The sequence below is a fragment of the Acomys russatus genome, chromosome X, assembly GCF_903995435.1.
Source record: "Acomys russatus chromosome X, mAcoRus1.1, whole genome shotgun sequence".
Taxonomy (NCBI): domain Eukaryota; kingdom Metazoa; phylum Chordata; class Mammalia; order Rodentia; family Muridae; genus Acomys; species Acomys russatus.
In genome coordinates this window covers 94,911,511-94,983,599 of record NC_067169.1, presented here as the reverse complement: position 1 = coordinate 94,983,599, position 72,089 = coordinate 94,911,511, and the positions used below count along the sequence as shown (strand labels likewise).

General features: G+C 38.1%; 1 protein-coding gene across 1 annotated transcript; it reads right to left on the bottom strand.

Moving 5' to 3' along the window:
- Positions 1-44,105: 44,105 nt before the first annotated feature.
- On the bottom strand, positions 44,106-45,362 carry LOC127185420 (Y-box-binding protein 1-like). Its single transcript, XM_051141890.1, has one exon. The coding sequence runs from the start codon at positions 45,360-45,362 to the stop codon at positions 44,106-44,108; it is 1,257 nt and encodes a 418-aa protein (XP_050997847.1).
- Between the last annotated feature and the right edge of the window lie 26,727 nt (positions 45,363-72,089).

Sequence of the window (72,089 nt, the reverse complement as noted above, 5' to 3'; positions counted from 1 at the left end):
AGCATATACAAGGGGAGGTAATTCCCCTCAGGAACAGTCATAGGGGAGGGGAATAATGGGAAAATGGGAGGGAGGGAAGAATGGGAGGATACAAGGGATGCGATAACCATTGAGATGTAACAAGAATAAATTAATTAAAAAAAAAAGACAAGGTAAAAAAAATACAATAATCAGAATCCTTTGTCAGGCAGGCAACATGCAGCTTAGAGCCCTCTCTGCTGCCAACTACATCTGCCTGACCTACCTGGGACATAAACAGCAGTGAGCCAGCAGAGCCAGCAGAGGTGAGCTGTTGGTGGGACCCAACCCGTATCATTTTGCATCCCAATAAGGGCTGGGTCTGGCCTAAGCAACATTAAGCTTAGAGCCCTCTCCACTGAAGACTCCATCTAACTGACCCGCATGGGTCACAGACAACAGAGAGACAGCAGAGACAGCAAAGGGACCATGAGAACTGCTAACACCAGAGACAACCAGCTGGCTAGAGGTCAGTGTAAGAACACAAGCAACAACCAGAAACCAGATATATACCACAACAATCCCTGAAGATGCTATCACACCTGATGTACAAGAAAATGAGCATAAGTCTGAGATTATGAAAATGATTGATATCTTAAAAAAGAAAAAAATAATTTCCTCAAAGAAATACAGGAAAGTACATTCAAACAGATGAAAGAATAAAGTCCCTTCCCCTTCTGTTAGAAGTCTAGGGGAGGGGAATAGAGTGAAAAAGGGAAGGAGGGTGGGAACAGGATGATATAAGTGAGGGGATAACAATTAGGATGTAATATGAATAAATTATAATTTAAAAAAGGAAAAAATAAAAAGAAATGCAGGAAAATACAATCAAAATGGGAGAAGGAAATAGGCAAAGCTATTCAAGACCTAAAAATGGAAATAGAAGCAATAATGAAGATACAATCTGAGGCAATCCTGGAAATGGGACAGCTAAGGAAGAGAACAGGAACTACAAACACAATCATCACCAACACAAAACAATAGATGGAAGACAGAATTTCAGGTGTAGAAGATACAATTGAAGAAATTGATACATTGGTCAAAGAAAATTTTAAATCTAAAAATTTCCTCACAAAAAAAATTCAAGAAATCTGGGAAAGTACCAAAAGACCAAATCTAAGTATAATAGGAATAGAAGAAGGAGAAGATTCTCAACTCAAAGGCTCAGAAAATATTTTCAACAATAGCACAAAAGAATACTTCTCCAACCTAAAGAACGAGAATGCCTATAAACATACAAGTTAGCATTATCAAATAGATTGGACCAGGAAAAAAGGTCCTCCCACCACATAATAATAAAAACACTAAATGTACAGAACATCTCAGAATTAGACCTGACTTCTCAACAGATACTATAAAAGCCAAAAAGGCCTGCACAGATGTCATGCAGACACTAAGAGACCACAGATGCCAACCCAGACTACTATACCCAAGAAAACTTTCAATCACCATAGATGGAAAAAACAAGATATTCCATGACAAAACCAAGTTTAATCAGTGCCTATCCACAAATCCAGCCAAACAGAAGATACTAGAAGGAAAACCTCAACCCAAGGGGGCTAACTATACCTAGGAAAACACAGGAAATAAATAACCTCTCTCTCTCTCTCTCTCTCTCTCTCTTTCTCTCTCTCTCTCTCACACACACACACACACACACACCACCACCACCACCACCAACAACAACAACAACAACAACAACAACACACTGCCAACATCAAAATAACAGAAATTAAAAACCAGTAGCCATTAATATTTCTCAGCATCAATGGCTTCAACACCCAATGGATATTAGCCATTAAATAAATGGTAACAAAGATACAATCTGTAGACCCATTGAGATTAGGTATAGAGGAAGGGACTGGGTAGGGGACATATGAGTCTCCTTGGGAGAAGGAAATAGAATAGATTTTATGACTAAACTGGCAACAAGGTACAGGGACAGGAGGATCAGGCAGTGAGGAGAGAGGATAGAGTTGAGGGGGGGAATATGGGAAAAGACTGCTAAAATTGGGGGAAATTTGAGGGGTGGGATGGAAGTCCAGTGCAGTGGAAAGTTCCAAAAATATATAAAGGCAGTCTTACTGAAGTTTCCATATAATGAGAGAGACAGACCCTGAATGGACTGCTACCCAGGTCTGCCTTTTCCCTCAGGCTATATAGGCACTCTTGCACAATGGGCTGGACTAGAGGCAGTGAAGCTTAGCTGGCTAGCTGTTAGGCAGGATCTTAGTCAGCACTGAGTGTGGGAGAAACAGCCTTCACCAGAGACAGTTTTCAGCGAAATGGCTCTCCTTATTGAGGGGAACCAAGGACTATATAAATCTTGAGGTGTGGTTAAGGAGTCTTCAGGGAGAGTGTACATCATTGGCTGGGACTGAGGTTCCAGGAATGCTTCATTTGTATGAAGAGAAATTCCAGGTATACATAAAACCTGGCAAATAAGCTACATGACTACCTCAAGGGTGGCAGAGGTGAAGGTCACATGGATACATGCACTGGGACATGCAGACTCAGAGCAGAGAAGAAGCGGTCCTACTCCTGCCAGTCTCAGGAAGAGATTTTCATGTTTAGACACGTCACAACCTCACTCTTGCTCTGTACCAGCTCCCCTGGTCTCACAGCTTACTAGCTCTGCAATGGACCTTCTCTTGTCACTAAGTGAGGCTTCCAGGACTGGCACTGGGTTATGTCCAATTGAGGTGCTGGCCAAAGGGGTCTCATGGAAATTCCCAACAAGCCAGGCTGTTGCTAAGACAATAGATTGCTCTCCACAAACTGACAGCAGGGCCCTATTGCTGAAGACAACACCTATTTAACTCACCAAACATGGATAGGTTGAGCTAGTACCTATAGAGAACCTTCACTCCTATGTTCTAGTGTCTTTGGTATGGGAATGTACTCTGCAGTCTGCCAAAAGTAGAACATAAACAACAGCCCAGTCACCTTTGATCTACAATCTGTCCTGCCTGCGAAATATGCTATGGCAAAAGTGGCAAAAAGCTTATGAGACTAACCAATCACTGTCTGATTTGACTTAAGGCCCTCTCCACAAAATATAACCCATACGTGACACTGCTTGAGTGACCAAGAACCTGAGCCTGGATAGCCAGAGACCTAGGGTAAAACTCAAGAAGCAGTAAGATAAGTGTGCCTTATTTTGACATCACCAGAAGAGGCTTCCTGTAGCAGATGAGAACAAATACTGAGACCCATAGACAGACATTATTCAGATAGAACTTGTAACACACAGATCTAACGAGAATATTTCCATCAAATCCCTCTCCTCAGAGCTTATGGAACGCCACAGAAACTGAAGCAAAAAGAGTGTAAGACACAGAGGGAGTAAAGGACACCGAAAAAAGGGGCCTCTCTAAATCAACTGAGCAAAGCTTATATGAGCACAGAGACTGAAGCAGCAACCACAGGGCCTATGGGGGTCTGCACTCGGTCCTCAGCATATATATTATAGCTTTCAATTTACTGGTTTTATGGGACTCCTGAGTGTATGAGTGAGTGGCCATCTGATTCTTGTGCCTTCTCTTGGAATTCTTCCCTTATGTTGGTTTGCCTTGTCTAACTTCACTCTGATGGTTTTTATTTTATTATATTATATATTATTTTGTCATGTTTGTTGTTATCTCCTACAAACTTATTCTTTTCTAGTGAGAAACAGAGAGGGAGTGGATCTGGGTGGTAGTAAAGACTGAAAAGAACTAGGGGGAATGACAAGGGGGCTGTAATCAGGATATATTGTATGAGAAAACAATCTATTTTTAGTAAAATACAAAAATTTCAGGAATAAAACCTGAAAGTAAGCAGATCCATAGCCATCATGGAAGATGTGAATATAATAGGACAGCAATTAAAATAAGGAGGACTTAAGTAATATGTGGAAAGTATTTGGGTTTACATAGAAACATAATACTTAAATTTACAGAAATGTGCTAGCTGCCAATCGAATCCATCAAGATATTATATCAAGCTGCAACTACTATAACACTCTCAAGTTTTAAAACCAAGCTATAGTTTATAGCAACCATGGGTAAAAATGAAACTCATAAAGAAAATATTTTGTAATTTTTGAATTAAATAATGAAAACATGGAACATAAAACAATCAGACATTTAAAAATACAATATAAACTTAAGTGATATAAACAAAATCATAATTCTGTCAACAGGTCAGTTTTGGAAGTAGTGTTATTGAGATAGAGACATGCTTCAATTGTTGCAGAAAAACAAATATAATTTAATTCGTTTGTTAGGTTTTGTTTGTATGTTTATACTGCCACCTTGCTAAACTCAGGCTTCTGTGAGGTATTTGTTACATTAGTTTTTATGTTCATAATCATAATATGCTTTTCAAAATATATTATGACTTTTTTTCAATTTTGTATGCTTTTTTGTCTTCATTATTTCTTGTACACAATGGCCTCCAAGGCAAGTAACCATGACAAAGACAAAGATATGTACTATCCTTTATTTATAACTTTAAAAACATCTGCTGGCCTGAAGAGATGGATCAGAACATAAAAGTGCTTGCCACCAAACTGATGGCCTAACTTTGATCCCCAAATCCACATGGTGGAAGGAAGTAGAGAATTTTCTTCTAACTTCTATACACACACCATAGCATATGCACCAATACACATACATACACATAAATGAATGAAAGAATATTCTGGACTTTTCTGTAATAGTCTCCATCTGTTGCAGAGAGGTTTCCTTGATGATGGTTTAGGGTTTCACCTAGCTATGAGTATAAAGATAAATGTTTACATTTTTGGGGGCTATGCTGGTTTAGTAAAGTAGTGGTTATAGGTTCTCCTCCAATAACCATGACTTAACCAGCCCTGAGTAGTTGGATAGGTTTCCAGTATCAGGCATAGTTTCCCTATTGTTTCCTGCTTGTTGAGAGTATCTTAGGGCCAATTAGAGAACTATTCGTGACCACCAAAGTTTACATAGCACTACTGCACCCATAGGGTTATTTATCATGCCTTGCTGGCTGTTGGTATGGTTCATAGGCATCATAGCCTGGAAAGATTATTGGTTGCTTCTCCCCCTTGAAAGCTTGTGTGGTATCTTCTGGTACAATGAAAAGTAGTCTGCAGGGTAGAAGCATTCACCATTCACACCAATTCCAGCCTAGAAGTTTTAGATCTTTGCATCTGAAAATCACCATGTCTTCAGAAATACGATTTATCTGTAGAGATGGCTCCGCCCCCACACATTGATCGCTTCCCCTGGTGGGGCAGCCTTGCCAGGCCACAGAGGAAGTGGGTGTAGGCAGTCCAGATGAGATTTCATAGGCTGGGGGTCAGATGAGAGGGAAGGAGTGCTCCCCCTTACTGAGGAGTAGAGAAAGGGAGAGGGGATGAGGCAGGCAAGGTGGGACTAAGAGGAGATAAGGAAGGGGCCTACAATCAGGATGTAAAGTGACTAAATTTGAAAAAATAGAATAAAATAAAACAAAATAAATAAAAACCACATGTCTTCAGAAGAACGTTCATATGTAAAACAAGATAGTACAAAATTACTATTACTTTTTCTCTCAGAGAACTAGCTTTTGAGCTTTGCAGTAAATTATCTTTATATTTGGTTGGAGTTTAATTGTTTAGGGAAATTGTATGTGTATGACAACTTTGGCTAAAACAAAACACAGTATTTCAGTATTAAAAAAAAAAAGAACACCGACAGCTCTTGCAAAGGACCTGGGTTCAGTTCCCATCACCCAAATCAGGTGGCTCACAACTGTCTGTAACTTCAATTCCAAGAGATCAAAAACCCTCTTCTGACCTTCACAGACACCGAGATCTCATGTGGTGCACTGATATACATACAGAAAAAGCACACATACATATAAAAATAAAAATGAGTAAGTGTAAAAATAAATTTTATACAAAAATATCAGATAAGGAGTTCTTCACTCCTGCCTCTTCTCATGTGTGCAATAAAGAAGAATAATGAATTCAGGGCCTAAATAGAAAGAGAAGTATCACATTCTTAAGTGTCTGTCAAGATTATAAACATAAAAAACCTAAACTATCTACAAATATCATAGCCAGGTCACAACACAGAAGGTCAATAGAATTTGTTTGTTCGGGTTTTGTATTTTAGTAACAACTTAATAAAGAAATGTAAAAGCTTCTTATAATATTACCAAATTATAATGTTTAGGAATAAGTTTTTAAATATTGCTACATAAAAACTATAAAGTACTGATGAAACAAATCGAAGAACATTGAAGCTGATGTAGAAACCTAGTGTAGTGGAAACTTCCTGGAGTCTATGAGGGTGATCCTAGTGAGGACTCCTAGTAATGGAGGATAAGAAGTGTGAACTGGCCATCTTTTGTAGCCAGGCAACGCTTAGAGTAATAGGATTGAGTTACGTTCCTTTGAGTTGTTGGTTGAGGGAATGTCCATGGAGATACTTAAACAACACAGACTGATGCTAGGAAAGGTCACTCTCTGAAAACTGACATCTGGGCCCCATTGAAGAGAGCAACCTCTACACAGCTCACTGAACATAGAGAGGTTGAGCTGGTGCTAGGATGGGGTCTTTACTTCTATATTCTAGTCTCTTTGGCAGAATAAGATACTCTGCATGCTACAGAAAAAGAAACCTAGACAGCAACCCAATTACAAATCCCTCGACCAACAATCAGTCCTTCCTGCAAGATGTACTGCAACAACGGTAGAGTAGAGTTGTGAGAATGGCCAACTAATGTTTGGTTTAACTTAAGGCTCAGGCCAAGAGAGGGAGCCTATGTCCTACCCTGCCAGGAGAGCCAGGAACCAAAGACTGGATAGCCCAAAGACCTAGGATAAAATCAAACATGACTGACAATTTTTTACTCATGAAATGATTCATAATGATGTCCTGAAATACTCATAGATCATAGAGGCTTGCCGCACTAGCAGCTAGGTGCAAATACAGAGACCCACAGCCAAACATTACGCAAAGGGAGTCTAAATTGGGAATCTCAATCATGTGCCTCCCCTCAAAGATTGGGGAACCCCACAGGAGATGGAGAGGAAAGACTGTAGGAGTGAGATGGGATGGAGGACACCAGGAGAACATAGCCCACTGAATCAAATAAACAGGGCTCACATGAGCTCACAGACCCCAAGGTGGCAAGCACAGGGCCTGCAGAAGTCTGAACCAGGTTCTCCATGTATATGCTATGACCGGTAGCTTAGCGTTTTGTTTTCTGAGACTCTTAACAGTGGGAAATGGTGTGTCTCTCACTCTTTTTTTATAATATTTTTATTGATTCTTTGGGAATTTTACATCACACACCATGATCATACTTAATTCCCAACCCTCCCATGTCTGTCCCCTACCCTTGTGACATTCTCCCCATACAGAAAATATGAAAATTAATTTTTTTAAAAAGAAGCAAAACAATTACAGTTTGTGTTATGTACATACACATTGGAGCATGATCAAACTCTCAGTGGCCTGCCCCTTGAATAGAACTGAATTATTGCCCTCCCGTACCCAGAAGCTATCAATTTTGCAGAATTAACTTCATCATCGTTATCACACTTTTAAGAGTTCGTTTAGGGGGCTGGAGAGATGGCTCAGTGGTTAAGAGCACTGCCTGTTCTTCCAAAGGACCTGGGTTCAATTCCCAGCACCCACATAACAGCTCACAACTGACTGTAACTCAAGATCTGACACCCTCACACCAATACACATAAATTAAAATTAAATAAAAATAATAAAAAAAAAAGAGTTCGTTTTGATGGCTTCCTGTTTAGTCTCCTAATTTGGGGGGAGGGGGGCTTAGGTTGACACAGAAGCCTTCCATGCCTTCTTTCTCACCCATGGGTTGATAATCATCAGTATCACTGCAGAAGAAGCTTCCTTGTTCTTTACAGTCAATGAAAGCATACACCATGGGCTTCTACATGGTTTCTGGTGACAGCACAGACCACGATCACAGCCTTTAGCATACACTTAAGACTCTTTTTTTCCTACTTGGTTGTCTTGTTCAGCCTATCTTGTTTTGTCCTGTTTGGCTTGGAGGCCTGCTCTTTCCTGAAGAGGAAATGGGGGAAGAGTGGATCTATGGGAAGGGAGAGGCTAGGGAGGGATCTGGGAGGAGTGGAGGGAAGAGAAACTGTGCTTGGGATGTATTGTATAGGAAAAGAACTCATTTTCATTAAAAATTTAAAAATCATCTTCATAGATTGGAAAGCCTCAATTCTTCTCAAACATAACATTTGATCCAAACCCATAGTACTTACATTGGCGAATTACAGTAAGATACAGCTACTGATCCAGTAAGCAAATAGATCAGTATGCTGAGTAGAAAGGCCAGAAACAGGACTATCTACATACGGCCAAGTTATATTCAACAAGCACATTGAATTAATTCAATTATGCAAATTAATGTTTTCCTAATATTCATTGTAGTTAATTATGAGATACTTTCAATAAAAATAAACCCTTCCACAAATATTGGTAGAGCAATAAGACATCTATATTTTTTAAAGTGAATCTAGAACCAAACTTTGTATCATCACCAAAAAGGAAAAAAGAAAGAAAAAATACTTTAACTCTGAAAGAAAGATATGCTCAACTACAAGATTCAAAACTAAAAAATATTCCAAGGAGTGGAATAGCTGGGTCTTGAGGAAGCCCTATTCCCATTTTTCTGAGATAGCACCAGATAGATTTCCAAAGTGGCTGTACTAGTTTGCATTCCCACCAGCAATGAAGGAGTGTTCCTCTCTCCCCACATCCTCCCCAGCATGTGGTGTCGCTTGAGTTTTTGATCTTAGCCACTCTGATGGGTGTAAGATGGAATCTCAGAGTTGTTTTGATTTGCATTTCCGTGATGACTAAGGAGGTTGAGCATTTCTTTAAGTGTTTCTCAGCCATTTGATACTCCCTAAAGTATTCCCAATGAATTCAGTTTGCAGAGCCCCTTATTGGGGCATCTTAACATACCCCATTTCTCAATTGGGTTATTTGGTTTGGTGGTGTTTAATTTCTTGAGTTCTTTATATATTTTGGATATTAGACCTTTGTCAGATGTAGGGTTGGTGAAGATTTTTTCCTAGTCAGTAGGCTGTCGCTTTGTTCTCTTGACAGTGTCTCCTGCCTTACAGAAGCTTCTAAGCCTCATGAGGTCCCATTTATTAATGGTTGACATTAAGGCCTGGGCCGTTGGTGTTCTGTTCAGGAAGTTGTCTCCTGTGCCAATATGTTCCAGGCTCTTTCCCACTTTTTTCTCTAAGTGGTTTAGTGTCTCTGGTTTTATGTTGAGGTCTTTAATCCACTTGCTCAACCATGTTCATAGCAGCCTTATTCATAATAGCCAGAACATGGAAACAGCCTAAGTGTCCCTCAGTAGAAGAGTGGATAAAGAAACTGTGGTACATATACACTATGGAATACTACTCAGCTATTAAAAACAAGGAATTCCCGAAATTTGTGGATAAATGGACTGAGCTAGAAATGATCATAATGAGTGAGTTAACCCAGAAGCAGAAAGAATCAAATGGTATATACTCACTTATATCTGCATACTAGCCTTCACTTACCAGGGAACTGGGACAGAGGGGAAGGCATCCTATTGGGACTCTAAATGAGAGACGCATGGGAGAATAGCAAAATAAAAGGATCCAGAGGGTCCTAGAAATCTACAAGTAGAGCAATATGATAGGCAGATTTGGGCCCAGGGGTCCTGCTCAAACTAAGGCACCAGCCAAGGACAATACAGGAGGTAAACTTTAAACCCCTTCCCAGATCTAGCCAATGGCCAGAATATTCTCCACAGTTGAGTGGAGTGTATGATATGACTTTCTCACATACTCTGGTGCCTCACATTTGACCATGTCCCCTGGAGGGGGAGACCTGGTGGCACTCAGAGGAAGGACAGCTGGTAGCCAAGAAGAGACTTGATACCCTATAAGAATATACAGGGGGAGGTAATCCCCCTCAGGAACAGTCATAGGGAAGGGGAATAATGGGAAAATGGGGGGGGGGAGGAATGGGAGGATACAAGGGATGGGATAAACATTGAGACGTAACTAGAATAAATTAATAAAAATGCACAAAAAACACAAAAACAAAACTAAAAAATAATAAAAGTAAATCTATGTTCTTTAATGTCAATGATTTTTTACATACAACCCAAGACATGATTTGAAAAATATTGTTGCCTACTCAACAATAAACAAACTAATTAATTAATAAAAACAGAACTTTTAAAAAGAAATTGAAATTATTTAAAAATGAGTAAAAGATACAAATAGAATGCTACCAAAAAGATAAGCAGATAAACATGTGAGAACATATTAAAACTCATGTTGCCGTGGGATTGCAAATCAAAAGAAGCTATCACAATTCACCTACCAAAGTAGCCAAAATACTGACACAAACCTCTAGGGAGAATGAAAAAGAGGAACTCATTCACACTTGAATGATATTTTGGTGGTTTTTCTAAGAGTAAACATATTTCATCATTTAACTCATTAATTATGTTCCTGGTATTTACCAAAATGAATGGAAACTTGTTGTATACATGAAAAGAAGCTGATGGGGACCCTGGTGTCAGGTACATGTAAATTCAGATTCTTGGGAGTTTAGGGTAAGAGGATTGCTTAAGCCAGATTCAGGGTTGATCAAGCAACTAGTAAGACTAGCCTTAAAAAAAAAAGTGTGTGAATATTTATAAGAACCTTATTCATAAATTCCAAAAACGAGAAACAAGCATGTTTTTCAGAAAGTGAATGAAGAAATCTACTATGATCTACCCACATAATGTTTTATTATTTGGCCTTTAAAAGAAACAAACTATCCTAGCTGTCAGGTTGAAGAGATGGCTCAGTAGGTTAAGTACATCTTACCACAGCCTGATGCTAAGCAGAATCTAGATCCTTCACAGCTCAGATAAAGTGTTGAATGCAATGGCATATGCATTAGTAATCTCAGAGCACCCATAATGAGAGATATGGCATAAAGACAGGAGAACTGCCAGAAGCTCACAGGTCACAGGTCAGCTAGACTCATGTATGGTGTATTGAACAACAAAAGAGTCCTTGTCTCAGATATAAAGCCCCATATTTCTTAGACACACACACACACACACACACACACACAGAGAGAGAGAGAGAGAGAGAGAGAGAGAGAGGAGAGGAGGGAGTGAGAGAGGAGAGAGAGGAGAGGAGAGAGGAGAGAGAGAGAGACGAGAAGAGAGGAGAGAGAGAGAAGGAGACAGCGAGAGAGGAGAGGACAGAGAGAGAGAGAGAGAAAGAGAAGGAGAGACAGAGAGAGAGAGAGAGAGAGAGAGAGAGGAGGAGAGAGAGAGAGAGAGGAGAGAGAGAGGAGGGAGGAGAGGAGGGGAGAGACGGGGAGAGAGAGAGAGAGAGAGAGAGAGAGAGAACTATCAAGCCCCTAAAAGACAGGACAGGAACGTAATGCTTTCAACAAAGTGGCAGCATATGTAAAATTCCAAGTATATGACTTTTTGAGAGAACATGCCAAACTTAGAACAAAGTAAAAAGAACAGTCATTAATACTTATTAGGGAAGAGAAAGGGATGCATAAGAAGAACATAGAGATGAATGTTAATTTAAACTATGGATGTTTGGTGATAATAGGTGTCAGTATTCCTCCATGGATAGCAACACATGTACCCTGTGGTAGGCATATTGATAACAGGAAAAGTGGTACATGTATGAGATTGGGGGCTATTTGGTAACTCAATTCTCTTCCCTCAAGTTTCCTGTAAAATTTGTGTTGAAAAAATGTAAAAAAATTTTTGAAACTTGAACTCTATTAAACACAACACACAAAAATTTTAATTTTGATGGATAATAGGTTTACACACATAAATTAAACCATAAACTTCCTAAAGAATATTATTAGTAAAATTTATCACATTGCCTTTTTTACAAATAAGATGCAAAATTGCAAAATATAAAACAAATGTTGATCAATTATTCAATTCAATTCAAGAATTTGACGGGCTGCAGAGATTGCTCAATGGATAAGAGTACTTGGTGCTCTTTAAGAGGACCTGTGTTTTTTTTTCTCACAACAATGCCTTTCTATATGTGGAGCCTTTTGCCACATTAGGTAGAATACACTGGCAGAATGACTATCTAGCCTTGGGATGCTCTTCATCAGTTTTTTGAGTTAGGTAGGGCAGAATGTGATGGGAAAGACTGTATCAACTCCTAATCAAAACCTGGCCACCAAGCCTCAGATGGGTCTGTTTTGGAACAGTTTCATATTATTCCATGTGGTTTCTGGATAAATATAAATCTTATCTGTACAATCCACTGGGAGACAACTGGATGCTTATGTCTGTTTCTCCTGGTTTCCTTCCCTATTCAAAGTTTCCTTTTGACGATTTTAATTGGTATCCCTTTGTTGTAATGAACCATGATAATCATATCTCTAGACTCTGAGAGTCTAAGCAAATGGTCCAACTGTAGAGAGATCCTGGGGACCCCCAACAGAATCAGTCTTTCTTATTTTATTCACATATTGCATAGAATAGTATTCTGTAGATTATATATATATGTGTGTGTGTGTGTATAATGCCAGATTTAAAATTAATTTACTGTTATAATGAACCACTTTGACAAACTGCAAAAAAAGGCAAGTGAGAAAATGAAAGCTATTTTTTTAATTTTTTTTATTAATTTATTCTTCTTACATCTCAATGTTTATCCCATCCCTTGTATCCTCCCATTTCCCCCCCCCCCCATTTTCCCATTATTCCCCTCCCCTATGACTGTTCCTGAGGGGGATTACCTCCCCCTGTATATGCTCATGGGGTATCAAGTCTCTTCTTGGCTACCTGCTGTCCTTCCTCTGAGTGCCACCAGGTCTCCCCCTCCAGGGGACATGGTCAAATGTGAGGCACCATAGTACGTGAGAAAGTCATATCACACTCTCCACTCAACTGTGGAGAATATTCTGACCATTGGCTAGATCTGGGATGGGGTTTAAAGTTTACCTCCTGTATTGTCCTTGGCTGGTGCCTTAGTTTGAGCAGGACCCCTGGGCCCAAATCTGCCTATCATAATGCTCTACTTGTAGATTTCTAGGACCCTCTGGATCCTTTTATTTTGCTATTCTCCCATGCGTCTCTCATTTAGAGTCCCAATAGGATGCCTTCCCCTCTGTCCCAGTTCCCTGGTAAGTGAAGGCTAGTATGCAGATATAAGTGAGTATATACCATTTGATTCTTTCTGCTTCTGGGTTAACTCACTCATTATGATCATTTCTAGCTCAGTCCATTTATCCACAAATTTCGGGAATTCCTTGTTTTTAATAGCTGAGTAGTATTCCATAGTGTGTATGTACCACAGTTTCTTTATCCACTCTTCTACTGAGGGACACTTAGGCTGTTTCCATGTTCTGGCTATTATGAATAAGGCTGCTATGAACATGGTTGAGCAAATTTTCTTGTTGTGTGCTGGAGCATCGTCTGGGTATATTCCAAGGAGTGGAATAGCTGGGTCTTGAGGAAGCCCTATTCCCATTTTTCTGAGATAGCACCAGATAGATTTCCAAAGTGGCTGTACTAGTTTGCATTCCCACCAGCAATGAAGGAGTGTTCCTCTCTCCCCACATCCTCGCCAGCATGTGGTGTCACTTGAGTTTTTGATCTTAGCCATTCTGATGGGTGTAAGATGGAATCTCAGAGTTGTTTTGATTTGCATTTCCCTGATGACTAAGGAGGTTGAGCATTTCTTTAAGTGTTTCTCAGCCATTTGATACTCCTCTGTTGAGAATTCTCTGTTTAGTTCCAAGCCCCATTTCTCAATTGGGTTATTTGGTTTGGTGGTGTTTAATTTCTTGAGTTCTTTATATATTTTGGATATTAGACCTTTGTCAGATGTAGGGTTGGTGAAGATTTTTTCCCAGTCTGTAGGCTGTCGCTTTGTTCTCTTGACAGTGTCTCCTGCCTTACAGAAGCTTCTCAGCCTCATGAGGTCCCATTTATTAATGGTTGACTTTAAGGCCTGGGCCGTTGGTGTTCTGTTCAGGAAGTTGTCTCCTGTGCCAATATGTTCCAGGCTCTTTCCCACTTTTTCCTCTAAGTGGCTTAGTGTCTCTGGTTTTATGTTGAGGTCTTTAATCCACTTGGATTTGAGTTTTGTGCAAGGTGACAAATATGGGTCCGGTTTCATTTTTTTACACATAGACCTCCAGTTAGACCAGCACCATTTGTTGAAGATGCTATCCTTTTTCCATTGAATGGATTTGGCTTCTTTGTCAAAAATCAAGTGACCATATGTGTGTGGATTCATATCTGGGTCTTCGATTCGATTCCACTGATCAACCAGCCTGTTGCTGTGCCAGTACCATGCTGTTTTAATTACTATTGCTTTATAGTACAGTTTGAAATCAGGTATGGAGATTCCTCCGGAGCACCTTTTATTGTACAAGATTGTTTTAGCTATTCTGGGTTTTTTGTTTTTCCATATGAAGTTCAGAATTGAACTTTCAATGTCTTTAAAAAATTGTGTAGGTATTTTGATAGGGATTGCATTGAATCTGTAGATTGCTTTTGGTAGGATGGCCATTTTTACTATGTTAATTCTCCCGATCCATGAGCAAGGAAGATCATGCCATCTTCTCAGGTCATCTTCAATCTCTTTCTTCCGAGTTTTGAAATTTTTTTCATACAAGTCCTTCACTTGCTTAGTTAGGGTAACTCCTAGATATTTTATATTGCTTGTGGCTAATGTGAAGGGTGTGGTTTTCCTAATTTCTTCCTCTGCAAGCTTGTCATTTGTGTATAGGAAGGCTACAGACTTTTTTGAGTTAATTTTGTATCCAGCCAATTTGCTGAAGGTGTTTATCAGCTTTAGGAGCTCTCTGGTGGAATTTTGAGGGTCACTTATGTACACTATCATATCATCTGCAAATAGGGATAATTTGACTTCCTCCTTTCCCATTTGGATACCCTTGATCTCCTTTTGTTGTCTTATTGCTCTGGCTAGAACTTCGAGTACTATATTGAAGAGATATGGAGAGAGTGGGCAGCCTTGCCTTGTTCCCAATTTTAGAGGAATTTCCTTGAGTATCTCAACATTTACTTTGATTTTGGCTATTGGCTTGCTGTATATAGCCTTTATTATGTTGAGGAAAGTGCCTTGTATCCCCGATCTCTCTAAAACTTTAAACATGAATGGGTGTTGAATTTTATCAAATGCTTTCTCTGTATCCAAGGAGATGATCATGTGGTTTTTTATTTTCAGTTTGTTTATATGGTGGATTACACTGATGGATTTCCGTATATTAAACCATCCCTGCATGCCTGGAATGAAGCCTACTTGGTCATGATGAATGATATCTTTGATGTGTTCCTGTATTTGTTTTGCAAGTATTTTATTTAGTATTTTTGCATCTATGTTCATAAGAGAAATTGGTCTGAAATTCTCTTTCTTTGTTGAGTCTTTGTGAGGTTTAGGTATCAATGAGACTATGGCCTCATAGAATGAATTTGGTAATTTTCCATCCATTTCTATCTTTTGGAGTAGCTTGAAGAGTATCGGTATTAGCTCGCCCTTGAAAGTCTGGTAGAATTCTGCACTGAAACCATCTGGCCCTGGGCTTTTTTTGGTTGGGAGACCATCGATGATTGCTTCTATTTCTGTAGGGGAAATGGGACTATTTTGAAAGCTATTTATATTCCAAAAAATGGGAGACAAGTCTACCCAACAGCCCAAAGGCAAAATACCAGTGGCTCTAGGAGGGAGACAAATTAGCTTGGCTTTTTTTGTTGTTGTTGTTTTTAAATTAAAATGGGGCTTCTTCCTAGAATGCATAGAATTTTTCACTCTTCTCTCATCAAAGACAAGGGCTACATTTTTTAAGTGTTTCAAAATTTTTAAGAGTACATTAAATTTGAACATCTACTAAAGCATATTACTTTTCACTTATTGATTTTTCCTTTACATTAAGTTAGAACTGGAGTTTTCATAATTAAAATTCTCGCTTGTAAAAGGAAAAGCTGATGGCAGAAACATACATTTTAAACCAAGTTTTGACTTCCTGGCATTTTTAAAACTTACAGCATATTTTATCATCCTAAGTTATTATAAGTTGTTCTGCCCCATACAAACAGACATTAAGAAAAGCTTATACTCCAAGAAATGAAATACATAAAGTGGGAGTCAAGTCACTGTCATCTCCTGAAACCCATCCCTCCCCCATAGCTCACTGTCCTACGTATCCCATGACAGTTGTAGGTAAGTGTTAGAGAAATAATTTCAGAAGGGTGTTATCCATCTATAGAACAGATATACATTCACACAGTGAATTTTAATGTTCTATGCTCAGAAAATTAATCAAGTGGCAAATATAGATCAGTGTATGTTAAGATATATCTCTGGAGAAACATCTTTTATATTTTTTCTAGCATCACTCAGATCTTTATACTCTTGTTTTTTTGTAGTACTGGTTTCATTGAGTTCCAAAGCTCTCCTTGTAATAGGTGTGGCCTCTGAGTTGCCTCACCAGAGCTTTAGAATGCTTTCATATAGCTCTCGTAACTTAAAATAACGTAACATTTATAAGTCTAACTATAAATAATAACAATGAAACTAAATAATAATTACCATTTAAAAGAATGAAAGCTGAAAAGAAGGCAAGGTTTGTCAAAATATATTCTTATAAAATGAAGTACGTGCATGGAAACAATTGAAAGGATGTTCATACAGATATCATTATTTTTAGATAATAGGAATATGAGTAACTTTGAAACCTCTGCTTCAGTGTATTCTAGACATTCTCCTTCCAAATATTACATCTATTAATCAACTTTCAATGCAAACTGATTTTTAAAAATCTATATCTGGATCCTAAGAAATTCTTTTAATCGTTTTTACTTATTTATTTATTTTTTAAATCACTTTACAGCCTGATCTCAGCACCGTCCCTCCTCGCTCCTTGCTTTCTTATCTCACCCTCAGATCTCCCCCCCCATTCCACCCATCTCCTTCTTCTCAGAGAAGGAGAGGCCCCCAAATGGTAACAACCCTCCCTGGCACCTCAAGTCAGAGCAAGACTAAGAACATCCCCTCCCACTGGGCCAGACAAGGCAATCCAGTTAAGGGAAATTGATCCAAAGGCAAGGAACAGAGTCAGTTAAAGGCTCTCCTCCCATTATTAGGGGACCCACATGCTGGCCATGCTGTACGTCTGCTACATACGGTCTAGGTCCAGCCTGCATGTTCTTTGCTTCCATTTCTGTGAGTCCCATGGGCCTAGGTTGGTTTACTCTGTAGATCTTCCTGTAGTGTCCTTGTCTCCTCCAGCTCCCTCTATCCTTCCTCCCACTCTTCCACAGAACTTCCGAGCTTGGTCTACTGTGTGGCTGTGAGTCTCTGCATTGCTTTCCATCAGCAGCTGCATAAAGCCTCTCAAGAGACAGTTATGCTAGCCTTCTGTCTACAAGCAAAGCAGAGTTTCATTAATAGTGTCAGGGGTTGGCTCTCTCCTACAGGGTGGTTCTCAAGTTGGGTTAGTTTTTGCTTTGCCATTCCCTCAATCTCTGCTCCATCATTATCCCTACACTTCTTGTAGGCAAAACAAATTTTGTGCTGATGGCTTTATGGGTGATTTGTAAATTGTTGCCAATTTTTAAGGTAGGGTAACTATCCAATGCATTGCCTAAAACCTAGAAATGAAATAATATTTGTAGAGTCAGAATAAAATTATATCTCCCTTTCTATAAGGAATATTGTTCTTTCCAGACATACTTAATTTTCATTGCTCAAATGCTTAGATGTTTATTAAAATTTAATGCTTGCTTACATTATAGCTTAGACGTTAAAAACACCTCAGAGTTCTATTTGTTGTTAGTTTGTTCTCTAGAGTGGAACTCTGCACACATTGTAGAATCCTTAGGATGTGAGTGTTTGTGAGACATTGTTAGATCATTAAAGGAACACCCTCAAAGAGGTTTGTGAAAACAATGTTTTTTTCTTACTTTGCTCTGGCTCAAGACAAAGGCAAAAAGTTTGTTTTGTCTACTAAGTTCCTCTCATTATTTATATTGATATTTAGTACCTTATGCAAAGCCAAAGGTCCACTGAGTCTTGGGTCCTATCACTCCCCTCAAATACACTATCCAAGGAAGAGACCAGCAGTAGAACACAGATAGAAACAAGATGTCAGAAACAGTTCACAGCACAAACTGTGATATTGCACATGCTATATCTGGACACTCAGAGGAATAGTTACCAGGAGATAAGGCAGAGCAAAATTAGTAGATGGACTTCTAGAAGAGCTAAGGGTCTTGCAAAAATAAATGAAGGGATGAGTCAGTGAAATTTGAGGTATTGCTGTGAATTTTTCAGTTTCCTCCTAGGGTTAATCATATAATTATGTCAAATGATTGTTATATTAATGAAGTAGAGCATAATAAAACATTTAGCATTCCAACACACAGCAAGTGCTATACACATGTGTTGTTATTTTTGGTACAAAATAGTCTGTTTATTTGGTATTGATCATATAATATATTCATCAAGACCTAGGCTTTAGTTTAAATTTTATTTTATTCTCTTAGTTAATAATATATAATGCAGATATCCAGTGCTTAGCTATAGCCTAAAACTCTAATTCATAGTTAAGTCTCAAACAGAAATCTGTGGCTACTCAAACCAAATAACACAAATATGCAGTATTTGTTAATTACTTTTAAATTCTATGCAAACAATGTTCTTGCATTTTAGAATTCCCTTTTATAATCAAGAAAATGCTATTCCAGAAGGTTAGAATCCATGACCATTGTGGTGAAGATTATGGCAGCAGGTAAGCAGACATGGTATTGGAGCAGCATCTGAGAGTTTATATCAGATCCACAAACAATAAGGCAAGGAGAGGGTTAATTGGAAATGCTTATGCACCTCTTCCAAAAAGGCCACATTTCAGAATCCTTCCCAAACAGTTCTACCAACTGTGGATGAAGGTTTCAAATATATGAGCTTTTAGAGACCAGTCTTACTCAAACTGCCACAAACACTTTGCCTATCATCATATCTTAAAGTACCCTTGGAGAAGCCAGTAAAAGGTAATTCTCAGATTACTCTGAATCTTTTTCTTAGAATCAGAAACATTCTAGAGTTCATGACTGTTTCTAAGGTTTATTGCTGTAATTTGGAGCTAAATGGCAGTTATCATAAGGAATACTTTTCACTGTAGAATTTTCTTGCATACAAGATTGACTTTTAGCTTGACATTACATTATTTCTGAAAAGTAACTGCAGCTGTTTTCACCTACACCATAACCTCCCAACCTGTGTTTTCTCTCCTTGGTAGCTAACCAAGAATATTAAAAGAAAAGCGCAGGCATGCTAGATTCCAGTCCACAGCAAACACTAGGTTCTCAGTTTGTGCAAGAAGATGGATGATGTTACTTTACACAGGTAATATTGTAAGAGTAACAGATGTTTGGTCAATGTTCTAAATATATATTTTTCTTTTCAGAACTTAGTACCAAGCACACAGAAAAGTCATAGAGCCATATATCTATGGAGGCCAAGATCCTCCTCCTCCTCCTCCTCCTCCTCCTATGCTAGCATTCTGGATTATTGTGAAAACAATCTAAGAAGTTGAAGCTCTTCATGAAAGTAAATAGTTTTAAATATTCATTCATCCAGCTATCAACAATTAGACTATTAAAAAATCCCAAAAACAATTATAATTGGAATTTAGGTTAAGAGTGCATATAAATTCCTAACAAGTTTGTTAAACAAAAAGTAAACAGAAGCAAATCAAGATATCTTTCTAAATTTTTTTTCTTTTAAAACCACTCCTAACAACTTATCATTAGTGCCTCTCTTATCAGAGAATCTTCACTGATACACAGCAACTAACACAGAGACCCACACATGCTCAAGGTACAGAGAATAAGAAACTGTGGCGTTCTCAGCCCTAAATAAAACATCAGACCCTGCACCCGAAAACTCAGGAATTTTTGAAAATGGGATAAAATGATTATAAGAGCCAAAGGTGGTGGATAATTTCAAAGCACTGGAAGCAATGCTTTCCAGACACAGCAAGATAGCAAGACAATTGCACATATAAATTCACAGCAGTTATATTAACATGTATATGACCTGTGAAAGCTCTAAACCACACAAAATCCCCTCATGGAAAGAAGAGTTGGGCACAAGTCCAACTCCCTAGAGGAGTTATTGGCAATTCTTTGCTTCTGGGAGACAGACAGTTTTCTGTAAGACTGTCACCCATGGTAAGCTGATGCTCCAGTGGAAGACCACATGCCCAAGTGTATATAAGCAACATAAACTGAAATTGGTGGGCTAAAAAACAAAAATAAAAATAAAAATAAAAGGGAACCCAACGCTAGATGAATAATGATCTGGTGGTGGATCCAGGAGGGAGTGTAGGAGAGAGTGAATATAATCAGAATATATTATATGCTCTTCTCTGGGGAAAATTATTTCTCCAACTCTCAGCATTTCTTAGTTGCCTATAGTTTTGTGTCCAGAGTTGAGGGATCATGACGTTACCCTGTATTGCATGTCTATTGCTATCATCCTTGTTTGGGTTATGTCATGGTCAGCCATGTCCAATACCACATGGTCATCCCTGAAACAGCTATTTTTTAAATAGCTATTAAAGGAAAGAAGGCATGAACTTGAAAGAGAGCAATGATGGGTACATCGAAAAGTTTGGAGGGAGCAAAAAGAAGGGGGGATAATGTTATTTCATTATAATCTCAAAAAATAAATATGGTCAGTCTTCAAAGAATAAAATATTATTTAGAATTTCTAAAATGGTTTCACACAGTATTTGTTTTGATATTTTATTTTATTTACCCATGCATACACATTTAAGTTCACACACATACTCTGTTTCCTCTCCCAATTTTCTTTTCCTATCACACAATAGTTTCTTTCTCCCTGTCTCTTTTCATTTCTCTATCCCTTTGTACCACTACTTCTCTTCCCTTCCCTTCTGTTTTCTTACCTTTTCTCCCTCCTTTTCTCTCCTCTCCTCCCCTTCTTCTCTTCCCTTCTTTTCTCTTTCCTTCTCTTCTGTCATCTCTCCTCCCTTGTCTTTCTTTCTCTTCTACCCTTCTCTCTTTATCCCTCTTCTCATTCCTTCTCTCATCTCCCCTCCCTTCCCATCTCTCCCCTTTTTTTCCAGTCTCTTCTTTCCTCTCTCCCTTTCTTTTTCTTCTCTTTCCTTCTATTCTCCTCTCCTGATCTCCCCTCTACTTTCTTCTTCTCTCCTCTTTTCTCCTCTCCTCTCCTCTCCTTTTCTCTCCTTTCTCTCACCTTCTTTCCCTCTTCTTCACTCCTATACCCTCCCTTCTCATTCCTTTTCTTCTTTTCTCCTCTTCTTTCCTTCCTTTCTTCTCTTCTCTTATTTTTTCCTCTTCTCACTTCATCTCTCCTCTCCTCCTCTTTTCTTCTCTTCATCTTTCTACTCCTCTCCTCTCCTCCTTCCCTCCCTTGTCCTCTCCTCCCTTCTCCTTTCCTCTCTTTTCTTCCATCTCCCTGCCTTCCTGCTTTCCTGTGCTCTACATAGTGCTTTACAATTTTACAATAGGCCATGCTTAGTCACTACAAAGTAAAGTAACAGACCATAGGAAAAATGTTGTAACATGATTTGTGTAGGAAGAAAAGCAATCTCATTTGGACCATATGTGAATGTCAATACAATCATTTTGTCTCTTTTGTTTATATTTATAATATGTTATTTCCCAAAGTCTTGTCACTTTTTAAATTTTTTACTACTTCAGCAAAGTATAGAAAGTATTTCATTTTCAAGCTGTTTCTTTATGTAATGCCAAGCAGAAGAGTTAAAATTTCTCCAAAAGATAGATAGAAATACTGTAAATTGGTCAGTAAGTGGGACTATTTAACCTATAATAATGGTATATTTGTGATCATTGAATACTAGTTTGGCATGTAAAATAAGGGAAACAATCTGTGAAGGAGTATATTTACTCTGCTTAATCACAAACAACTTCAAAACATTTTGGAGTCCATTGTTGTCAACAACAGACATATGAATAGTGTTGAAAACTACAGACACTTCACTCACTACTTCCTCTAAGGAAATCTATTAAGCTATACTTGTCTAATGTTTTAATTCTACATTATATTTCAGTTATTTGCATGTTTTTCTTACTCTACTAGAATAAAAGCCAGATGATTAAAGAGCTTTATGGTTCACTGCTGTATTTCTACTGTTGACATCAGTGCCTAGTATGTAGAGATTAGTTAAAAGTTGTTAGTTGGCTCTGTTGGTCTTCTTGTGAAGCTCCTGTCACCTCCAGATCCTTTTTTCCTCCACCATCTCACTTTTCCACAAGACTATCTACATATCACCCAATGTTCAGCTGTGAGTCTCTGCATCTATTTTGAGAGGAAAATGTAAAAAAAAATTTGTTAAAAAAGTGAAAAATGAATTACACAATGAGATAGCTTTAAGTGATAAAATTTTACTATTAAAATATATATAATTCAAATTTTCAATGAAACAGTTCCTGATTTTATAACAAATCTGGCTCATTATTTTTATCTCCAATGTTTACAGATTTTGAAAATCATCAACACATATTGGGAGTAAAATTTTGTGTCTCCTGCAAGGTTATAAAGGTAGAATTGTTTTTAGAATTGCAACATGTCAGACAGAAATAATTTAATTTCCTTGCCTTGACTGCTCTACTTAGTGTTCTAACCAGCTCACTGACCAAAATAACACACAGTTGATCTACAAAGTAGGTATATTAGAGCATTCCATTATTAAAGAAAATGGTTTATGCAGAGCAAGTTTCTTTTAAAACTAAATTACTCAGAAAGTGTTAAGCATCTTTTTTTTTTCTGTTATCTTCCCTCCTACACCACCTAGTCCCTACTTCCAGTGCTTAGAATTAGTGTTCATTTCTATAGACACCACATAAGTAAACAGGCTGGGGAACCATTTTTAAAGGACAAAACAATTATAGCTAATATCAACTTTAGACAGAGAGAAATTTTAATGTCAAAAGCATGTGTTCAACTTCCTCCAGCTCATAAACTTTAATGTTCCTTTTGTCACTTGTTTGTTAGTTTCTTTGATCATTTCTGACAGCACTATTATCAACTTCCTCTGTGCTCATGCCACTCCATGGCTTGAGGGTGATATAGCAGAAGACAAAATAAAGCATCAGAGAACTAAATGCTTTGGTTTTCACAAGTGGCACCTGAGCTTATTTATGGCTTTTGTCAGTATGTAAGTTTTGTTTTCCATTCTACTTCAGAATACTTTCATAAACTTCATAACAAAATATGAGATTGCTTTAATAATGTTGCTAAAGCTCATCAAAAACTAAGATTTATCATTCCCAAATAGTCTCAAAAACTGACCCTTTAAGTCTGATTGTTAGAAAAAGAAGACAACACAAAGCACATTAAATTATAAATTGTAAATATTTGAGTCTCTAAAATTTAGCTAGATACTTTCCTTATCCAGTCTATAGGTCAGTGATATGCAAATTGATCTTTTCTTTAGTAGTATATATATATATACAAGTACACACACACACACTACTAACCATTGTAAGGAATTTTACATCAAATCTCAACAACATTTTGGCTGTCCTGGACTCACTTTGTAGACCAGGCTGTCCTCCAACTCACAGCGATCAGTCTGCATCTCTCCTTGAGTACTGAGATTAAAGGTGTGTGCCATCATGCCTGGCTGAAATCACATTTCTATCCATAACACAATCTATAGATGTCTCAGTCATTTGGATTCATCTTTCACCACCCATATTCAAACAATCTTTGAGTGTCAGAATTGTGGTCTCCAAAAACAAAAATAAAACAAAAGAATAAAAGAAAAAAATATCTCCTCTTAAAATGAGACAAGAATTCTTTGTCAAAAATCAACTGTCCCTACATATGTGGGTTTCTGTCTGTGTCTTCAATTCAATTCCATTGAACAACCAACCTATTTCTATTCGAGTAACATGCCGTTTTTATTACTGTTGCTCTATAGTATAGCTTGAGATCTGGGATGAAGATTCCTCTGGTAGATCTTTTATTGTACAGGATTTTTTGGCTATTATGGGTTTTTTGTTTTTCCATATTAGTGTGAGAATTGATCTTTCAAGGTCTGTGAAGAATTGAGTAGGTATTTGGATAGGAATTGCATTGAATCTGTACATTGCTTTTGGTAACACCATTTTCACTATGTTGATCCTCCCAATCCATAAGCATGAGACATCTTTCCATCTTCTGATATCTTCTTCAATTTCCTTCTTCAGAGACACCAAGATACTTTGTTATTTATGGCTATTGTTTCACTAATTTCTTTTCCAGCACATTCTTCATTTGTATACAGGAGAGCTACTGATTTGTTTATATTAATGTTGTATTTGGACACTTTGATGAAGGTGTTTATCAGTTGTAGGAGTTCTCTGTGGAATTGGGGGGGGTCACTTATGTACACTATCCTATCATCTGCAAATAGGGATACTTTGACTTCTTCCTTTCCAGTGTCACTCCCATTGATCTCCTTTTGCAATAGAAAAAACATAGCACCTTCAACAAATGGTGTTGGTCTAACTGGATGTCTACATATAGAAAAATGCAAGTAGATCTATATTTACGACATTGTACAACACTAAAGTCCAAGTGGATGAGGACCTTAACATAAAACAGGACACACTAAATCTGTTAGGAGAAAAACTGAAGTAGAACCTTGAGCTCATTGGCACAGGAGACAACTTCCTGAACAGCACACCAACAGCTCAGACTCTAAGATCAACAATTAATAAATGGGACCTTATGAAAGCAAAAAGCTTCTTTAAAGCAAAGAATACTGTCCACAGAACAAAGGGACAACCTACAGACTGGGAAAAGATCTTCACAAACACTACATTTGACAAAAGGTTAATATCCAAAATATATAAAGACTTGGAAATTAAACACTACCAAACCAAATTATCCAATCGAAAAACAGGGTGCAGAACTAAACAGAATTATCAACAGGGAACATCAAATGACCAAGAAACACTTAAAGAAATATTCTACATCCTTAGTTATCAGGGAAATGCAAATCAAAACAACTCTGAGATTCCATGTTACAACTACCAGAATGGCTAAGATAAAAAAAAAAAAAAAAAAAAACCCAGGTGACAGCACATGCTGGTGAGGATGTAGAGAAAGGGGAACACTCCTCCATTGCTGGTGGAAGTACAAACTTGTACAACCACTTTGAAAATCAATCTGGTGCTTTCTCAGAAAATTAGGGCTAATGCTACTGCAAGACCCAGCTGTACCACTCCTGGGAATCTACCCAAAAGATACAACAAGGACATTTGCTCAGCTATGTTCATAGCAGCCTTTTATGGAGTAGCCAGAATCTGGAAACAACCTAAATGTCACTCAACCAAAGAATGGATAAAGAAACTGTGGTACATTTACACAATGGGATACTACTCAGCTATTAAAAACAAGAAAATCTTGAAATTTGAAGGCAAATGGATGAAACTAGAAAAGATCATCCTGAGTGAGGTAACCCAGACCAAAAAGACATTCATGGTATATACTCACTTATAAGTGGATATTAGCTCAACATAGATGTCCTCTGAGAGACCCTACCCAGTGGGGTATTGGGACAGATGTTGGGACTCACTGCTGGTGGTCCCAATTTGATCACCTTCCCTTAGTGGGGAGACTATGTGGGTACAGAGAGGAAGGGGATGCAGGCCATCTGGATGAAACCTGATAGGATGTGGTAAGACAGTGTGGGAAGAGGGCCCCCTGTCAGAGGTCTAGGGGAGGAGAATATGGCAGACAAGGAAGGGAGGGTCAGAATGGGAAGATGGAAGTGAAAGGATAACAATCAGGATAGAATACATATAATTATAATAAATAAATAAATAAATAAATAAATAAATAAATAAATAAATAAATAAGAAAGACAGTAATGTCTTTGCTAGTTGTGCAACTTTGTATATTTCCTTTGTGCCTTCTGGACCTAAAGGTTCCCAATTGAAAACTGATGGCTTCAGTCTAAATAGTCTATTTGATCTTGTGCAGTTCTTCTGTCTTTGATCCTATAAGTTTTTTCATGAGCTAGATTTTAGCTGTGGGTATAGATGACAGAAGGACAACACAAGGCTTACCTTCATTGGATCTTTCCTTCATCTTCTAATTATATTCTCATGTTCCATTTGTCATGACATGAATTTATATGTCTTTAAACGAGGCAAACTCTTCCATTTTCTGGCAATAAATAATAAAATCTTTTATTATGAACTAAGAAATACAGAAAACTCTGAATCCATCCTATTTCTAAAGACAACACAAGATCTTTGTCTAATGTAGTAGTGAGCATCATCCATGTCACCTATCTATTATCCTCAAAGTAGCCTCCAGGGACATCTGCCCATCCAGAAGGACTACTTTATAACTGTACATTTATCATTTTGGTATAACCATGATAATAAAGGACATAATGGGTTTCAGTTTCACTATTGTCTAAATTCACTACAGTTTCTATGTTAACTTAACATGAAATAAAGCATACAGAAAACACTCCATTTTTATTACAAGAGTCAATGAGCATTCTTGGTAGTATAGTTAATGGCTTCTCAGAGAATTCTAGGTCTTAACCCATAAATATTGTGGTATATTACCTCATATGGCAAAGGGAACTTTGAAGACATAAATGTTACTATCATGATACAGGGGAAGTTACCCTTGATGTTTTCGATAGGACCTCAATAATATCACAAATATAGGAGAGAATCATAAAGGAGTATTGCCACAGAGAATAGGAGTATACAGTCTTACAAAGGAGACACTGAAGGAAGAAATACAAACACAAATTCAAAGATGGTAACTACCACCCATGTGTAAGAAGAAATAGATTTATTTATTGGGACTTTGGGATTTATTCAGAAAACAAAACAGCTATGCTCTTGCCTTGATTTTAGTTGCAAAGGACTCATTCTAGACTTTGGACATCCAGAATAATGAAAGAACAAATGTGTGTTGTCTAACATTTTAAAGTCGAACTTCATAGGAATCTGGCATCTCGTTTCATTGCTACAATAGCCTTGTGAAATATTATCATGTAGATTTCAAAACTAAGGAAATTCAGACTCTGACAGATCAGAACTAATTAGTGGGAGAGCCTGAAATGGAAGTCAGGTATGTGACTTCAGAATCTATTTTCTTTCCATTACAGTATCTAGCAAAAATAACTGAGAAAGAGATCTTACATTCATCTGAAGCCTGCACTAAAAATTTTACAGGAAAATTTTATTTTATTCCTCCCCCAAATCTAAAAGAAACTGAAATTTACATTAAATTCTTCTTTTATTATCCTTGTAGAGAGGGAGAGTCCTTGGGTCAAGGGTGTAATGTGGCCCCTGTAGATGGACCACATTAGTGGAAGGGCACACATCCAAGAGTGTATGGACAGTACAAATTGGACTTGATAGGTTTTGAAAATAGAAGTGGACACAAAGATGTGTAGATAGGGAAGGGGAGTGGATCCAGGAGAATCTGTGGAAAAGGTGTGTATGATCTAAAGCATAGTATAAAATTCTCAATGACCTGATAAGAATTACAAAAGTAAATAAATAAATGAACAAATAAACCAATAAATAAATATCTTATTTAATAGTTGTATGCAAGCAGTGGTGGCACATACCTGTACTCACAGCTCTTGGGAAGCAGAGAAGGCAGATCTCTGTGAGTTCAAGGCCAGCCTGGTCTACAGGATGAGTTACAGGACAGTCAAAGCAACACAAAGAGGAAACCCTATCTCAAAACAACAACAACAAAAGAATCATGTGCTAATGGATAAACAAATTTATTCTCTGTGATTTATTTTTCCTTTCTAAATAATTTGTTGCTGCTTGAACCCAAACTCAGACCTTAACATATGCTCTTACTCTACAACTCAGGCATAACCCAGCCTGACTCAGTTTTATCATCTGTACAATGAAGCTGAAAAATATTAGCATAGGCTTCATACATATATTATGAATATAAGGGATTTTGTATTTTCAATAGCATGTAACATCACTTGGAACACTGTGACATACTATAAAAATAACTGTGGTAATATATTCTCTCCAGAATTGTGGCTGAAGAATTCTCAAGGATTAGCCTCCTCTGGTAATTAATTAGGTGATCTTCACCTAGCTCTGTGATTATAAGCTAGAAAGCATTCAAACATTGATATTTCATGAGTTGAGGCTCTCTGGGCCTCAAGCATACAATTTTCCATAAGTATAAAATGAGGCCTTTAAAAATAATGAGCTCTGTCATTACATGATTGCATGAGAAGTCTAGTGGCCAAAAAGAACCATGACGTTTATGTAGCCACTCTATTCCCTATAAACAAGCACAACTGTCTTCAGACACGGTGGGTTTGAGTAACATAGATTAATGGAAATTTAAGGAAACCAAACCATTCCATGCCACAAAGCAGTCTATCTGTGGATGAGAATATGTTTCTTCTAAAGCTTCTTAATTAACTGTTTCTGCTTCCTGCAAAAATGCAGGTCATTAAAGTGGCTTTTGGAAATTGTAAAGGTTCTGAAATTTAAAAAGCAATGTGCACAGTGGCACTCAAAATTATATTAACCTTAGAACTGCTTGGAGATGGATGGAGCTATTCATGAATGTCAGGCTTCTCCATTAGCATGACAGAAAATTGATAGGACAGAGGTAATTAGCTAGTTAAAATGACTTATCTGTGAACTAAAGTTTCTCAGAAAAACCTACTTCTTTTGGCAAGAGCAGAGAACACAGTCCTCTGCCAGTAAGGACCTGGCTGTGCACCTCAAAGAAAAGGAATATGGGAAGACAAGTGTCTCTGTAGCATGATCTCAAAGGAAAAAAAAAACTTGTTCTCACTAGGGCCAAGCCACATATTGCTGCTATTTACCTTTACCATAAAAGAACCTCTGAGACCAATAGCTAATTGACCAGCAGTAGTTTCTTTAAAACTTTGCATTCTACACACTTCGTTGAATGCTATGAATACAGTGATACCTCATAGGTAGATCAATACTTTACTTTTTTTTTTTTCACAAAATGTGAGAATTTTTTTGTGCTTGAAAAGAAAAAAAAAACTTAAGTGACCAGTGTGGGGTCAAATAACAGGCTACAAGTGACTGAAAGTAGAATAGGTATTACAGGGGGATGGAAGAAGGCAAACAGGGTAGTGAATGTGAGGGGAAGGTTGGAAGGGAAGCAAGAACAAAATATAGGAAAACATTGATAAAACACATGGTTTTGTATGCTAGCTTTAAATTCTGATACATAAAAAGCTTTTCTTTGCCAGTTTCTTAAATCTACACAATACTTTGCTATGTGATGATTGAGAAAACGAAGTGCCAAACACTGAAACTTGAGATTTATACATTTGAACAATGAAACAGAAATCTGAAAAATAATGTATATTTAAAAAGATTTCTGAAAGCGTTTTGTGAAGTTGTCAAAATAATTCTACCCCTTCCCATTCTGTCCCCAAGGCTGTTGTCAAGTGGGCATTTGGTCTGTGTTCCTCCCACTTGCTTATCCTGATATGGCCACCAAACCTCCTCCTCACACATGGTTGCTATGGAACTGAGATTCACTACTCTGACCAAGTGGGCACATTTCACTTTGCTGTTAGTTTATTCAGCTTCTCTTCCATGTGGAAAACACAAATGCAAAACCTGGGGATAAAAATTCTCTTTTGAACTATGAGTTTGAGAATGTACAATTGGCTCAATAGCTAAAAGCACAGTTTCCACAATACCTCCTATTCCCCAATTCTGATGCCATTGTGTTCTCTATATTATCATACATGCCCAAAAGGTCTATATGTACTGACCAGGAAGGGTACCAAAGTGGCTTAAGTGAGGAGATAGCCTTTGAACTGGACCTTGAGAGATAGACAAGAGTTTCCCAGGCAAAGATAAGGAAAGGAACATTCTAAAATTTAGAAGTCTGTATAAAATACTGATCAGTGGTTATTGGAATATGAACATTAATTGAAAATGGTGATTTGTACTCAAAAGTGTCTGGAATACAAACCAGAAATTTACATTTTAGCAATTGACCATCTTACTCACACACTAGTGGTTTTGACATTTAGAGAAACAGATCCACAAAATGTTTCAGTGAATTGGATAGAATGTGTTCATTTGTAGAAATACAGAGAGGAATCTTGTTGAGGATCTGTGGTGAGAATTAGGGACTATATAAAATCACTGTCACAAGGATACACTGAGATATAATTCTGATTCTTTAGCAATGTGGAGTGATAACACGCTAAATGGCTTCTGCCTGTGAAGGAATTAAGTCTTTGTTTATTCTTATTTCTTTTTATTTCTTTTTATTTATTTATTTTTTATTAATTTATTCATATTACATCTGGATTGTTAGCCCTTCCCCTGTTTCCTCCCATTCTTCCCTTCCTCCCACTTCCCCCCTTCTCCCTTTCCCTATGTCTGTGATTGAGGGAGACCTCTTCCCCCTATATATGCTCTTAGAATATCGAATCTCTTCTTGGTAACTTGCTATCCTTCCTCTGAGTGCCGCCAGGTCTCCCCATCCAGGGGACGTGGTCAGAAAAGGGGCACCAGAGTTCCTGTGAGAGTCGGATCTCACTCTCCACTCAACGGTGGAGAATATCCTGTTCGTCGGTTAGGTCTGGGTAGGGGTTCGAAGCTTACTGCCTATATTCTCCTTGGCTGGTGCGTTAGTTTGAGGAGGACCCCAGGACCCAGATCCGCCTGTCATAAAGTTCTTCTTGTACGTTTCCAGGACCCTGTGGGTCCTACTATTTCCCCATTCTTCCATGCTACTCTCGCCTAAAGTCTCAATAGGATATCCTCTCCTCTGACCCACTTTCTTTGTAAGTAAAGTTTTTCATGGGACGTATCCCTTGGACTAGTGTTTTGATATAAGTGAGTATATACCGCTTGTCTCTTTTTGCTTCTGGGTGAACTCACTCATTATGATAATTTCTAGATCCATTTGTCCACAAATTTCGGGAATTCCTTGTTTTTAATAGTTGAGTAGTATTCCATAGTGTAAATGTACCACAGTTTCTTAGTCCATTCTTCTACTGAGGAACACTTATTCTTCTTTCTAGATTTAAAAAAAAAAGAACCCGCAAAATTCCTCAAGTATGTAATGTGCACTACTGTTTTGCAAACCATAAAACAGAAAAAAAAATTTCCTCTGTACACCTAAACACCTTTCTGTCTAAATGTTATTCCACCACATGTTTTAAGCTGACACTTCATGGGGTTTGGCCTCAGAGTTTTTGATGCCTGAAATTTTTCATATATAGTGGAAATGTACATAAACATAAGGAACTGAGAGTAGCATGAATGGTATATCAGCAAGCCTAGAAACCTAACGACTAACCTATTAAATCAAGGCAGAAAACTCATGAACCCAGGATTTTGTGCTGAATCCCCAATTGTTCTAGATAGCTGCTGTCTATCCTTTAACAGACTCTATTTTACCGAGCTATCACTGAACAAACACAACTGATTCTGGAATAAGAATATGATTTGGTCTACCAAAAAAATTCTGGTACACATAAAGCATAAAGATGTAGAGCACATGATTTAATAAGAATGCATTAGGTCTGTAATGAATTGTGTAGGTAGTTTGATAGGGATTGCATTGAATCTATAGATTGCTTTTGGTAAGACAAACATTTTTACTATGTTGATCCTTCCGATCCACAAGCATAGGACATCTTCCCACCTTCTGATATCTTCTTCAATTTCTTTCTTCAAAGGCTTGAAATTTTTGTCATACAAGTCTTTCACTTGCTTGGTTAGAGTGACACCAAGATACTTTATATTATTTGTGACTATTGTGAAGGATGTAGTTTCCCTAATTTCTTTCTCAGACTGTTTGTCACTTGTATACAGGAGGGCTACTAATTTTCTTAATTAATCTTCTATCTGGCCACTTCACTGAAAGTGCAAACTGCAACTAATAAAAATGCAGTGTTGTATAGCCCAGTCCTTACGGATACATCTACAACACAACTCCTGCACCTAAGGCTCAAAGATCATACCAGTATAGGGTATGAAGAGATTTAAAAAGTCAAAGGAACAGAAAATTTGCCACTACACTATCTCCTAGAAATTTCAGAGAAGCTACATCTGTGAAGTCTTTAAGCATGACCTGAACAATGATTACATCAATAGACATCCTAACATTGAAGGTACAAAGATCATGAGGCTTCAAACCTAGACAAAGAACTAAAGACACCTAAAGTAAGCTGAGAGCAAGGGAAGTCATCTTCCCCAGGGGTGAACACACAATTGTTTTTCCCTGGTATCCAACTCCAAATAGTCAACTCTGAAAACACATACATATAAGAAACAGTATATCAATTAATCAGGCTACATTTGTATATTTAGAAACAAATATGTATAGATTATATATATGCTTGTGTATGCATGTGTCTATGTGTATAACAACAATTTTTTAAAAAGAAGCCATGAATTTTACAAAGAAAAATAGATTACATTAAAGGGTTTTGAAGGAAGACGGGGAAGGAGGAAATGATATAATTTTATTACAATCTCAAAAATATATAATTAAAATTTTGGGAACCGTATTTACTTACTTTATAAAAATAAAAATTTAAATAATCTAAAGAAAAAATATAACAAATCTAAATACCAAATTGAGGTAGATAAATGCAATACTGGTCCTGGAGTCAAACTAAGGTACAAATTCTAACTCAGACATATTTTATATCATTAGGCAAATTATCTGAATCCTCTCAGCCTTCCTTTGCCTTTCCACAAAATAGGTATAAAAATACCTCCATACGCTAGTCAAAGGATTAAACTGATATGGAATATGCAAAGCTCTTAGTGTACTATTTGACATATTTTGCATTCATTAGATGAAAACAATTATGCTGTTACTTTTCTCATTTAACTGGTTAAAAAATCATAACTAATGCATACTTTTATAGCCATGAGCTAAGTTGGAAATAGCTGAGGTATTTAGACAACAAAGGAAACATAGTAAAAGATAACAAGATGATAATGGCTGAATGTGACATGATAATGGAAAATATAAGTGTTAATAGAGTTTCTTCATTTCCCTAACCTATGTAATGATTCTAATGTTTCAAATATTGTAGCATATCTAAATGGAGAGGCAGGCCGATTATTGTGAGTTTGGAGCCATCTTGGTCTATGTAGCCAGATCCAGGCAAGTGAGGAATACATCCTAAAATTCTGTCTGATAATGAATAGGGTTAAAAAACTTAGTTATAATGTTTAAAGACAGGACCTTTGGAGATGTGGTTGGGAATGTATAAAGACATTAAGGCAAGGGTCCAGTGATTGAGTCCTGGTGGGTTCATAAAAACAGGGGAAAAAAAGACAAACATACATATATGCATCCACACTTTCTCTTAAGCTACACAGTGTTCTTATACCTTAGCACTCACCAGCAAGAAGACAATTGCCACAAGAAAACTTCAGATCTTATACCTCCAGAAACATGAGCCCAAATCGAACCTTACTTATTTATAAAGTAGCCTATCTCGGTCATTTCATTATTATAATTCCACATTCATCAACATACATGGTTAACAAGAACTTTTAATGACCCCTTGCCACACAGAAAATAGACAACTGTTTCTTTCATCTAGACATTGACTCAAAAAGGACTTCGGTCTGAAGTCTAGCAAAACATTGTTGCCTATGGATCTCCTCCCTTTGTAAGAGTATCGTGAGGTAGACTGTGTGTGTGTGTGTGTGTGTGTGTGTGTGTGTGTGTGTGTGTGTGTGTGCACGCGTGCGCTCACACGCGTGCATGCTATCAATATTTTCATTGTAGTACTTTATTCAACTCTAAAACCACAACCAGCTAAAATAACAATTACTTTATTTGGCTTAATGTAAAGGAAACTAATGAGTACAACTAATGTAATTAGAGAAAATAAATCACCAGTTTGGGGAGGAATGCTGGCTCAGCAGGGCACTGTTCAATTCAAGGTGTGGGATCCAAATTGCAGCTGCCATTACTACTAGAAGGAACGCCATAGGGAAGAAGAAGGTAGTTACCCCAATGGAGTAGTTCCTAGAGCATCAGTTGTACCCAGCAACAATTCTGTCCTGGTCTACACCTTTTCAGAGCATGGCTTTTTAACTCTGAGGGGAGACTTCTACAAAAGATATCAGATTTACATTAGGGAAAGCAGAAGACCACATAAAGAACCCCAGATTCAGATACACTTTTGAGCTCTTTGATTACTAACTGTGAGCTCAACCAAATTATTTAACTTCCATGAGATCATTCTTTGTCTCGTGAAAATGAAGGTCAAGTTCACAACTAGCCAGTATCATTTGTTATTATACAAAGACTTAATGAGATCATTACAGTAGCCTCCCCAACCCCATCCCCAGAGGATAAATTGTAAATCATCCAGTTTATGCCTGACACTAGACAATAATGAACTTTTTATGTGTTATTTTACTATACATATTCCTATGATAAGCTTTAGATTATATATTAGGCATAGTAAGAGATTAACTAGTCTAAAATAAGACAAATATGACTACTTACTGTAACAAAAGCTATATGAAGGTATGTACTCCCTATCTTTCATTTTCATGTTCTCTCTCTCTCTCTCTCTCTCTCTCTCTCTCTCTCTCTCTCTCTCTCTCTCACACACATTTCTTTTTCTTCAGTTTTCTCTTTACTGACACATGTTGGATATGTATATACAATGTGCTGTATAACAAGATGATCCACATTCTAGGTGAGACAATTTGGATTTCATCATGCTACACTAAAGGCAATTTAAAATGTAAAGGTTATTCATTTCTCCACATTGTTAAACTGCAGTTGACTAAGAGTAACTGAAATGCTAGAAAGTGAAATCAGTTGCTCTTTTGTTATAGGGATATAAGGCAGCATTTTGTACATCTGTAGAAGGAATTCTACCACTGAGCTATATACCCTAAGTTCTTTTCCATTTTTACCATAAGTAAAATCATGGATTTTTAAGGAGAAACAAACACAGTCTTATAAACTTAACTCTAACAAACTTGAAACATTCTCATTAAAACTCAGGAAACTAAAGACTTTCAAGAATATTCTGCACATATTATCTAATATATGCCATATGTTAAGTAAAAAGTACATAATAATCTAGCCAAGGTATAAGTAACAGTTTATAAAGAGCTCTAGCAGGCCCAAGCATGGCAAACTTGCCCGTTGACCCCTGTCCCTCTTCCCTTTCCTAAAACCCCTTAGATTTCATTCTTAAAGTTAGCCTCCAAGGCCCATTCCTTTATTTAGCCACTGGCTCATTCCTAAGACAAAACACCGAGGTCCAAAATCAAAATTCATTATTCAGCTAACAGGGTAATTGGCTAAATTGGTAATCAGGATTTACCAAGTCATCCTAGTACAGATTTCCCCTTTCCTCCTTAAAAACCAGCTCCTACAAAAACACATGCTTGCTTTCTTGCTTGCTGATTGCCGCAGCTACAGCTACTGCTGCAGCCTTTGCAACACTCCCATGCCTGCTTGCTTCTCTGAAGTAATCTACTTTGTGCTGAAAATTTGATGTCTGGGTATGTCCTTTACTGATTCTGAGGTGGGGTCTGACCTCCCTTACACTTTGGAAGGATGTGTGTGTGTGTGTGTGTGTGTGTGTGTGTGTGTTTGTGTGTGTGTGTGTGTGTGTAAGAGATTAGAGAAGTTGTTAAGCAATATTCTATAATTACTATGATGATACATCTGACTATGGTAGTGGTTTTGTAAAATTTGGAAAAATAGATTCTATACGCATTTTGGTAGAAAATTTATCTGTATGTGGAATAAAGCTGAATAGTGATATCATTCACAATGATGGGATGCATAGAATGAAAAACAAAAGAAATGGGATTGTGGCAGGGATGTGTGTGTGTGTGTGTGTGTGTGTGTGTGTGTGTGATATAAAACAGCTTGAGAGTTTTTTTTGCAGTGTAGTACATTGGTATATATTGGCTGTGATGAGTGAGCTCAATGGATAGCTGCTGGATGAAAAGATAATTTGTTGTTTTGGTAGTCATTGACATATAAACTTATTTAAAGACATGATAGTAGATAATTTTACTAAAGAGAGAACATATCATTAGGGGAAAGAGGGCTAGGGATATTGTATATTGAGAATATAGAACATACATATCACACAATAGGAAATTAGAAAATGGTAGCTGCTCCTACTCTTTTCCAGCATTAGCATTACTAGCAATAACATGTCAAAAAAAGTGCCACTGCATTGGAAAGAAAAGGATTAAGCTGACAGTTATATGTAAGAGTTCAAACATGCAGTTAGTTCTGTCTGGTCCACATTATTACTTAATGACTCCAAATTTGATTTCCAGGAATAGCAGAATATTTTACTTTCAGACAATTTGCAACAGCTATGTAATGCATGTCTAAACTGGAGATAGACACTGTGAATATTGAAACATATAATAATTGTGCCTCAACAGTAGCTGGTTCAACTACTGTGGTCTGATATACTGTAAGCATTATCTTATTCCATCCTCACAACAACCAGCTGAATCCCAATTATGGATGAAGCAGAAACTCAACGGGATTAAATACACAGCATATATCACAGAGCTAGTAAGTAATAGAGATACATGCAAATGAGACAGTCAGAACACAGAATTCATAATTTTTCCATTATGGTACCTTATTCTAAAGTGATTTAAGGAGATAAATTGATCCATCAAGTCTCAACTAAAATGTCTTAAAGCCATATTACAAATAACAATAATAATAATAATAATATGTCTAAAATTTATTGAGACATTTTGTTTCATGTACTAAGCAATGTTCATGTATTTTACAAGTATTAACCCAATATATCCACATACCAGCCAACTTGAGGACACCAGCATCCTTGTCATTTTACCACTAAGTATGCTGAAACACGAAAAGAAGTTACATAATTTGTTTAAGATTCATGAAGCTCAGATTCAGGGACCAAAATAAGAAAAACATTAAGAAATCACAAAAACCTTTTATGGAGTTAGTGAGCTTTTAACAAGGTCTTAAAGAACAGTAAAATTAGGAGAAGCTAGGAAGAAGATATTACACATGAGGAAAAAAATGCACAAACACCATTAATTATCATTGACAGGTTCTCCAATGAAGAGGTGTAAAGAAGGGGAAAAATGAGTAAAGATTCTTCAGCAGACCCCATGAAAAGCTGTCCTAAGTGAACTGGAGAGTACCACAAAAAGAACACAAAAGTAAAGAGGACATGATGTTAGCTATTATTCAGGATGGATAGATTGTAAGACATTGATGTTAGTCTTAGAACTGTTATTTGTTTGGCCTCAGTTCCCATGTGTTTGTGCCTAAAGAACAGAGGTTCATCCTCTAAATGTTAGGCCCTCCAGTCTCTGCTAGTTTTCTTCTATTTTGTTATTTTGCTTCTCTATTTCATGTTTGATAGCTCAAAAACAATAGAGCAGCAATATAGCTGAAAGGGGCAAAGTGTTGACGATAAAAGGATACGAAAAAGCTAAAAATAATCTTGATGTACTAAAACTACAAAACAAAACAGGAAGTAGTCCCATCAAGCTGAAATGTATTTTCATGGAACTGCCCATAGGCTGCCTCTAGTGAGATCTTTTCATAACACTGGAATGTTATCGCCTAGATTTTCACCTTTCTCTATCAATTACCAGGGATTCAGCTATATAAAATGTTCCACCAAGATAAGAAATTATCCAAGGAAATTCAGTTGTGCCCCCACCAAACTTTACTGTATGTAAGAAGACCTGAATTAAATATCAGGTAATCATTCAAGCGCTTAAAGCCTCAGTTCAAATAGTGGAATTGTAGACACAAGAATAAGCATGAAAGATCATTCTGGAAAGAAGTTCCTTTCGGTCTTACAGTTTCTACCACATACAATGGTGACAGGATGGTCACAGCCTTATTTAATTCTTTCTTCATAATTTTAGTTTTAATTCTTAAAATAAAATTCATTTAGCTTCTTATTCCCAGTATTTACATATAAATTATAGAATAATTGAAAAGCAAATATATAGTCATATACAGACACATATATAAAAGGATCTCATTTTTTTGCACTTTCCATATATTATACTTTTACACATCGAAGATGTATGACAATACTGCAATGAACAAGTTTGTATCTGGATGCCATTTTTCCAACAGCTCATATCATTAGCACTTGCTAGCAAGAAGTATGTTAAAATATGTTAAATATTAATTATTCTTTTATCCATGACAATTTGCTACCAATACATTAAAATAACCCTAGTAATGAAACAAAATGCAAGTTAAAAAGAATATACTGTAGTGGGACAACCAAACATCTTTGTCCTTGGAATTTTCTTTCAGCCCGGTCCTCACTGATCTGTCCCATCTGGGTCACAGACAGAAAATCAACAGAGGTGATGAGGACACTGTCCACAACCCATTTTGTCCACAATATTGAGGAAGACTGAGGAGTACCCAAGCAGGTTTTGGCTTGGAGCTCTCTGAGTCTGCTCCTCTCTAGCCTGACCCAACAGTGACACAGACAGGGAACCTTGCAGAGCTGAGCTAAGCACATGCTCCAACACCCATTTTCTGCCATCCTGAGGAGGCCTCTGGGGAGTCCTAGAAAGCATCCTTTGGCTTGGAGCTCTCTTTGCCTGCTCCCAACCTGCCTGGCCCACCTGGGACACAGAGAGTGATATCATCAGAGGATCCTTTAGGCCTCTAAGGAATTACAGGAAAATACAATCAAACAGGAGAAAGAAATGAAATATGTGAATAAAACTATTCAAAACCTAAAAATAAAATTAGGAGCAACAAAGTAAAAACAATTTGAGGCAATCCTGGGGTTAGAAAAACTTATGAAAGAGAACAGCAACTACAGACACAAGCAACACCAACCTATTACAAGAGATGGAAGAGAAAATCTGAAGTATAGGAAATACTGTTGAAGTAATCACTATATCAGTCAAAGAAAATGTTAAAAATAAAAAGTTTCTAACACAAAACTTCCAAGAAATCTGGGACAGTATAAAAAGACTAAACCTAAGAATAATAGGGGAGGACATCATATTGGGACTCTAGATGAGAGAAGCATGGGACAATGGCAAAGTTGAAGGATCCAGAGGATCCTAGAAACCTACAAGACGAACATTATGATAGGCAGATTTGAGCCCAGGGTTCCCGCTCAAATTATGGCACCAGCCAAGGACAATACATGCAGTAAACTTAGAACCCCTACACAGATCTAGCCAATGGACAGGACATTCTCCACAGTTGGGTGGAGAGTGGGGTATGACTTTCACACGAACTCTGGTACCCTAATTTGACTACGTTTCCTGCATGGGGAGACCTGGTGGCACTCAGAGGAAGGATAGCAGGCTACCAAGAAGAGACTTGATACCCTATGAGCATATACAGGGGGAGAAGGTCCTCCTCAGTCACAGTAATAGGGGAGGGGAGTAAGGGGAAAATGGGAGGGAGGGAGGAAAGGGAGGATACAAGGGATGGGATAACCATTGAGATGTAATATGAATAAATTAATAAAATATTTTTAAAAGAATAATAGGAATAGAAGAAGGAGAATACTCCAAGTTCTACTGCCCAGAAAATATTTTCAACAAAAATGATAGAAGAAAACTTCCCAAACCTAAGGAAAGAGATGCCTATAAATATAAAAGAAGCTTACAGAATTCCAAGTAGATTGGACCAGAAAAGAAAATCCTCCCACCCTATGATATTTAAAACACTAAAAATCAGAACATAGAAAGAATATTACAAGTTGCAGAAGAAAAAGGCCACAAAATTTGACAATCTAAATAAAATGGACAGTTTTCTTGATAAGTACCACTTACCAAAATTGAGTCAAGATCAAGTAAACAAATTAAGCAGTCCTGTATCTCCTAAGGAAAGAGAAGCAGTCATCAAAAAATCTCCAAAACAAAAATAGTCCAGGGCCAGATGGATTCAGTGCAGAATTTTACCAGACCCTCAAAGAAGAGCTAATACAAATTCTATTCAAACTTTTCCACAATATAGAAACAGAAGGAATATTACCAAACTCTTTCTATAAGGCCACAGTCATCTTGATATAAAAATCCCACAAAGACTCAAAATTGAAAGAGAATTTCACACCAATTTCTCTTTTGAACATTGATGCAAAAATACTCACAAACTGAATTCAAGAACGCATCAAAAATATCACTACGACCAAGTAGGCTTCATCCCAGGAATGCAGAGATGGTTCAATATACAGAAATTCATCAATGTAATACACCATATAAACAAACTGAAATAAAACACATCATCATCTCCTTAGATGCTAAAAAACATTTGACAAAATCCAACACCCATTTTTGTTGAAAATCTTGGAGAGGTTGGGGATACAAGGATCGTACCTAATCATAGTAAAGGCAATATACAGCAATCCTCTAGACAACATCAAACAAAATAGAGAGAAAAATACATCAATTCCACTGAAAGCAGGGGCATGACAAGGCTGTCCACTCTCTCTAATCTCTATAATATAGTACTTGAATGCCCAGCTAGAGCAATAAGACAACTAAATGAGATCAAAAGGTACAAATGGAAAGGAAGAAGTCAAAGTATAAATATACACAGATGATGTGATAGTATGCATAAGTGACTCAAAAAATCTACCAAAAAACTCCTAAACTGATAAATACTTTCAGCAAAGTGATAGATACAAAGTACTCTAAAACAAACAAACAAACAAAAAACCCTGTAGCCCTACTTTATACAAAAGACAAACAGGCTGAAATTAGGGAAAAACACCCTTCATAATAGCCACAAAAAGACATGAAGTGTTTTGGTGTAACTACAGCCAAGCAAGTGAATGACATATTTTTTTAAAAAAACCTTCATGTCTCTAAAGAAAGAAATTGAAGAAGACATCAGAAGACACAAGATTTCCCATGTTCATGGATTAGTAGGCTTAAAATAGTAAAAATGGCCACCATTCTTAAAGCAATCTATAGATTAAATGCAATTCCCATCAAAATTCCTACTCAGTTCTTTAAAAACCATGAAAGAATAATTCTCAATGTCATTGTGAAAAACAAAAAATCCTGAATAGCTATGACAATCTTATACAATAAAAGATCTTCTGGAGAAATGTCCATCCTTGATCTCAAGCTGTACTCTGGGAAAACATCAATAAAATCAGCATGGTACTGGCATAGAAATAGGCTGGTTCATCTATGGAATTGAATCAAAGACCCTGAAGTAAACCCACACACCTATGGACACTTGATTGATGACAAAGACACCAAATCCATACAGTGGAAAATAGTATCTTTAACAAATGATGCTAGTCTAACTGGATAGATACAGGTAGAAATAATACAAGTAGATCCATACTTATCCTTTCCAAATGGATGAAAAATCTCAACATAAAACCAGACACACTAAATCTGTTAGAAGGAAAAGTGGGGAAGAGCCTTAAACTCACTGGCACAGGGCATAACTTCTTGAACAGAACACCAACAGCTCAGGCTCTATGATCAACAATTAATAAACGAGACCTCATGAAACTGAAAAGCTTCTGTAAGGCAAAGACACTGTTAACAGAGCCAAGAGACTGCCTACAGACTGGGAAAAGACTTCAACACCATGCATCTGATAAAGTGTTAATATACAAAAAAATATAAAGAACTCAAGAAATTAAACACCACCAAACCAAATAAACAAATTAAAAATGGGGTAGAGAGCTAAACAGAGAATTCTCAATACAGGAATATCGAATGTATGAAAAACACTTAAAGAAATGTTCAATCTTCTTAGTCATCAGGGAAATGAAAATCAAAACAACTCTGAGATTGCATCTTACAGTTATGTGAATGGCTAAGATAAAAAAACTCAGGTGACAGCGCATGCTGGTGAGGATCTGGAGAAAGGGGAACACTCCTCCATTGCTGGTGGGAGTGCAAACTTGCACAACCACTTTGGAAATCACTCTAGCAATTTCTCAGAAAATGGGGGAATACTGCTACCCTAAGACCCTGCTACACCACTCTTGGGCATATACCCAAGAGATAATCCACCATACAACAAGGATATTTGCTCCACTATGCTCATAGCAGCTTTATTCATAATAGCCAGAATCTGGAAACAACCTAGAGGTCCCTAAACCAAAGAATGGATAAAGAAACAGTGGTACATTACACAATGGAATACTATTCAGCTATCAAAAACAAGGAAATCTTGAAATATGCAGGCAAATTGGTGGAGTTAGAAATGATCATCCTACAGGACGTAACCCAGACCCAGGAGATACACATGGTATATACTCACTTATAAGTGGATATTGTCCCAACAGAGATGTGCTCTGAGAGATTCCACCTAGTGGGGCATAAGGACAGATACTGGGACTTGCAGCTGGACTCTGGGCGATCAGCTGTGAATTGTATGCAAGAATTGGTGGAAGGAAAGAAGTGGGGTTGGGCGAGAGTTGTCTGGAGCTCCACTTCCAAGGCTGGCTGATCTGCACCCAAGGTGGGCCTGCACAAACTGAGGCACCAATCAAGGACATTGCAGGCAGAGGACCTTGTCCCTCTAATCACATGGTGGGTAGGTGCACAGAGGACTTCCTCTGAGAAGAACTCAGGTGCCTTCAATTTTATCACTGTCCCTTAGGGGAGGGGTCCTGTCAAACACAGAGGAAGGGGATGAAAGCTATCCAGAAGAGACCTGATTGTCTGTGGTTAGACAATGGGGGAGGAGGACCCCATCTGTCATAGGTCATAGGGAGGGGAATAAAATGGAAAAGGGAGGGAGGGTGGGAACAGTAAGAAAAAGAGCAGGTGGTAGGGGACCTGATTACAACCGAGATGTAATGTGAATAAATTAGAGTAATAATAAAAATTTTACAAAGACAATAAATGTGATGGCCTCAGAACCAGGCATGATCCTGCACATATCTGTAATCCCAGCACCCAGGAGGTAGAAGCAGGAAAGTCGGGAGCTCAAAGACAGGCAGAAGCCTGCCTTACACAACCAAAGAAAGAAGACAGTGGTCTCAAGCAGGAGTGGTGGTGCACTTCTATTATCCCAGAAATCACATGGCTGAGGCTGGGCGATTGCTTCAGCTCAGGAACTGAGATTAGCCTGGAAAACACAGTAAGACCCTCAGGATGTTCTCTGTCTCTCCTTCCCCCTCCCTCTCTCCCACTACCCTCCCTCTCTCCCACTACCCTCCCTCTCTCACCCCCTCCTTCCCTCCCCCTCTCTCTCTCTCTCTCTCTCTCTCTCTCTCTCTCTCTCTCTCTCTCTCTCTCTCTCTCTCTCTCTCTCTAATTTGGGTGTAAGCAGAGTATGGCATGGAGTTCTAGCATGACTTGTTAGAATTTGTTTCAAATAACAGAGAATGACAACTCTCTCTCTCTCTCTCTCTCTCTCTCTCTCTATCTATCTATCTATATATATATATATATAAAGACCTTTATTTAAGTGTGCTTGCAGTTTATTGACGTTTTAAAAACAAAGTTGCAAAAAACAGTTGTCAAAAATCTGAACTTGACCTGATATTTAACAATTTAAACACCACTAAAATTGTATCGAGAAAAACCAGGCCTTGAAAAGAATTATGTCTGCCATTACAAAAAAAGGGACATCATTACGAAAAATAATAACCCGATGCAGTACAGACAATGCAGATAGTTCTAGAGTATCTGGTCAACGGGGGAAAAGCAAGCACGCTTAAGGTCTTCAGATCTAATCATTGTTCTCTTCTTGTGGCTAAAATTTCATTTTCATTTTTCCTTGTTGGATGACCAAACCGGTTGATGGTAGAGATGGTTAACCTGCATTTTTTTTTTTTTTTTGCACGCATAAGGTGTTTATTTTATTTTCCTTTTTTTAAATCAAATTTCTTTTTGTTTAACTTTTTTTTATTAATTTATTCTTGTTACATCTCAATGTTTATCCCATCCTTATCCCATCCCTTGTATCCTCCCCCTCAGGAACAGTCATAGGGGAGGGGAATAATGGGAAAATGGGAGGGAAGGAAGAATGGGAGGTTAGCTTGCATTTAGTCAGCCCCGCCCTGCTCAGCCTGGGGAGCCTGCGGATTCTCAGCTGGTGGATCTGCCTTTGTCTCTTTGCCATCTTGTGGTTTACGGATCTCTGGGTGTCTGCATCTGTACGTGAAGTTGCGGCCACGCCGACCTTGAGGTGGCTGCAGACCTTGGGTCCCAGAGGCTCCCTGATGTTCCTTGTCCTCTTCCTTGTGGTCCTCGCTAGGCTGTCTTTGGCGAGGAGGGCCCCTGCGGGATCTTGGTGTGTAGCCCTGATACATATTCGGTCTCACTGGTCTGCCTTTCTCTCTTGCACCCTGCTTGTCAGCATCTTCCATCACTTTTCTTTGCCCAGGGCGGCTGGAATACTGTGGTCGGCGCCCACAGTGTCTCCTCATAGTGAAAGGTGTGAATCTTCGCTCAGGAAATGGCCAGCGCTGTGGGGCCTGGTCTTCAGTAGAGCTTTCTGCTCCCTCACTCTTTTCTTCACTCTGGCAATTTTGCTGGTGACGGCCTGGAGGACCCCTCTGATCTGCACAGCGTGTGTTCCGATCTGCCGCGTATTTACTGCCTTGAACCTCAATTCCACCAGGGCCTGTAACATTTGCTGCCTCCGCGCCCCTGTCTCCTTCCACAATATCAAACTCCACAGTCTCTCCATCTCCTACACTGTGAAAATACTTCCTGGGGTTGTTCTTCTTTATAGCCATATGGTGCACAAATACGTCTTCCTTGGTGTCATTCCTTGTGATGAAACCGTATCCGTTCCTTACATTGAACCATTTTACTGTTCCCAAAACCTTGGTCTGGATGACCTTCTTCTTGTCTTGGTTGGCAGGTGCCTCTGATGTGGGGCCCCCTGGGCCTCCACTCCCTGTGCCATTCTCCTTGGATCTGGGCTTGGTGGCTGTTGCACTGAGGGCGGCACTATAGGTTATGGGCAGCTGCTTGGAGCTGGGCTTGGTGGCTGCCTCACTGAGGGCAGCAGTGGAGGTCGTGGGCAGCTGCTTGGAGCTGGGCTTGGTGGCTGCCGCACTGAGGGCGGCAGTGGAGGTCTTGGGCAGCTGCTTGGAGCTGGGCTTGGTGGCTGCTGCACTGAGGACGGCAGTGGAGGTGGCAGGCAGCTGCTTGGAGCTGGACTTGGTGGCTGCTGCACTGAGGGCGGCAGTGGAGGTGGTTGGCAGCTGCTTGGAGCTGGGCTTGGTGGCTGCTGCACTGAGGGCAGCAGTGGAGGTCCTGGGCCACGGCTTGGTCTTGTCTTTTCTTCTCATGGTTAAGGTGTTGGTCACTGGGCCAGGCAGCCTAGGCCAAGGCTCTTCCTGGTTGTGATGGTGACTCTGCTGCCATGGGCCGTGGGGCCCTCAGGGCTCTCTGGGGGCCGGCTCTTGGTTTCCACTACCAATCGAACTAACTCGAGAATGACAACTGGATGTCACAACTCCGACTCTCATAGAAGGAAATGAAGGTAAGTTCAGAAGAGACATCCACCAGTCTCACAGACATAGGCATAAAGATCCTGGATACAGAGCAAAGTTCTAAACAGAATTCAGATGAAGTTCTAGAATCATTTCCATTCATGACATAAACAAGGTGAGGGTGCCTACTGTCCTTGCTATTAATACTATTAGGGGTCTCCTTTGTCAGACCGTGGTGGTGCACACCTTTAATCCCATCACTTGGAGGCAGAGGCAGACTGACCTCTGTGTGTTTGAGGCCAGCCTGGTCTAAGGCCCGAGTCCAGGACAGCCAAGGCTACACAGAGAAGCCCTGTCTGGAAAACAATGAGTGATGTAGATGCTTAAAATAAACTCATAAACTCCTCTTTGCTCCAATTATGTTCTTTGATAGGAGGATAAAGATGGACAGGGATGTTTTACAATTATGATAAATGTTCATCTGTCAAAAGAATCATGGAGCAAGCATACTTAGCAGTTCACCTCACGAAATTCAGAACTGGACAATGATTCCCTTGTATACATCATGGTTAGGCAAGCTTAGTGAGCACTAGGCTATGGAAACACCCTACCCTTGTTACCAGTGGATTGAAAATAGTAGCTTGGGAAGGAACAAATAATACCATCATGTATTACGTGTAGAAAATATGGTTGTGCATAGAGGATATCTAAGAAAGTTAGAGAATAAAGGTTTGCATTGACAAATGAATTAGGTTCTGCTTTTCAAGAGGACCTGGGTTCAATTCCCAGCATATACATGGCAGCTCACAACTGTCTGTAAATATGAGATCTGACACCCTCACACAGACATACACGCAGGAAAAGCACCATGCACATAAATAAAAATAAATAATTTTTTTGAAAAGTTCAGAACTGGGCACGATGGTGAACACCTTTAATCCCAGCACTCAGGAGGCAAAGGCAGGCAGATCTCTATAAGTTAGGGGATAGTCTGTTGTGCTAAGTGAGTCCAGAATAGCCAGGACTACACAGATAAACCCTTTTGTGAAAAATCAAATATAAACGAATATTAAAAAGTCCATATTTTTCAAATCATGGACATGTCAATTACTATTCTAACCAAGAATGACAAATATATATATATATATATATATATATATATATATATATATATATATATATCCTTTATTAACATGTGCTTTCAGTTTATTGACTTTTTAAAAATAAAGTTGTAAACTTTTATTGAAAATTAAAAACAAAGTTCTTAAAAATCTCAACTTGACCAGATATTTCACAATTTAAGCACCACTAAAGGTGTATTGAGAAAAACCAGGACTTTAAAAGAAAAAAGCATGTTTGTCATTACAAAAAAGGGACATCAACCTAGGCGAGGGGAGTAGGGTGAAAGCAGGAGGGAGGGGGGAATGGGAGGATACAAATGATGGGATAACAATTTAGTTGTAATCTGAATAAATTAATTAAATAAAAAAGAAAAATAATAAAAACCCGATGCAGCTATAGACAATGCAGATAGTTCTAGAGTATCTGGTCAACAGACAAAAGCAAGCATGTATGGTCTTTAGCTCTAATCATTGTTCTTTTCTTATTGCTAGAATTTAATTTTCATTTCTTCTTGTTGTATGATGATGGTAGAGATGGTTAGTTGACATTTAATTTTTAAAAAGAGGGGCCCTCACCAATAGATATACCAATAAGAAAGTTGGCATAGAGCTCAGAAGTGGAAAATTATGCTTTGTGACATAATGCTTAATGTTGATTATCAACTTAACAGAACCTAGAGCTACCCAGTAGACAAACCTCTAGGCATGCATATGAGGAATTTTCTAGAATGTGGTAACTGAGGTTTTAAAAAAGTCTTATTCTAGATGTAGGTACCATCTTTCAACATGCTAGGATCCTAGACAGAATAAAAAGGTGTTTCTAAGTTGTTAGAATGCACAGGCTGCACCACCTGTAATCCAAGAGGACTAGGTTTGAGCTTGCAGTAGACTTTGGCAGTATTGTTCATGTTATACTGGTTTTGAAGGCATGGAAAATAAGAAAAAAATGAGGGTTTTGAGGTACCAAGATCTCAAGGAACTGCTTAAGGAACTTGGGATCTTATTCCCCCAAAGGTAGTCATGAGAGTTTATTTCAGGAATCTGTAAAGGTAAAGCTTAAGCTTCAGTTGAGCCCCCCCCCAGGTTATTGTAGATGCCAAGAACATGGGTTATATGCCAAGAGAAGCTATAGGCATGGGGTGAAGCTGGCCTCTCTTCCTTACTTTTCTATTGCTTTGATAGAACATTATGACTAAGACAACGTATAAAAGAAAGCACTTAAATTGGGGCATATGTTTTCAGAGGGCTAGTGTCAGTGAGGGCAAAGCAAAAATCATGGTAGCTGGAAAAGCCAAGATCTCACATCATGATCTGAAAGTTTGAGACAGAGAGCACTGGCGCTCATAGGAGTCTTTTTAAAATCTCAAAATTTTCCCCCAGTGATAAAACTCCTCAAACAAGGTCACACCTCATGATCTGTCCCAAAGAGCTTCACCATAAAAGGGCCAAATATTCAAATACATGAGCTCATGGGAGGTCATTCTCATTCAAAATACCACACGTGCAAGAGAAAGATTAACTGTTGAACTCGGCAAAGGTGAAATTCTATCGCTGTCTAAGCATTTTGTAGCACAGATAATTCTTTTAGAAGCCCTAAATTCCTGACATGGAACTTCAGGGTTTAGTCTTTTCCTAGCTTGATGTCTTGATTAGTGTGATCTTTGCTATGCCATCATTCCTTCCATTTGAAATGGAAATACTTATTCTCTGTCATTGTATATTGGGCTCATGTTGCAGGTTTTTGATTTTGTACAAGGTTACAGTTAAGAGATTGCATTGAGTCTCAGAATTGGATTTTGATTTTTTAGGTGGTATTGGAGATTTTAAAGGCTGTGCGGGCATTTGAACTTGGAATGTGTATATTTGTGTTAGGAGATAGTGAGAAAATTTGGATGATTGTGGCTTTAAAGTTGCATGATTGAATGTCAAGTTGATAAGGGGGTAGACTTCTGATGGTTGTGGAGGGATCTAGAAGGAACCATGAGCTAAACCTCTGGACATGCATATGGGGAAGTATTTATATCAGGTTAATTAAGGTGAGAAGACTCACAATAAATGTTGGTGGCACCATTTCATGGTCAGAGATCCTGTACTAAATTAACACAGGTAAGCAACAGCGTTCATTTAGGTATGGTACTCACAAAGAATAGAATCTACTACAGTGTATCTACAGTATAGTCTTTTAATTTTTTTATTTTTAATTTATTCACTTTACATCTCAATTGTAGCCCCTTCCTTTGTCTCCTTGCACTTCTACCCACTCTCCCTCCCCGTTCCTCTCCCCCATGCCCTAGTCCTCAGAAAAGGGAGACCTCTTCCCCTAACATTTTAACCCAGCCTATCAAGTCTCATCTGGACTGCCTATATCCTTTTCTTCTGTGACCTTGCAAAGCCACCCTGCCAGGGGCAAATGATCAATGAGTGAGAACCAGAGTTCATGTCAGAGGTAGTTCCTACTCCCCATATTATGGGACCCACAAGGAGACTGTGCTGCACTATCTTCTACATCTGAGCAGAGAGTCTAGGTCTTCACCATGCATGGTCCTTGGTTGGTGCATTATTCTTTGTAGCACCCCCCCCCCAGATTTATTGGCTCGATTAGTCTACTTGTGGAGCACCTGTCTCTTCCAAATCCTTCTATTCCCCCACTCTTCCTTAAGACTCCCTGTGCTTCACACCAAAGTTTGGCTGTGAGTCTCAGCACCTGCTATGATCACCTGTTGGGTAGAGTCTTCCATAGGACCTCTATGGTAGGCTCCTGTCCTGTTCCTTCTCTTTAACCATTTCTGGTTTCTATTGTATTTGCCTTACTGAACAAGAATTACGCATTCTCCCTAGGGTCCTCCTTGTTATTTAGCTTCTTTATGTCTTTGTATTATAGTGTGGTTATCCTGTATATGTGCTCATAAGTGAGTATATACCATGCGTTTCTTTCTGGGTCTGAGTCACCTCACTCAGGATGATATTTTCTAGTTCCATCCATTTGCTTGCACCTTTCAAGATTTCCTTGTTATTAATAGCTGAATAGTATTCCATTGTGTAAATGCACCACAGTTTCTCTATCCATTCTTATGTTGCGGAACATCTAGGTTGTTTCTAGATTCTGGCTATTTTAAATAAAGCTACTAGGAACATAGTTGAACAAATATCTTTTTGTATGGTGGAACATCTTTCAGGTATATTCCTAGGAGTAGTATGGCTGGGTCCTGAGCTAGAGTTATTTCCAATTAATTTCCTGAGAAAGCACCAGGTGGATTTTCAAAGTGGTTGTACAAATTTGCACTCCCACCAGCAATGAAGGAGTGTTCCCCCTTCTCTACATCCTTGCCAGCATGTGCTGTCACCTGAGTTTTTTATCTTAGCCATTTGGAGAGGTGTAAGATGGAATCTCAGTGTCCTTTTGAGTTGCATTTCCCTGATAACTAGGGATGTTGAGCATTTCTTTAAGTGTTTCTCAGCTATTCGATATTCCTTTGTTGAGAATTCTGTTTAGTTCTGTACCTCATTTTTTAATTGGGTTATTTGGTTTGGTGGTGTTTAATTTCTTTAATTCTTTATATATTTTGGCTATTAGTTCTTTGTCAAATGTAGGGTTGGTGAAGATCTTTTCCCAGTCTGTAAACTGTTGTTTTGTTCTGTTGACAGTATCCTTCAACATACAGAAGCTTTTCAGTTTTATGAGGTCCCATTTATTAATTGTTGATCTTAGGGCCTGAGCTGTTGATGTTCTGTTCAGGAAGTTATCTCCTGTGCCAATGAGCTCAAGGCTCTTCCCCAGTTTTTCTTCTAGCAGATTTAGTTTGCCTGGTTTTATGTTTGATGTTTGTAATGCACTTGGACTTTAGTTTTGTGCAGGATGATGAATAGCTGTCTATTTGCATTTTTCTACATGTATCCATCCAGTTAGATCAGCACCATTTGTTCAAGATGCTATCTTTTATCCATTGTATGGATTTGGCTTCTTTGTCAAAAATCAAGTGTCCATAGATACGTGGGTTTATTTCTGGGTCTTCAATTTTATTCCATTCATCAACCAGCCTATTTCAATGCCAGTATCATGTTGTTTTTATTACACATGTTGTTACTCTTTAGTACAGATTGAGATCTGGGATGGAAAATTCACCAGATCTATTATTGTACAAGATTGTTTTAGCTATTGTGTTTTTTGTTTGTTTGTTTTTGTTTTTCCTGAAGGCCCTTCTTATCAAAATAATGGGTATATAGATTAAACACACAAAAATAAATGAAGAACTCAGGATGTAGAATAGTGTGCAGCATTTGCCTAGCATGTTTAAGTCCCTGACTTTCATTCTCAGCATGAAAAAAAGAAAGAAAAATTAAAAGATGAAGAAATTTTAAATCTGTTCCAAAAAGAAGGCTGTAAGTATGCAAACATTCTGTGAAGCTTCAATCCTCCATTAAATTTACATATCAAATAAAAATTCTTGCTTTAACTCTTTTTCTTGTTTTGTTTTTCAAGACAGGGTTTGTCTGTGTAGCCCTGGGTGATTTGGAACTTGCTCTGTATACTAGCCTGGTCTCAGCTCACAGATATCTGCTTGCCTCTGCCTCCTCAGTACTGGGCCACCACTGCCCAGCTCTTGATTCCATTTCTAAGAAGAGAAACAAAATATTGAGGATGGGCAGAGTCATAGAAAGGAGGATGGACCTTATTTAGAAAATTGACTTGTACTTCATCTGAATTGCATGGCAACTGACTAAAAAGCTGAGGAGAGTAAAAATTGAGGGTTTTTTTCATCATCATGCTACGGATTCAGTGCATGTTTGTAATTAGCAACTTGTGAAGCCGTATCATTTTTGATGAGGAGCTTCATATAGAAGCCCATCCAGACAATTTAGGACATAAATGGAAAGGTTATTACAGGCCAGATGCTGAGAATACATGACTTAACAAGAACAATAAATACAACTTATGACTTCCCAAAACATGTACTCTAGTTTTCAGACAATTAAACAAGAATTTACAAAACTGGAAAGCAAGAGCTATAATCATGAAATAACTGGAAGCTTTAAGAGTTGCAGTTGGAGATCTGAGTATTACAAAAAATATTACAGGAAATGATATATAAATTTAGACCATAAGATGTGGCTGGAAGTTAGAAATAAATATTCCCTCAATTTAAAAAAAAGTGGATAAAAGAAGTGGTTCCTAAAAGAACACGTGCATAACACATGTGAAGGCCTGGGTTTAAGCTCCAGTACCACACAGTTGGAAAATTATTAAGTAATATTTTATATAATGATTTGTTGCATAAATTATTAAAGATAAAATACTACTCATGGGTGGCTGAGTAGTTAAGTCCTTGCTCTTGTAGATGATATGGGTTCAGTTCTCAGGCCACATATGGTGGGCCCACAGCCATCCATAACTCCGGTTCCAAAAGATGCAATATCTTTTCTGATGTCTATAGGCACTAGACAATTACATGGTACACAGATATGCATGCAGGCAAAACACTCATATACATAAAATTATGCATATATATATTTTTTTATATATCATATGCACTTATATTTTCACATGTATATGTATTTCACTTGAACTGAAAAAAAGAGTGGAAAAATAATATAAAACCAAATTGTAATTTTAAAAAAGAAAACTGATACTGATACTGTTTGGATAAGAAAAATCTACTACACATATAATAATATGGATGGACCTTGAGAAAATTATGCCACAGGACATAAGCCAGCTACTATATAATTTCACTTATGTGAGATAGCTAAAGCATTAAAAACCCATAGAAAGGAAAATGATGGCTATCAGTGCTTCTAGATGAAGAGGAGATGCAGGAGATACTTAGTGAGTAAAATTTCACATTAGAAAATGAAAAAGCTTCAGAATTCTTTTGTACATTAACATATTTAACTGATCTATACACTTGAAATGAGATTCTCTGTCTGTCTGTCTGTCTGTCTGTCTCTCTCTCTCTCTCTCTCTCTCTCTTCCCTCCCTCCCTTCCTCCCTCCCTCCCTCCCTCCCTCCCAACCCCTCTGTCTGTGTGTGTTTTGTACAATTATGTTTTTAAAATACATTAATGCTTAAAAATAATGTATAAAATATCAAACACTACGCCTTACCTGGGCTTTCATATTGTGCCCAGTACAATAACTGTAGCTCCCACCCCTCAACATAGAAGCTTCTTTTGGGCACAGAAAGGTACAACTGGTTAAAATGATGAGAACTGACCATGGGGTAGTATTCCTATTTAATACATTTACATCACAGCCCCTATGCCTAGGGCTAGAAGAATGTCATAGAAAGGGGGGGACATGGATGCTGTAAGAGCAAGAAGACCAGAATGTCTGCTATAAATTTCTGTCTTTTGTATATAACAGAAATGTTGCACCCATAAAATCTCAACAACATTGTAACCATCCCAAGACCTAGACAAATAACAATATCAATAGACATATTAACATGGATGGAGGAAAATCTCCTGGGTCCTCAGTCCTAGATAAAGAACTATAGATAATGACCTCTAAGAAAGAAAGAACCAGTCTTTCTCAGGGATGAGCCTCTAATTTGTTATCCAATACCAAGGGGGCATCTCTGAAAACATTCACATACAAGCAACACTAAATTGACTCAGCAGATTATATTTATATATTTATTTATATTATTTATGTGTAAACATAATAATTAAGGAGGAAGCTATAAATTAGAGATAGAAAGGACACTGGAGTGACTAAAGAAAAGAGAGAAAGTGAGAAATAATGTAAATAGTATATATATACATATTAAATTTAACACATTTTAAGTAAAAATTTAAAGGATAAAAATATGAAAATATAGAAAAGAAAACTTAAAATTTAGGAAACACTCTATCTAGAATTTTATAACCATTGTTATTACCACTTGCTTATCTTATCTGGAAGCCTTTCTATTTGATGAATCAATATTAATAATCTATACTTTAACAAGGAAGGGCTAACAATTGAGATGTAATATGAATAAATTAATAAAATATTAAAAAGAAAATGAATCACTCAGTTGTATTTTTCAAAACAATATAAAGGAGTAATATATATCATTTATTAAATTTGGAATATATCCTCTTTCATGTGCATCCCCTAGTAAGGGGAACATGGATGTAATTTTTAAGTATTATGGAGTTGTGCTTTTTAATTTTTCTAAATCCAAGAATTATTTTTTCCCTGAAAATAGTCAGCCCATTTACTATTTATTGTCATCAGAGCAGCATAGAAACTACTAAAGAAATATTCAGAAAGTGTCACTAACACAAGTTTCATAGTTTTCATCTCATTTGGCATATGGAATGAAAGTCTGATGCTATAAATAAGAATAAGTATGTGATTTTTAACTAAAAAGATAACTTTTGTTATTTTATATCTTGATTTAACCAGTATTAAAGAAAGATTTAAATATATCATTACTCCGTATATATTTGATAAAAATTTAAAAGTATCAGTTAAAGGGATATAAGTATATATACCAGGCCAGGTAAGATGGTTCCATGAATAAGGTACTTATAGTTAAGACTGATGACCTCATTTTCTCCCAAAGAATCACATAGTAAAAGAGAGAGAACTGACTCCCACAGTTTTTTCTAGCCTCTACACAAGTGCTCTACCACACACTCACACATACACACAAGTAAAGAAGTGTAATTTTAAAAATAAAAATAATTTCTTTATCTTTTAAAGTTTTTATTTTATTTTTGTTTTTCTTTTTAAATGTATTTATTTTTTCACTTTACATCCTGATTGTAGCCCCCCTCCCTCCTCTCCTCTTGGTCTCACTCCCTCCCTCTTTGCCCTATTTCCCCTTACTCCTTAGTAAAGGAGTACCACCACCCACAACAGCCCACCTCAGCATATCAAGTTGCATCAGGACTGAGCACATCCTCTTCCCAATGGCATGGCAAGGAAGCCCCACCTGGAGGGTGGGGAGTGATCAAAAAGCAGCCAACAGAGTCTATTCCAGAGACAGCCCTCACTCCCCTTACTCAGGGACCAACATGAAGCCTTAGCTGCCCATCAGCTATATATGTGTAGGGAGAATAGGTCAAGTCCATGCATGGTCCTTGGTTTGTCCTTCAGTCTGCACAAGCCGCCCTGGGCCCGGGTTAGTTGGCTCTCTTGGTCTTCTGGTGGAACTCGTGTCCCCTCCTGGTCCTTCTATCCTTCCCCCAACTCTTCCATAGACTCCCTATGCTCCACTGAATGTTTGGCTGTAAGTCTTAGCATCTGTTTCAATCTGCTGCTGGGTGGAGCTTCTCAGAGGACAACTGTGCTAGGCTCCTGTCTACAAGCATAGCAAAATATCATGAATAGTGTCTGGGGTTGGCTTTCTCCCAATGGATGGGTGTCAGATTGGGCCAGGCATTGGTTGGACATTCTCTCAATCTCTGCTCTATCTTTATCCCTGCCCACCTTGTAGGCAGGGTAAATTTTGCCTCGAAGTTTTTGTGGGTGGGTTGGTGCTCCCCTCCCTCTGCTTGGAGTCCTATTCAGTTAAGAGTGTGTTTTCTTCAGTCTCCATGACCCCTGCTACTAGCAGTATCAGTTAGATTCACCCCCATGTCCTTTCAGAAGCCTACCCTGCTTAGGTCTCCAGCTTGTCACAGACACAGTTTCTCTTCTCTCTGAAGGCTCTCTGTCTTCCTGCCTCCACTTTCTTCAGGTTTGATCTCCATCCTCATATCTCTCTGTGCTCCCTCTTCTACCTTATTCCCTCTCTTCATTCACTACTGCTGTCTATTCTATTTCCCCTTCTGAGGGAGATTTATACCTCCTCGTTTGGATCCTCTTTGTTACTTATCTTCTTTGGGACTGTGCATTGTAGTATGCTTATCCTGTACTATGTGGATTAAAATCTGCTTAGAAGTCAGTAGATGCTATATGTGTTTTCCTGTATACAAACAACAAATGAGCTGAGAAGGAATTTAGGACAACTGCACCTTTCACAATAGCCACAAATGATATAAACTATTTTGGTGTAACTCTAACCAAGCAAGTCAAGGACCTGTGTGACAAGAACTTCAAGTATCTGAAGAAAGAAACTGAAGAAGATATCAGAAGATTGAAAGATGTCCCATGGTCATGGATTGGCAGGATTAACACAGTAAAAATGGACATCTTACCAAAAGCAATATACAGATTCATTGCAATCCTGATCAAAATACTAATACAATTCTTTACAGATCTTGAAAGAACAATCTTCAACTTCATATGAAAAAGAACAGAATAACTAAAATAATTCTGTATAATAAAAGAACTTCTGGTGGTATCTCCACCCCTGACTTCAAGCTATAATATAGAGCAATAGTAATAAAAACTGCATAGTACTGGCATAGAAATATACTGGTTTCTTGTTTGTTTGTTTGAGACAGGGTTTCTCTATGTAGCCCTGGCTGTCCTAGGCTCTGGAAACCAGCCTGGTCTCAAACTCACAGAAATCCACCTGCCTCTGCCTTTGGAGCACTGCGATTAAAGGTGTGCACCATCACTGCCCAGTTTTATCTTTTCTTAAGTATATGGAAGCTTTGTATTTACTATTTTAAATTAGTTGTAAATACTAAAAAATGATATACAATACCTGTTTTTTGAAATGCAGTTTATATTATATGGTTAGTATGCAATGACATTTCTTAAATGTCAAAATGCTGTTAATAAATTAAATTTTATTAATTAAAATCATTGTTTAATATATTTTTCTACTTTCATTTTAAAAGCTATGTAAATGTATTCCTTTATCAGCTTCCTTTTGTCAAATTCTTTTTGTATTTGCCAATACTGATTTCATATGTGAATGTATCATATGCTGTACTTTTACTGCACTCTATACTCAGGCCATTAAAGTGGACATAGATGATAAAATGTTCTGTTTCTGTTATCCAATATAATATCAATGAAGCATTTGCAGCTACTGAGCACTTGGAGTAGGTAAAAGACTGCTACAAATAAAAATTATATTTTGTTTTAATTGAACTTAACTATTTAATTGAACCTTTCTTGGGTCTTCATTTATTTTTTTTTTAATTTTCTGAGTACTTTAGGTATTTGTTAGGAATTGCTTCATTTTCCATAGGAGGTATGTTTCTGAGGTTTCCCAACTCTCAGACTATTTTCATATTACATTGGCAGGATATAGAGCTGCCTGATCAAATATTTTCCACCAAAGATGTTATTGGTGCTACATTGTCTTAAGACATTTAGTATCATAGAAAAGTCTAAAAAAGGAAAGAAAGAAAAGTCTAACACTATCTTTGTTTAAAAGAACCCATTTTTAATCTTTGTTGTTTCTTTCATACCATTTCTTTTTGAATTTTTAGAGTGAATAATTATATGATATTTTAGCCTGATTCTTGAAATTCAGAACATTTACAAGAATGTTCACATTTTTAGTTTGACTAAAACTAGGTAATTCCTTTCCTCTGAAGATTTAGCTATTTCTTTACCTGAGAGATATTTTTATTATTGCTTGTATTACATATTTGTCTCTTTGTATATAAAGATTTGTAACACTTTGGTCCTCTATTAATTGGCCTATTATATTTATTTTAAGTTTCTTTTCTTTTTGTCTGAATTCTGAGAGAACTTAAAGTTGTGCCAAAGTTCTGATTTTATTTTCTTCATTATCAAACCTGATCCTTATTACTGTTAAGTTTGTTTCTATGAGCTAGTAATATGATTTTTGTTTATAATTATCTATTTTGACTTAAAAAACTTCAATTTTACTGTGGTTTTCAAATGGTACAAAAATAATTACTACAACAAAAGTGATCGTGACAAAAACATGAAGTATGGTGAATATGCATTAAAATAGATATGACTAAATAAACATGATATATATGATACAATGCTCTCATTTAGAAATATTGGGAAATGTTATTGAATACACTAGGAATTAATTAATAAAAAATGAGACAGAGGGGTTTGGAGAGATAGGTTGATAGTTAAGAGCACTGGATGTTCTTACAGAGAATCCGGGTTCAATTCCTACATGGCATTTCACGATTGACTGTAACCCCAGTACCAGGGAATCTGACACTCTCTCACAGACATACACATAGGTAAACACTAATACACACAAAAATTTTTTTTAAATAGAAAAAGAAAGAAAATGGAACAGAAAAGAATAGTCTCCCTTAAAGTAGCTATCCAAAGGTACTATGAATTTAGTTACTTATAATTTCCTTATATCATATTAACACCTCCATTACAAAGCTTAAGTAGTTTACAGTTCTGTAACCTAAAAATTCAATGGTAATGAAGGGTAGTGAAGCTCTTACACCTCTGACCAGACTTCAACCTGTTCGTGAGTGTTTTCTATATCTTGGTGGCTTGTTCTTTTCCCAGGTAGCTCTGGCCCTTTCCAATTTGTGGAAGTTTGTTTTTTGTTTGTTTGGTTGATTTCATTTTTTTTCTTTTCTTTTGTTGCTATAAGCATTCTTCTATTTCCTATTGGGTTGAAATTCTTGGACTGCAATTATAAGAGTTCACTGTTTCTGTTGTCCCCATCTGTACTCTACTTTGACAATTGGACAATTCTTTCCTTGTTTATATTTTAAACTTAGTTTTCATTTTATATTTCTATTCTAATCTCCTAGGTATTTTAAAACTATCCCTCTTTATTAAATATTGTATTTGTTCTTAAGCTTGGCTTGTTGGTTATCTCATTGTTCAACCAGTTGGTGCTTGGAGACAAGATCTCACTACTTACTTCAACCCAGCATCAACATCACTATATGTCCAAAGCTTCAAAATTTGCAACAAAGATGTTGAATACTGAATTTCACAGGACAGAATAAGCTATCCATATCTTCATGTTGACTTTCTCACAGATCACATTTAAACTAGTAACTCATCTTTAAAAGCTTTGACTTATCATTTATATTGCCTCCTTGGGACCTCTGAATTCTGCCTTCCTACCCCATCGATGTTTTATGGGATCTGAGCTAAAGGCTGTTTTTCATACTCTTAATTGTCAAGATTTACTTTCAATTTTAATAATGAGTGAGGCCAAATTTAGCTTCTGTGCATTGCTTAGGCTTTCCAGAGTGGCAAAGAAGCAAGGGCTCTTTAAACCTATAATCTTAGTTTCAATCGGTACTCTATAATTTTCAACAATGACAGTTCTGACGAGAAAATGCCTGGAAAGACACCAACCTCTGTTTCTCATAAGTGTGGAAAAGTCATTTGTTGCCAGGTTTTTACAAAGAGGCCTCAGTGAGAACACAATAAAGTAAGAGTCCACATGAGCACAACTCTCTCTCTCATTTGGCCTCAGTTGTCTCAAATGCAGACTTCTTTGAACTATATAACCCTCACATTTCACCTCATGAGCATTGGTTCCTTAGTTACAGACTATCAACACTTTATGCTAATTTAACATCATGAGTTCAGTAGAGAACACTCTTCTATTAAAGCACAAGAGAATGCTATAATGGGAAACTTTGAAACTGAGCCAAATGGACTCTAACTAGCTTGGATGAGTTCACCAGACACCATAAGGCACTGGGTATCCCCGACCTATATGTACTATTGTACATATAGCAGCTACTCAAGAGGAAAAAAATAGTTAAGACAGCCTGTTTCAAAGTAAATTTCACATCTCCAAAATTCTCTCCTTCTAATCCCAAGCTACAATCTATCTCGTATAGACCTGCCAAGACTCTTAAAATTCCAACCCTGTAAATTAAATTTTAATTAAATATATAAAATGTTGCTGATAAGATTTAACTGAGCACTTAAAGAAATGCTCAACACCATTAGTCATCAGGGAAATGCAAATCAAAATGACTCTGAGATTCCATCTTAAACCCCTCAAAATGGCTAAGATTTTTTTAAAGGACTCAAATAACAGCACATGTTGTCAAGAATGTGGAGCAAGGGGAACATTCTTCCATTGCTGGTGGAAGTGAAACTTGTATAGCCACTTTGGAATCAATCTAGCTCTTGTTAAGAAAATTGAGACTAATTCTACCTTAATACCTAGCTATTCCACTCCTGGCAATATACCAGAAAGATGTACCACCATACAACAATGACTTTCACTCAACTATTTTCATATCAGCTTCCTTCACAATAGTCAGAACCTGGAATCAACCTAGATGTCCCTAAATAGAAGAATGAATAAAGGAACTGGGGTACATTTACAAAATGGAATACTACTTAACTATCAAAACCAAAAAAATCATGAAATTGCAGGCAAATGAATGGAACTGTAAATGATCATCCTGAGTGAGGTGACCCAGAAGCAGAAAGACACACATGATATGTACTCACCTATGAATGGATTTTAGTCATATGTTACAAGATAACCATACTACAACCCACAGACCCAAAGAAGCTAAATAACAAGGAGGGACCAAAGGAGGATGCTTGAATATCACTCAGAAGAGGAAATAAAATAGCCAGCAGAAGTGGTTGAAGAGAGAGAACAGGATAGGAGAGTGAATACAGAGGAGTGGAAATTAGGGTCAGATATGGGAAGAAGAGAGTTACAAGGTTGAGGGCTCTCAGAAAAAAATAGATGGGGGAGTCACTGAGACAAGCTGGAGGCCTATTACAGGGTAAGCATCTAAGAGGATATGAGAGTGACTCTAGCTGAGAACCAATAGCAGGGTCATGGAAACTGAAGAGGCCACCCTCTAACCAGACAGGATTCCTAGTGTAAGCATGGGACAACAAGCTATCCACAAAAACTTCAACCCAAAATTTACCCTGCCAAGATGTACAGGGATAAAGATAGAGCAGAAATTGAGGGAATATCCAACCAATGCCTGGCCCAACATGAGACCCACCACATGAAAAATGGCCAACCTCTGACAGTATTAATAATATTCTGCTATGCTCACAGACAAGAGCCTAGCATAGCTGTCCTATGAGAGGCTCCACCTACCAGTGGATAGAAACAGATACTGAGTCTCACAGACAAACATTGGGCAGAGCTCTGGGAGCCTTGGGAAAGAGTATAAGGAAAGACCCAGAGGGCACAGAGCTCCACAGGAAGACTAACAGAGCCAACTAACCTGGGCCCATGGGGGGAGTGGTTATGAAGACTGAAGGACTCACCAAAGACCATAAATAGACTGGAATGAGGTTCTCTTTTCTTTTCTTTTTTTTTTATTAATTTTTTTTAATTTATTCTTGTTACATCTCAATGTTTATCCCATCCCTTGTATCCTCCCATTCGTCCTCCCCCCCCCCATTTTCCCATTATTCCCCTCCCCTATGACTGTTCCTGAGGGGGATTACCTCCCCCTGTATATTCTCATAGGGTATCAAGTCTCTTCTTGGCTACCTGCTGTCCTTCCTCTGAGTGCCACCAGGTCTCCCCCTCCAGGGGACATGGTCAAATGTGAGGCACCAGAGTACGTGAGAAAGTCATATCACACTCTCCACTCAACTGTGGAGAATATTCTGACCATTGGCTAGATCTGGGAAGGGGTTTAAAGTTTACCTCCTGTATTGTCCTTGGCTGGTGCCTTAGTTTGAGCGGGACCCCTGGGCCCAAATCTGCCTATCATATTGTTCTACTTGTAGATTTCTAGGACCCTCTGGATCCTTTTATTTTGCTATTCTCCCATGCGTCTCTCATTTAGAGTCCCAATAGGATGCCCTCCCCTCTGTCCCAGTTTCCTGGTAAGTGAAGGCTTTCGTGGGACATGTCCCTTGGGCTAGTATGCAGATATAATATATGTAGCTGATGGGTATTCATGTAGGTCTCCTAGTAAGAGGGGTGAAGGCTGTCTCTGACATGGACTCTGTTGCTGCTTTTTGATCAATTCCCCTTGGTGGTGTTGCCTTGTCAGGCCATTGTGTAGGAAGATGAGCTAAATTCTAATGCAACTTGATTTTCTGGGGTGGGTTGGTGGAGGGGGCTTTCCTCTTCTGAAAAGAAAGGGAGAGGGATAAGGAAAGAGGGATGGATGGTGGGACTGGGAGGAAAGGAGGGAGGGGCTACAATTGGGATGTTAAGTGAATAAATATTTTTTTAAATTTAAAAACACACAATAAATACAATAAATAAAAAAGTTCATGAAGAAAAAATAAATATTTAACTGGAAAACACTAAATTAGACAATTCAAACTATTATTTAAATGTATGTAAAACCCTAGAAATTTGTTTTTATATTAAGTATTTTTCTACATAAAACAATACTGCCACCTCATAAAATATATTTTATAATCCAAACATTCTTTGCATGTCTATATAGGTAATAGGAATATATTATCTTGGTTATCTGAAGGAAGTTGAGAATCAAATAGTTAACATGATCAGCTAGCAACAGATATCTATTTGAGTTAACAATGAATGGAAGAATAGAGAGACTGTAATGGAAGAAAGAGGATATGAGAAAATCCTGAACAATAAGAATCACACTATGGTGGGACCTCATGGTAAGAATACTAAACCTGAGATCAACCTGAATTTCTACTCAGGTAAAGAAAGAGATGATATACAATTAAAGGAAACAAATATCCTGTTCCACAACATTGTAAAAAAAACTACATATAGTAGCAGCCTTCGGTATATGCATATTACCATTTGAATAGCTTCCTAAAGCATGGCACAGCATGGTGCTAGATTGGCCAGTGTGCAAAACTAAAGTATCATAAAGCTAATTTTCTGGGAAGGAAGCAAACCAGGGCCTGGTCCTAACACTCCATTAATTAGTAGCTATGTGACGCTTTACATTTTTAGTGTATGATTTCTAAGAAATGAAGAGTATCTGTAGCCAATTTAAAAGATCACAAAACTTTAGACAAAAAGGTAGCTCTTATTCAAAATGCAACAAAAGTATTTTGAATTGATTTTTTTCACTTTACATCTCAACTGCAGCCCCCTTGCTCCTCTTTTCCTGGTCCTACTCTCCCATCCTCTTCCCCTTTTCCCCCTCACTTTCTCTTCAGAGAAGAAGATCCCCTCCCCCATACCAACCCACCCTGGCACATCAAATCACATTAAGACTAATTGCATCCTCTTCCACTGAGGCCAGACAGACAAGGCAGCCCAGCTAAGGGAAAGTGATGCAAAAGCAGGCAACAGAGTCCATATCAGAGTCAGGCCCTGCTCCACTTGCTAGGAGGACCCACATGAGTACTATGCTACCCATCAGTTACATACATTATATGGGATTCGCTAGTCTAGTCTCCAGGGCTTCTAGCAGCAAACATGAAAAATAAGGCTCTATTCACATCACCTTGCACTCTACCAGTAGAGAAGACAGATAATAAACAAATGAGAATACGGCAAAGGGTACCTGATACTATCATGCAAAAGATATACTTTGAGATGACTGTATACATAAAAATGGTACACCTGACCTCCCTGTGTCACATGATAGGAGATCAAAAAATGGATTGGAAATCTCATTGTAAACTACCAAATGTTTATATAATCATTACCAGACAGAAAGGAAAACCTGTGACCACTTCACTGCTGTGAGAAAGAAAAGAAACTGAACTTGTTTCAGATTCTGTTATTTCTTAAGAAGGATTAGAAAGTAAATATTCAATAAAAGCATATGATAATAGACCAATCAGCACACACCAAAATGCTCTCTCTAATGAATAAATAGAACTAAGGGAAGTAAATGAATTGAGAGTAAAGCTGAACCAGAGAATTTTTTCATTTCATTTATTTGGTTTTAATTTCTGGAATTGGGACAACATGCAAAAGCTAAAACTGAGATAATACTGAACATCTACAAAGTCGCCAACTACAGAAAGGGTTGAAATTCACATGTTCAACTCAAATGCGTATCATGGAGACACTGAGAGTGCTCCCTCCTACTGTCTGAAGCAGAGAACTGATTCTAGATAGAATGTGACACAAGCAGTAGAATCTGGGTGTTTAGAAGAAGGTTGTCATCACAGGCCCGTGCAATGTAAGGCAAGTTGGAATCCTGAACTGAGAAATACTTGCAGACAACTGGAGAGAGGAAAACCTAGAAGTAAACACATTCTAGGCCTACACTTTAAGGGACATTTTAGAAGAAGGAAGCTATTTTTTATTTGTATACTAAGCCTTTCAATCTTTGCAATCTATTGTTGTTGCTGTTTTGTTGCTTGTGTGTTTTTACTTTAATTGGAGCTGGATTTATTAGGATATTTATATATGTGCACAATATCTTTTAAACATATTCTACTCTTATGCTTTCCTGCCTTCCCTTTTCTCGTCTGTCTCCCATTTCATTAGGGTTCTTTGTTCCCCCAGAGAGTTTAGTGTCTGCTTTAATGTTATATGTGTGTGTGTTTTATGTATATACATAAAATCTGTATGCACAAATGAAAGAAAACCATTTAGTGGTTGTCCTTCTGAGCCTCATATATATCATTTAATATGATTATCCTTAGCTCTATCCATTTCCTACAAAATGTATGACATCATTAATTTTGTATATAGTACATTTTCATTGTGTATTCCTATGCTGATAAACATATAGGTTGATTCCATATCCTTTGTTTCTCTATGCTGCCTCTACACTTTCTATTTCTGTCAAAACAGGCATCCCTTGTGCCACTTGTCAATGAGGCAAATACAACATTTCTCTACTTCCAACCAAATACTAGGGCTGAGTTGTCTTGGTTCCAAGAGGGCTCCCAAACATAAGAGTCAAAACTGAATCATTTTACCACTCCTGTAACCAATTTCCATCATTGTCTAATACTGACAGTGATATTGGAGAAATGGAAGAAAGTAGGATGAAGAGGAAAGAATAAAGATAACATTAATACTGAAGGCACAAAAAGTATTTGTTCCCATTCAAACCAGAAGAGTGGTTAAAGAGGAAACCACCAACAACAAAAGTTTACTTCTGTAAAAATCTTAGAAATTACTTAATCCAATTTCTCCAAGAATGACTATCAACCATAATATAATCCTTGGCATATGTGAAAATTTTTGGACCTGATCTAAACTTACTGAATCAAAGGATAAAGAAATAGGAGATAAGAACAAATCCAAAATTTTTAACAAATTCCCTTTCATAGTTCTTATGCACCCTAAGGTTTGAGAAGACTTATTGTGATCCAGGCATGGTGGTGGACACCTTTAATCCCAGCACTCAGGAGGCAGAGACAGGCAGATTGCTATGAGTTCGAGGCCAGCCTGGTCTACGAAGTGAGTCCCTGGACAGGCAAGATAATACAAAGACACAAAGAAACCCTGTCTCGAACAAACAAACAAACAAAAAATACCAAAAAAACAAAAAGAGAGAAGACCTGATGTAAGACCTATTCCCTCATATCTCAGTAAGGAAATGAAATGCATAACAAAAGGAAATACATATTTAACTTGTGCTAAGATGTACCAGAGATAAAACTTAAAGCTGTTCTCAGTTTCTATCCTAGTGTATGTCTCCTGTACCACATTGCTGTTGTCACCATGTTGTCAGTGTCAAAGAAAAAGACGACCTAGTTTTCTTGAAAAGCAAGGAAGCAAGATATGCTCCGCTTATTCTAGGAAAAGTCTGCTAGCTGTCACAATTCCTCAGAAGTCCTAAGCTGCTTTCCAAAGTATATCACTGATTAAATACAATACCAATCACAACAACCTCTATGTACATGCAGCCATGACTAATAATACTATTATAGTATTTGCCCTTCTAACACTAATTACAAAATCACTGAATCCCTCAAAAGCATCAAAACCATAACTATCCAAGACATAACGAAATTGAAGAAATATGGACAGCAAATGAACTATAAAGAAGACTATAAGGACCAAGAGCTATCTTTCCTTGTTTTTCTCAACTTTTGCTATTCATAAAGCCAATTATGATCAGCAATCATTTTAAGGACAGTCAACTTAAGTTCATCACTGTTTTCTGGTTTTTTTCTAATTCTTTTTTATTATTATAATTTACTCAGATTAAGTCCCAATTGTTATTCCCTCTCTTGTATCTTCCTCTTGCTACTCTCCATCCTTCTGCCCTATTCTCTGCCCCTAGACCTCTGACAGAAGGGAACCTCCTCCCCCACCAAATTATCACAGCCTATCAGGTCTCATCAAGACAGCCTGCTTCTTCGCTGTTTGTGACAGTCAAGAGTTTGTTAGGTTGTGATTTTGCGATGGTGTAGTTATCTATTTCCTACGTAGTTTTAGTTGTAACTTGACCCTTTGGGTGGAGTTTTCCTTCTAGTAACTTCTATAAAGCTGGATTTGTAGATAGGTACTGTTTGAATTTGTTTCTGTCATGGAATATTTTGTTTTCTCCATCAATGGTTATGGATAGTTTCTCTGGGTATAGTAGTCTTGCCTAGCATCTGTATTCTCTTTGGGTTTGCAGGACCTCTGTCCAGGCCCTTCTGGCTTTCATGATCTCTCCTGTGAAGTTGGGTATAATTCTGATAGGTTTGCCATTGTATGTTTCTTGGCCTTTTTCTCTTGCGTCTTTTAATATTTTTTCCTTGTTCTGTATATATTTTTTATTTTTATTATTATGTGGCGGGAAGATTTTCTGTTCTGGTCTATTCTATTTGGTGTTCTGTAGGCCTCTTATATGCTCATTTGCATCTCCTTCTTCAGATTGGGGAAATTTTCTTCTTTGATTTTGTTAAAGATATTTTCTGGGCTGTGGAGTTGAGTGTCCTTTCTTTCCTCATTACCTATTATTCTCAAGTTTCGTCTTTTCATTCTGCCCTTGATTTCTTTGATTTTCTGTGTCAGGAACTTTTCAGATTTAGCATTTTCTTTGATGGTTGTTTCAAGTTCTACAATTGTATCTTCAAGTCCTGATATTTGTTCCTCCATTTCTTGGATTCTGTTAGATAAAGTCACCTCTGTGGTGCTTGTTTTCGTCTCTGAGGCCTCTCAATCACGTTTTTCTTCTGTGTGTTACTTTATCATAGATTCCATTTTTATCTTCAGATTTTGAACTATTTTAATGATTTCCTTCATCTGGTTGTTTGTATTTTTCTGAAATTCTTCCAGTGCCTCTCTATATGACTCTTTTATGTCTTCAACCCACTTGGTTGCATCCTCTTGCAGTTATTTACAGATTTTATTCGTTTCTTCCATTATCATCTTCCATACTAAGGACTTGAGGTCATTTTCTTGTATTTCAATTGTGTTTGGGTTCTCAGGGTTGCTTTCATTGGGACAGCTGGTATCTGGAGATGCCAAACTGCTTTGGTTTTTGTTTGCATTCTTTCACTGTCCTTTTGTCATTTTGGTGTCTCTGATGTTGGGAGGTAGCTTCTGGTGTCCTTCACTGGTCATTGAGAGTAGACAGTTGGTGAATGATTATAGGTCACGTGCCCTTGCCTGTGGGGATCAGGCAGTTCTTCCCTGGAATAGGCAGGTGATCTGGTTTCCATTCCTGGAGATTTTGCTCTACACCTTAGGCTCCAGACTAAGTCAGCAGAAGTAGGTTTCTATCTGGACCCTTTCACTTTACTGCTGTAATTCAGATCAGCTGTTTTGGGACCTAGAACAAGGTCAGAACACAAGCGCTCTGGTTGGGTAGGTTGGCCCCAGCTGCCTGTCCTTCCTGCCACCTTGTAGCCAAGACCCCAGCCGGATCAGATCCTCTGAGCTGTAGGCACCTTTTAGCTCAGCCTCTAAACACTGCAGAGGTGTTTAGCCTCTCCTGAGAGAGTGGGAGATCCTGCTAGGCCTGTGGGAGCTGATCCAGTTACGTTCTGTCTGTTGGAGAGTGCAGGATCAGTATGAGGCAGCCCAGAGACAGGACCGTTTTAGACCGCAGCAAGCTCCAAGCTGCCTGCACTTCCTGCCCTGCAGTAATCAGGACCCCAACTGGGTCAGACCCTCTGAGCTGTAGCCACCTTTTAGCTGGGCATCTAGACACTGCAGGGGTGTCCAGCCTCTCCTGAGAGCATGGGAGATCCTGCTGGCCTTGTGGAACCTGATCCAGTTAGGCTCTGTCTGTTGGAGGGTGCAGGATTGGTATGCCACGGCCCAGAGACAGGACCATTTCAGACCACCAAGCTGCCTGCACTTCCCCTGGGCCTGTAGGCAGAACCCCTCTCCGGTCAGGTCCTCTGAGTTGTAGCTGCCTTTTAGCTCAATGACTAGATTCCACAGGGGTGTTCAGCCTCTCCCCAGATGGTGGGAGATCCTACCAGGCCTGTGGGAGCTGATCCAGTTAGGTTCTGTCTGTTGGAGAGTGCAGGATCAGTATGCAGTGGCCCAGAGACAGGACCGTTTCAGACCGTGGGCAGGCTCCAAGGTGCCTGCCCTTTCCACGGCCCTGTAGCTGGGACCCCGCTCACAGATCCTTGGAGCTGCAGTCACCTTTTGGTTCAGCAATTAGATACCACAAGGATGTCCAGCCTCTCCTGAGAGTGTGGGAGATCCTGCCGGGCCTGTGGGAACAGTCCAGGCTGCGTTCTAACTGCCACTGTTTTCAGGCTCAATCTATTGTGTCTGGCTCTAGATTGGGCCCAGGTCAGCCTGTAAGCTGTATGCCCACTCTAGCTGTTTTTGGTGGGCCCAGCCACCTGTGTTTCCACTCGGCCCCGGGGACCTCTGCAATTTGGTGTGGAGTGGGTGGATGGATCCAAGGGCAGTTTCACCCTTTTCCATGAGACTCCTGGGGCCAGGGGCTCTAGTGTACCACTGCCCTACACAGTAAATTTGTGCTTTATAGGCTGGCTGCAGCCTGCAGGTAGGTTCCGTTCGAGTGTCTGGGGAATGAGTGGGTTCAGGACCTCCGGGCTGTTGCTTGACCCGGGGCCAAGCCCACCAGTGGTCTGTGGTGTGTGGGACCCCACTCACCTACAGTTTTCCAGATCCAGCAGTCTGTGGCTCCATTCAAGTCCCTGGTCGCTGTACAGTAGATCAGATATGGTGCATACTAGGCGCTGCCACCTTGGACTCCCCTGGCAGTCTCAATAACTTTAAATATTAATAACCCTAAATCTCTATTCAAAAGATACAGAGTGACTGAATAGATAAAGAAATATAATCTATCTGTTTTCTATAAGAAACACATCTTACCTTTAAAAACAGGCACAACCTTAGAGTAACAGAATGAGCAAAATATTCCAATCAAATGGGACCAGGAAGCAAGCAAGCATTGTTATCCTAATAGCTGACAAAATAGATTTCAAACCAAACCTAATCAAAATAAATAACAAAGGACACTTAATTATAGCAAGTGAACAGTTAACCAAGAGTGTATCACTATTATAAACATATATAAATAAAATAAACATATATGCACCAAACTATTCTGCACCCAATTTAATAAAGTATGTGCTACTGGAATGAAGGACAGACACAGATTAATATCAAACCCTTAATAGCAGGTGATTTCAATATCCCATTTTCTGCAATAGACAGGACATCTGGACAAAAAAAAAAAAACCAAAAATATCATAATTCAACGATACCATACATCAAATTGTCCTAACTTATATCCACAGAATATTCCAACCAAGCATTAAGGAATACCCATTCTACTAAACAACATATGGAAGATTCTCTAGAATAGACTATATCCTGTGACATGAAACAAATTTTTACATATTCAGAGAGATTGAAATAATGTTTTGTAGACTATATGACCATAATTCAATAAAACGTAAAATTGACAGAAAACTCATCTAGAGAAAATACACAGTCATAGAAATAAACAAAACACCAACAAAAAATAAAACAAACAAAATCAAAATCTCATTACTGACTGAATCAAAAAAGAAATAAAAAAAAATGTTAAAATTACTAGAATTAAGGAAAAGAAAAACACAACACATCAAAACATCCAGGGAACATTAAAAGCAGTCCTACAAGGAAAATGTGTAGTTCTAAGTGCCTACATCAAAAAATCAGAAAGTGTACAAATATATATCTTAGTGATACAACACAAAATTTTGATAAAACAAGCATATACCAAATCCAAACCCAGCCAAAGGCAATAAATAATAAAAATTAGAGCAGATTAATAAAATATCAACAATAACTGCAAAAAATTCCACAAAGAGTTAAACTAAGAGATTATAGTTTATATTTTTTTAATTATTCACTTTACTTCCTGGTTGCAGTCCCATCCCTCTTCACCTCCCAGTTCCATTCTCCCTCCTTTTCCACAATTCCCCTCCCCTATTCCTCAGAAGAGGGGAACCCTTCTTTCCATCCACCCCAGCTTGTCAAGTCTTATCAGGGATGAACTTTCCCTCTTTCCCTGTGGCCTGGCAAGGCAGTCCCACCAGGGGGAAGTACTTGAAAAGTTGGCAAGAGAGTCCATGTCAGAGAGATCCACCACTACATTTACTAGGGGACCAACATGAAGCCAGAGCTGTTCATCAGCTATATCTTCGTAGAGGTCCTAGGCCCAGTCTGTACATGGTCCTTGGTTGGTGCTTCAGTCTAAGAAAGCCCCTCTGGGCCCTATTATTTGGCTTTCTTGGTCTTCTTTTGAAGTTCCTGTCACCTCCAGGTCCTTTTCTCTTTCCCCCACCTTTCCACAAGGCTCCCTATCACCCAATAGTTAGCTATGAGTCTCAGCATCTGTTTCAGGCAGGTTGGGTGGAGCCTCTCAGAGAACAAGTCTGTTCGGTTACTGTCTGCAAGCATAACAGAGTATCATTATTGTATCAGGGGTTGGTTCTCTCCCACGGGATGGGTCTTGGCTTCCACTAGGCATTGGTTGGACCTTTCCTCATTATCTGCTATATCTCCTCTATCTTTATCTCTGCATATCATGTAGACAGGGTGAATTTTTAGTTGAATTTTTTTATGGGTGGGTTGGTGTTCATCTTTCTCTACTAGAAAACTTGTCTATTTAAAGGGTGTCCTCTTCAGTCTCTATGGTCCTGCTACTATGAGTCGCTGCCTGAGTCCCTCTCATAGCCCGCCTCCCCCCCACCCCGGGAGCCTACTCTTCCTTAGGTCTCCAGTTTGTTACAGAGATGTCCCTGCCCACATACACATGGTATGTACTAACTTATAAGTGGATTTTGGTCCTATAGTACAGGAGAAACATACTACAATGAACAGACCCAAAGAAAATAATTAACTAGGAAGATCCAAGGGAGGATGCTTACATCTCACTCAGAAGGGGAAATCAAATAGACAGAGGTAGTGATTGAAGAAAAGGAACAAAGTAAAGAGGGAAACTGAGAGGTACAAAGGTGGAGATCAGACCCAGGAGAGCAAAGGACCCCCAGATAGCAAACAATCCTGAGAAAAAATAACATGGTTGGAGGGATTTCACCTTATTCACAGAAGAAAAACAAAGATTAACAAAACAACCAAGAACAGGTGATGGCAGAGGATATGGGGGCAAAGTAACACAACCAACAACAGATGATGGAGAGGATATGGGGACAAAGGAACACTCATTCACTGTGGTTGTGTTTGCAAAATGGTCTAGCCACTCTGGATATAAGTGTCTAGAATTCTCAAAGAACTAAAACTAAATCTATTCTCTGACCCAGCTATAGTACTCCTTGACATGTTCCCAAAGGACTTGACATCCTAATGTGCAGATACCTGCTTGGCCATGTTCATTGCTGCTTTATTTACAATAGCTAGGAAACAACTTAAATGTCTTTTAACAAACAAATTGATTGATTGATTAAATTAATTAATTAACTACTGGTGGTATATATACACTATGCAATGTTATTCCATTGTCAAGAGAAATGGAATCATGAATGTTGTAAGTAAATGGATAGAACCAGAAACTATATGAGTGAGGTAACTAACTCAGACCAAGAAAGCCAAATGTAGCATATCATCTCTCTCATCTGAGGTTTCTAGCTCCATATCTTCACTATGAATACAACCTGAAATAACTGCTAAGTCAGGAAACTAAAAAAAGGAAATGGAGGAGGTAGGAGGATAAAAGAGCAATAGAGAGAGAAATAGCAAGGTATAAGAAATTTGGAGATGGGAATACAGAAAATGAGAGAGTCTTAAGGAATCATACAATTATCTACATATCTATAATACACATGTTTTTTTATTCATAAATTTTAAATGAATTTTTCCTATATGTGCTAACAACAACCTCCCCCAAAGACATAGACTATCTAACCAAAATCCCAATAGGAAGCATAAAGAGCCCACTTTTGAGTTCTTGGTCTGGGTGGTCTTAGAGACTCTAAAACATTATAGACTATTGTAATTGTCCTTGGTTATCTCCCAGACATGGGAAATAAGTCCTTCATATTGAAGATGCCATGTACTCAGACACAGGACTGAGAGAACATGAGCTGGATCAGATCTGATACCCTCCTCAAAGAGATCTATATTTCATGATATGCCAGAAGGTACCACACAAGCTTCAAAGAGAAAAAAACAATCAATAGTACTAACTATGATACCCATGAGCCATAGCAAAGACACGTATGTCATGATAGCCTTAAAGATACATTAGTGGCACACATAATTTGGTGGTAACCAACAGATCTCTGGTTGGACTAAGGCCCACTCAACAAGGAGCAAATTATGCCTGGTACTGGAAACCTAGCCAATTACCTGTGGCTAGTGAAGCTA

Coding starts and splice junctions, on each gene's coding strand:
- LOC127185420 (XM_051141890.1), bottom strand. CDS start 45,362: ATGAGAAGAAAAGACAAGACCAAGCCGTGGCCCAGGACCTCCACTGCT.